General features: G+C 36.8%; 1 long non-coding RNA gene across 1 annotated transcript; it reads left to right on the forward strand.

The window, feature by feature from the left end:
• The first annotated feature begins 24,610 nt into the window (after positions 1–24,610).
• LOC144291940 (uncharacterized) lies at positions 24,611–54,668 on the forward strand. Its single transcript, XR_013359481.1, has 4 exons — positions 24,611–24,818; positions 31,593–31,657; positions 32,523–32,766; positions 54,483–54,668. It is a non-coding gene; the product is annotated as an uncharacterized LOC144291940 (long non-coding RNA).
• Positions 54,669–72,089: the final 17,421 nt, after the last annotated feature.

Raw genomic sequence — 72,089 nt, forward strand, 5'->3', positions numbered from 1 at the left:
AAATATATATATACATGGGAATAAATTTAACCAAAAAGGTAAGAGACCTGTAAACTGAAAATTATGACATTGATTGAGAAAATTGAAGAAGATATAAATGAAGAGACATTCAATGGTCATGGAATTGAATTAATAATATTGTTAATATTAACAATGCTACCAAAAGCAATCTAGGTCCAATGAAATCCCTATGAAAATTCCAATGTCATTTTTTTTTAAAAGAACTGGAAGAAATAAATTAAAAAATTGTATGGAACTACAGAAGATCCTGAAAAACCAAAGTGATCTTAAGAAGAACAAAGCTGGGGAATCATGCTTCCTACCTTAAAATTGTATTACAAAGCTATAGTAATCAAAAGAATACCCTTTGGCATAAAAACAGGCAAACAGATGAATGGAACGGAAGTGACAGCCCAACAATAGACATACACTTATATGGACAACCAATTTCTAACAAAGGAGGGGAAGAACATATAAGGGAGAAAGGAAGAGTCTCTTTAGTAAATGTTGGTGAGAAAACTGTATGGCCACATGAAAAATAATGAAACTAGACCACTATCTTACACCATACCAAAAATTAACTCCAATGGAATAAATACTTAAGTGTAAGACATGAATAAAACTTCTGAAAGAAAACATAGGTGCCAATTCCTTGACATCGGTTTTAGATATGTTTTTGTGGATTTGAATCTGAAGGAAAGGGGAAGAAAAGCCAAAATAAATAAATGGGACTATGTCAAACTAAAAACTTCTGCACCCCAAAGAAAACCATCATCCAAATGAAAAATCAACCTACTGAATGGGAGAAGATATTTACAAATTACATATCTTACAGGGAGTTGATATCCAAAATATATAAAGAATACATACAACTTAACAATAACAAACCAAGAGACCTGATTAAAAAATGGGCAAATGATCTGAATAGACATTTTTCAAAGAAAATATACAGGTATCATAAAAAGATGTTCAATATCACTAATTATTAGGAAAATACAAATCAAAACCACAATGAAATCTCTCCCATTGGTTAGTTTGGCTATTATCGGAAAGACAAAAATTAATAAATGTCGGAGAGAATGTGGAGAAAATAGAATTTTCATGCACTCTTGGTGGGAATGTAAATTGGTGCAGCCACTATGGAAAAACCATATGGGGATACATCAAAGAGTTAAAAATAGAACTCCTATACAATCCAGGTATTTCTCTTCTGGGTATTCATCCAAAGAATACCAAAAAATATATTTCACTAATTTGAAAAGATACGTGCACCACAATGTTTTTAGCAGCATTATTTACAATGACCAAGATATGGCAACACCCAAAATGTCCATCAATGGATGAAAGGATAAAAAGTGAATGATATATATATATATATATATATATATATATATATACACCGTGAAGTACTGCATAGCCATAAAAATGAATGAAATCTTGCCATTTGTGACAACCTGGATGGACCTTGAGGGTATTATGTTACATGAAATAAGTCAGAAGGAGAAAGGCAAAAACAGTATGATTTCACTTAATATGTGAAATCTAAAACAAAACAAAAGAAACAAAAACAAAAAAGCAGAAATAGACCCATAAATGCAGAGAACAAACTGATGGTTGCTAGGGGAGATGGGCATGGAGGTTAGGCCAAATGGGTGAAGGGGAGTGGAGGATGCAGGTTTCCAGTTATGGAATGATTAAGTCATGGGAGTGAAAGGTACAGCAGAGGGAATATAGTCAGCGGTATTGTAACAGCCTTGTATAGTGACAGATAGGAGCTACACTTTGTGGTTAGCATAGCATAATGATAGAATTCTCAAATCATATATTGTATAATGTAACATTGTGTGTCAACTATACCTCAGTTCAATAAAACACACACGCACACACACACACACACACACACAATCAAGGCAAAAAAATGAAACAAAAAAAACCTCGTAGATAAAAAGAACAGGTTAGCACTTAGCAGAAGGGGGGGTTGGGGTGGTGGGTGAAATGGATGAAGGGGGTCAAACGTATGGTGTTGTACAGTAACTAGACTTTTGGAGGTAATCCCTTTGTAATGAATACAGATGTCAACTTACAATGCTGTATACCTGAAGTTTATATAATGTAACATGCTAATTTTATCTTATTAATAAAAAAATAAAAATAGCTTTATCCATGTTGTAGCATGCATCAGCATAAACAGAAAAAAGAAAAAAATATTGAACGTGACCATGCTTTATTTCTTCCAGACAACACATAAATAGTAAGCCTGTGTCCTTATCTACCTATTAATGGAGAATATCTGTATAGCTAGATATGAAATAGCCAAGAATTATTTTAAAATATGCTAAAATTACCTGTTAGAAAGTGTGTCTTCTTTGCATTTCAACTTTTGCATCTTAGTGCATTTTTAAATTTAATGTCTTGATTAGTATCTCAGTTGCAAATTCTGTATCATAGCACAGAGAAGGAAGAAAGAAGCCCCGTGCTTACTTTCTTCAAATCAACATAAGTTACTAAGTATTAGCAACATATATTAGAAATAAGTGAGGGTTTTATATTTTCTTCAATGTATATTTAACTTCATAGGAAAATATTTTTATGAACTTTACCCCCAAAATTATCATATTCTCTAAATTTCTATTCATTTTTACTTGTTATCTAATCTCTTACACTCTATTGTTACCCAAACTTTCATTTGCTCATTTATTCATTTCAGACAGACTAATTAAATCTGGAATAATTAATGAGAACATGTACTCATTTTACTGTAAATAATACATCATCAACAATTATTAACTCATCTTTTTAGGACTTAGATTTAATGTGGTCTAAACTTTTTCTTTTTTCCTGTTAATTTCACTGAACTCTGTCTCATTTCAGCAATTAGTAATGTTTACGGGTACATGAATTAATTGAAAAAAAATGCATCTCATTAAGAGGTTTCATTTAAAAGTTTATTTTTTATATTTAATAGTTATTAATACAAATTCATTTTATAATGTTTTAATCAGTTTTGTGCTACTAATAATTGTAATAATAGCATAATCCAGAAAGAAAAAAATATTTACTGCTTTTTGATTACAAGAAATACAAACATCTAAATTTGAATATGTAGACATATTTTACAGCAGAGATTCATAAAATGGTGATAAGTAAAAGATTTTCCGTGATAAAATACACTACATTAGGATAAGCTAGAGAAAATATAGAAGGGCAGTACAAAATTAGGAAGAAAGTGAAATACTATAAAATTTATGACTTTTAAAGAAGGTTTTATTTTTAAATGAGCAGATGAAGGTATCTAATTGTTATGATATTACTATTCCATCCCATATATTTAAATCATGTGACAGCTTTGTTTTAAAATGTTAATATTTCAAAACACCAACATATATACCATTTGAACTCCAGTATTTAAACACAAGAGGAGAATGTTTGAGATCAGTTTGAAATTTGCAAATAATTTTTTTTCACTTTTTTTTAGAAGATAGAGCAAAAACATTAAAGCTCAGTAGTCTAGATCACTTATCAGGCTCTTGAAAGATGGCTTTTGCCTTGTAACAAAATGTATTCTAGCTCAATTTTTTAAAAGATTTTATTTACTGATTTTGAGAGAGAGAGAGAGAGTACAAGTGGGTCCAGGGGCAGAAGCAGAGGGAGAGAGAGACTGTACAGCAGACTCCATATGGAGCACAGACCCCTAAGCAGGCTGATGTCACCACTGGAGATGATGAACTGAGCCAAGATAAACTGTTGGTCACCTAACCAACTGAGCCACCCAGGTGCCCCTATTCTAGCGCAATTTTAAGATTAAGTCTATGAAACCTGAAAAGGACAGGAAGGAGGAATCACTGCAGTCCAAAGAGCAAGTGCTCAGGTAAGAGATAAATCTCCAGCATTTAACCCTGAGCCAGGCAGCAGATTTCTTTTCCTACATCTACCAGAAGATGGCTGGTCGCAGAGGAGGCTGTGGCGTCCAGCTGAAGCTGGCAGAGTTTGAAGTGGGCTCTGTAAGTTGGGATCCATCCAACTCACTTTTCCTTCCTCTGAAGATTAAGACTCACCCTGTTCTGCTTACCTCTAGTGACATCCTAGCCCTCTCAACCCTTCGGCTTTCTCTAGCTCTAAAAGAGAACAATGAGGAAGGGCACCTGGATGGCTCAGTGGTTGAGCGTCTGCCTTAGGCCCAGGTTGTGATCCCGGGGTCCTGGGATAGAGTCCTACATTGGGCTTCCTGCAGGGAGCCTGCTTCTCCCTCTGCCTGTGTCTCTGCTTCTCTCTGTGTGTCTCTCATGAATAAATAAATAAAATCTTAAAAAAAAATAAGAGAGAACAATGAGATGGAAGTGGGCATGCTGCTTCTGCCCTTCCTAGTTTGCCAGAAGCCTGGCTTTAAATGGCTGAGCATAATTCCTTTGTTAGTGCACAGGTCTTCAGGGTACAGCATAAATGTGCACTGACACAACAGATCTACTTATGTGTGTATGTAACATACTAATATTCAGGGATGCCTTTTTCACAAGTGGGATGTTTTTCTCTTAAAATTTCTCAGAATTAGTTGATTCCCATCTCAAAGGATCCTGAACAGCATACATCAAGATATTTTCTCTAGGATTGTGTAAATGACTGGAGGAGGTTGCATTTTAATGGTGGTCTTGTCGTAGCAGTCTTGTCCTTTGCTTACTGTAACATGATTCTCTCAGATGCCTTTCTGCATCTGAGCATTAGTAAAAGTGCCTCCCACCTTCCAAACACAGCTCATGCAGAGCTTCATCCTCAGAAGCTAAGCCTGCTGCTACTCTTCCTAGTGTTCCCTAGTACTAGCTTACACAACCATTCTTGCAATTATCTTATCATATTTCAAGATACTGTGTTCCTGTCTATCTCCTGTATCTTTAGTCTCCATTTAGAATAGGATAAGAAAAGAAAGTACTCATTCCCAAAGGCAGTCATAAATTCTTGTTTCTCCCCAAAGTGCTGAAATTTCTTGAACATGTCTCAAAGGGTATATGCAATCAAAATATTTGAAGAACAAGAGCTACTTCGTCCACTCTGCTCAAAATTTAATCTAACTAGATATCTAATTCAAAGGTCATAGAAAGAAGGAGTTGGGACCAATTCATGGAAGTTCAGGTGAGTACCTAGGTTTGTACATTCCACGCTCCATAGGGCTGTTCCATTCAACTCTCTTACCAAACTGTCAGTTACATATTATGAAGACAATCGGAGAGTTATGCAACTGAAGTTCAAAGGTAAGTACACAGGTGGGTGCCTGGGTGGCTCAGTGGTTGAGTATCTGTCTTCGGTTCAGGTTGTGGTCTTGGGGTCCTGGGATCAAGTCCCACATCAGGCTCCTCACAGGGAGCCTGCTTCTCCTTCTGCCTATGTCTCTGCCTCTCTCTATGTCTCTCATGAATAAATAAATAAATAAAATCTTTTTAAAAAAGGGAAAAAAAAAGTAAATACACATTAACACAAACACTCACTACATAGTATATCTGAGATTTAACACAGCTCTTCATTATATGCTAAGAGTGTTGTAGAAATCCTTACTTTGGCAGGAAAAACATATTTTGAAAAAGTTTAGATGTGCTAAGTGCCCAGGCATGCTAAGTGACATCAACTTCCTGAGTCCAGCTCTATATTTGATTTGGCATTTCACAAAGTCTTTAACTCATTTTAAGGAAAATCATCTTGCTAGCAATGAGAAGAGCTGGAAAAATTATAAATAAAACACTTTTTCCTCAGAGTATTTTTCTTTTACAGAACAAAAATCTTTCAAATGATTTTAAAATATTTCTTCCTAAAATGTTCACTCTTTGATAACCAAGATTTCCACTTCTTTCTATAAAGCCACTGTCCATAATTTAACACATTGTCAACACTTTGTAGAAACAGTTTTTAAGCTGTCCAGAAGATAGTGGCACACAAAGGATTTTCTTTGAGGACCTCACAAAGTCCAGTTTAGTGTTTTACCAATTCTTTCTTAAATTGTTCCCAATTCTCTACGTAGTGACCATTGACACAACTCTATTTCAAGTTTTATCAATACTAATAAATCCATCTTGTGTTTGCAGATATGCTCTATAAACACTTTAACATGGTAGAGTAGGAATGGATTGATCCATCACCATATTTTGTTTTAAATGAACCATGTGTGTATTGCAGGTGAAAAGTTTTACCTCTATGTTACCAGATTCTCCAGATAAATTGCTACTTGAAACACTCAGCTTTCAATTTTTGTCCTATTGAAATAATTTATCTTATACAGTCTTTTGTTTAGACTCTATCATAGCACTTAGGCACTTTACAATGTAATTCACCACTTGCATGTCTGTCTTCTCCATTAGAAAAAGAAATTTGGAGAAAAAAGGACGGTGTTTGATTTAATTTAATGTTCTAGTACCTTGGATGATTGTAGGTGCATAGGTGAGTTCCATTAAATTCTGAATGAATAAATGAATGGTAGGTAGCTCAGGGTTTTCTGTCTCACTAACTCCATTTATTCTCCTTCTCATTCATATTCTTTCTGAAAAGGGACTGGTTTAATCTAATAACCTTTGAAATTAGGCTATGAGAAGCAATGCCTATTGGCATGCAGAAAGTATGTGTCATGGAGGATCTATACTCTAGAATAGCTAATATTTCTTCCATGGAGAACTGTGGGTTCATGCATACTATGGAGAACTCTCAGGCCATGAGAAAGAAGAATGAAACATCAAAGAAGAATGAAACATCAATTAGCACACAGCATTTGACCAGAATGGAACCGGGCAGGGATGTGCAGCAGGAAGCCTGGGTAAAGATGCAGAAATGGGAAGAGAAAGATAGACACAGAGGGAGGAGAAAGTTCATCTGAGACTGACTCTACAGGATCCAAATGATCATGCTTCTGGAAAACTAAACACTTTGTATGCTCTCTAGACTCCATATGTGCTTGATGAGTTAGTTGGTACTCTGTTCATGGTGTGAAAGGAGATTCCAAAAATGAAGTAAGTTTTGCTAAAAGAGCCATTTAAAATAGGGTTGGGAGGATATTGAGGAAACAGGGCCAGTGCTTGCCTCCTCTTTCAATTCCCAGAACTCCATGAGACTCCTGACATCTGTTAATTGCAACTCATCAATTGCAACTAACCCCTTAAAAAAAATCCTTCTACTTTAGACTGAAACAGAGGATATAAAATGTTAGCTAAAGTCAATCAAGTATTAGATTGTTTAACTTTCAGCACTGCACAAATTATATGACCTTGTATTTTTTGCCTTTATAAGCCTTCACCCCCTACTCACAATTTAGAGCACACTTTGGAATTCTGTGGATTCTGTGTCTCCTGGTTGCAGTCTCAAAGATTCTAAATAAACATGTTTTTGTTGTTGTTTTGTTCTCTTTTATTTTTTGTTTGTTTATTTTTGCTTTGCAGCTTCTTTTCTTGGTCAACAATGGACTGTGCCTGGTTGCCCTTGTGGAAATTTTGGCTATAATGGTGGGATCACAGAAAGAAACAAATCATAGATGAGAACTGGAAAAGACTTTATTTTTTTTTAATTTTTATTTATTTATGATAGTCACACAGAGAGAGAGAGAGGCAGAGACACAGGCAGAGGGAGAAGCAGGCTCCATGCACCGGGAGCCTGATGTGGGATTTGATCCCGGGTCTCCAGGATTGCGCCCTGGGTCAAAGGCAGGTGCCAAACCGCTGCACCACCCAGGGATCCCCTGGAAAAGACTTTAAAAGTATTCCTGGATGATCTTGTTTTATAAAAACATCAAGGACCAACTATGTATTTCACTAATTCACTAAATCCCTACATGACACTTTATTTCTCCAGAAAACAATAATATATAAAACATTCTGTCTTTGTATTTCTACAGCTTAAAAGGCTCATAAACCACCCATGTTTACAGACCGTATCTTCCAACTCCCACCTGGCCCATTGACCTCAAGCACTGACTCCAATTATAATTGACTCCAATAATTTGGAGGCTACTCAAGTGTGATTGGGAAATGCAGTCTCAGAATGCTTTATTTTCTATAATGCTTCTAATGGGATGTGGTTTCCTTCCTCCAAATCCAAATAACATATTCCTTTCACCACACAACATTCTCAAGTGTGAAGCACATAGGAAAGTTATTCTGTGTCAGACACATAAAGTTAATAGAAACAGAATGGAAAAAGAATATAAAAGGGCAAAGAGGCATGGAGAAAACACTGTTTCACCAGACAGGGTAATTGACTTTATCAAGCATTGATTCTCCAAATTAGAATCCATTCAGCAAATTAATATACAATGAGATTCAGTAAAAAATAAGCAACAATAACCAAAATCACGATTTTTAAAGTGTGCAGAAACCACTCTATTTCTGCCTAAATATATAGAAAGTTCTGTTTCATATATCAACTTTGCTACTAAGAAAGTAGAATAGGATGTAATTACTGTAAGGGAGAGAAATATAACAAATATACTACACTGACCAGAAGATGAAAACAACACTGAAAGTAGAAATTTTTTTTAATCTGGCAAAAAATAATACAACAAAGATAATTATCATGGAGATATTGGAGAATGTGCAGATTGAAAAAGAACACCATACTTTAAAATTTTAATTTAGACCAGGAGATTGACTCCATGTTTTCTTTCTCTTTCTGTTTTTGTTCCTAAGATCTGTGAAGCCACATGAATGAGAAAGGGTCATGGAAGAATCCTGACCCTTGGGCAAATGTTCTCTCATTTGAAAGCAAGACAGACACTAAATGCTGGGGCATGGTTAAGGCAAACAATACCAAATTTCCTCATGTGGTGTGGCACTTCTAGAGTTCTCTATAAAACCTAGAGGAGCTTTTTCACAACTGATGCTCACACTTGTTTGGTGATAAAGCTCCTGATAGTAATCCTACTATTTGTAGAATGTACCATGAAATATTTGACTTATAGGAATAATTTTATGACCCAGGAAAAATTCTTTGGTTAATAAATATTTAATTACTCTCCAAATGTATGTTAGACACTCTAGGAGACCTTGGGGGATACAACAGAAAAAAAGGAAAGAAAGAAAAATTCCATAGTTTGGGGCTTACATGCTAATAAACTAAAAATGGATTGGCAAAGGTCAAAATACACTAGTGTAAAAAAATCACAAATAATATTTCTAAAGTATGCTTTTTAGTGTTTGCCATCAACAATATTTTCTCTGTATTAAATTTATTTCACCATCTATGAGAATTCACTGAGGAAAAATATTAGCAGGAAACAATATTTTTAGAAATATTATTAGGGCAAAAATTTTAAAGGCACGTAGAAAAAATTAATTCTTTCTATTGGATTTTTTCTTTTCTATGAATTAGAAAATATACATTATTATAGTATTCAAGTAAAGGAAAACCTTAATCCAGTTTGGAGAAGCATAGTTTGAGGACTAATGAGTTAGGAAAAGTATTGCATCAGCGAGGCTTGCTGATTGAGCAAGAATAGCAGTGATTAGAAATCATTCCTGTAGCAGAAACCCACAGCTAAGCTGTTCCCTGGAGGTAGCTGGGGACAGTCCTCAAAATCTAAGTGGGCAGCAGAGCAAGGGCATGCAAGGAGCACAGAACAGGAAACTAAATATGTTATGTGCAGCCCAAAGCAAAGGTACAGAGCCAGCTATGAGAATGGGGCTATTGTATGAAATTCTAGGGATAGGGAAAAACGATAACAATAACAACAACAGCAAAATAGAGAGTGAAGAACAAACTGAATGGAGGAAGAACTTTGTGTTTTACTGAGAACTGAGTTGTGTAGGATGAAGGCCACTCAACACACATAACTGATGAGAACTTGGAATGTGACCTGTCCAAATAGCGATGTGTCCTAAGTCTAAAATACACATGGGATTGCCAAGATAGAGTAAAAAATATAAAAAAAATAATGTAAAGTATATCATAAAAAAATTTTATATGTTAAATGATAATATTTTGCATGTGCTGGATAATGGTTTTACTTTTTTCTTTCAATCTGGCTTCTAAGATATTTAAAATTATACATGTTGCTTGTATTTCTACTTCACAGTATAGGTTTGGAGAGTATCCTCACAACTTTCTTTTTTAAAAAAATTTATTTATTCACGAGAGGCACAGAGAGAGAGAGAGACAGAGACAGAAACATAGGGAGAGGGAGAAGCAGGCTTCATGCAGGGAGCCCGATGTAGGACTGGATGTGGAACTTGATCCCGGACCCTGAGATCACCCCCTGAGCCGAAGGCAGATGCTCAAACAATGAGCCACCCAGGCATTCTCCAACTTTCTTTAACATGTGCCCCTTATTGGTAAACACAATTTAAATACATCTTCAATTTATTTTTAAACAATAAATCTGCCAAGCTGTATAAAAAGATGGTGTACTTTCTAAAATATATGAAGAAATAGAATATTTGAAAAGGGAAAGAAAATTAGAGATATAAAATGAGATATTCTAATGCTTCCTCAAGATCTCAGTGGATCATGTAATGGGCTCTTTTAAAAGCTAAAAAATTGGGACGCCCGGGTGGCTCAGAGGTCAAGGGTCTGCCTTCTGCCCAGGGCTTGATTCCGGAGTCCCGGATTGAGTTCATATCGGGCTCCCTGCATGGAGCCTGCTTCTCCCTCTGTCTGAGTCTCTACCTCTCTCTCTGTGTTTCTCATGAATAAATAAATAAAATCTTAAAAAAAAAGAAGCTAAAAAATTGTGTTCTCTACAACTTAGGAGCCAACTAGTCTTATTTGGATGATTCAGCCAGGCTTAAAAGACCAGATAGATTTAAAAAAAAAAAAAAAAAAAAAGGAAAAAAAAAAATAAAAAAAATAAAAAAAAAAAAAAGGACCAGATAGAACCCAAGTAAGTACATTGAAATCATTTAAATATTATATTGAGTTTAAATATAATGCTATGTTAAATCTATTTAATATTCATGAATAAATACCACTTAATATTCATGAATAAATACCACTTAACAAAATATTTTTTAAAATATTTAACATAAAATAAAATATAGTCTTTGATTTTATTGAACAAATGTATGGAAAATCAAAGCAGTAAAATAGACATAATCTGAGAGCAATGTCCACCTGCTGGCTGATTTCTCTAATCATGAAGGATAAAAAGGAGAAAAGTGCCTTAGAATATAGAGGATATGCTGCATAAGCCATAATTTAATAAATAGAAATAAATGCCCAATTGTCTCAATTACCTGGTAATATATGCTAGGCACATATAGCATTTAACTCATATAAATTAGAATCATAAATACTTAAAACTGGCAGGAAAATTAATAACCATCTATTTCAGCCTTTTTCTCTAAAGGTGAGATTGTGAAAGCACAGGGCTCCAGTGATGGCCAGAGGGCACATGCTGGAGAGAGGATAGCTGAGACCAGCCTGGTGTCTGTCCCTGAGGCCCTAGTCCCTGCCCAGCCAACATCAACTCCTGAATTTAGAATTACAGCACCCTTTATATAGATTTTTTCTGAGACTTTGATTATTCCACATTCCCCTTTCTCTTAAGCAATAGTTTTATAGTTTACAAATAAATGCATTATTCCCAAATTTTTACTAATCTGGAATCAATATATCATGTCTAAATAACCTTAATTTGCAAATTGTGTAGGGTCTGAGTTAATAGGATTTTACTGAATATCACAGCAAGGAAAATAACTCCCAGATCAGCAAGCCCATTTTCTGTATACTTCATGCCCCTTACTTTTTGTTGTGATTAAATGAAACATTATGAATTCCCCAAATAACCTCAATATGTTTTTATGATAAAGTATGTCATTATGCTCAAATATTTATCTTATTCATTTTAACAGTAATGATGTAGGCAACATTTAATATTCGATCACACTTTCCCTGTTGATATTCTGAATAGAGGCAAACAGATGTTCATATATAATAAAACATTATTTTAAAGTGCCCATGTGTAAGCATCAACTTTCCTGGGTGTTAAAAAGGAACATAGCTTCTTCTTTCATATAAGAATTTCAAATAAAAGAGTAGAAAATGACTTGGGTGATTAAAGCTTTCATTGCTTACAAACAAAATTTTATAAGTCTACCTTTGCTATAAAAGAACAAAATTATAAAAATAATAAATTAGTAATTTTTTATGTTTAATCAAATCAATTGTAATCATGCCGTGAACTTACTAGAATAAACAAAGGATGCCAAGTGCTACCTTCTTGGAATAGAGGGGGTTTTTTTAATTAAGATTTTATTTATTTATTTGAGAGATAGAGAAAGAGAGTACATGCACATGCATGAACATGCACACAGGAAGAAGGGCGGAGAGAGAGAGAGAGTATCAGCAGATTCTGCTGAGTGAAGTTTGGAGTTTTGGATCTCACAACACTGAGATCATGACCCTGAGATCATGACCTGGGCTGATATTAAGAGTCTGATGCTTAACTGACTGAGCCACCCAGGTACCCTTTGGTATAAAAGTTTTTTGATTGAATTGTATAAGAAAAGATAATGTTACTGCAACTTTTAATACACAGCCAGTAAGAAAATCAACACTTTTAGATTTTTCAAGTTCTGTAAATATCTCTGAATTCCTTGATAGTTAAATAATTGTCCTTTGAGCCTTCTATGTTATATTTATTTTAATCTCTTAAATGTTTCATGCTTAAACTTTTCAGTGAATTTTCTATTTGAACTTTGATGTAGTTTCATCTGCATCTACATTATAAGATGAAACTTAAAAAAGTCTTAAAATATGGTATTATCTACTATCTTTATCTACTATCTCATGCAGTTTTCATACCATTTAATAATTAGTACATTCTGACAAAGTTACTGATGTGGTGGGCCAGAGTGACATGGATGATGGGAGATTGAATAGGACTATTTTTACAATTAGTATATTTATTTAATAAATATCTTTCTGCTATAAAAATCTGCTTCTTTTTATGACCTCTCAATTGTTGGGATTCTGATGGAGCAGTTTTATTCTGAATGGTCTATATCAGAGTCAGTCCCAGAACTGCTCCTTACTGATCAATTAGGAGAGCAATGCAAGAACTGAAGAGTTTCTTGGAAGCTTTTGAACACTTCAGCACTGCTACAGCATCCAAGCCCTGTCCTGCTGAACACAGTGGAGCTCAGTTTGGGTGGTTGTCAGTCTTGATGTGCATTTATGCACATAAGACCATGTATTGGGATCTGCAATTGACTGGGAAAAAAACATTCAGAAAAAGAGTCTTCTTTACTTGTGTATTAGTAAGACAGAGAATTCCTGTGAGTCATCCGAAAAGGGAATAATATACATTCCCAAGAGCTGTGCTCTCCAATATGGCAGCCACATATCACAGGTGGCTATGGAACATCTGAAAATTAGCTCTAATTCAGAGGTGCTGTAAATGAAAATCACAATCACTTACCACATTCTGAAGACTTTATATATATACTAATTTTATATTGAATTAATGTTGAAATAAGAATTCTTTCGATATTTTGAGTAGAATAAAAATATTACCATGTGTTTCATCTGTTTCAGTTTACTTTTTTATATGATTATAAGAATATTTTAAATTGAATATGTGACTTGCATTTTATTTTTATTGGACAGTGCTGTTTCAGAGTATCTTGAGTGGGCATGTGTAAAATGACATCTAAGCTTTGTGATGAACACTAGATTAAAAATTACTCTAATTCATAATAATATTCAACTTGCTGAGCCTTCGTTCATATCAAAAAGCTACCAGAATGAGGGAAGCTTGAGAGGCTCAGTTGGTTAAGTGTCTGTCTCTAGATTTCCTCTCAGGTCATGATCTCAGGGTCCTGGGATCGAGCCACATGTAGAGCTCCATGCTCAGTATGCAATCTACTTGAAATTTTCTCTCTCTCCCTTGGCCCCTCTTCCCCACTCTTTCTTTGTCTCTAAAATAAATAAGTAAATCTTAAAAAAAAAAAAAAAAAAGTTACCAGAATGAAAAAAAAAAAGTTACCAGGATGTAGTGATGCAGTTTAGTTGCATGCACATTTGATTTCAGTCAGTTAGTGCAGCAGTTGAATGTGTGGGAGGGATTATTTTTAATTTGGTAAATGATTTTAGCTATAATTCACAGCTATTTATATCAATTCACATCATATGCCTACAAAAAAAGTAAAAGCAAATAAAACAGATTTTCTAGTCATCACCAGATATTACTTAATCATTGAAAAATTAATCATTCAAAATTATCTTTTTTTTTTTTAAGTTAGAAATAAAAAATAAATGTGGAGAAAGGAAGAAAAAAGAAAGACAGTGACCATTCATGGAACTCTGGTCTTAATTACTGCATTGCATCACTGCATCTAAAATATAGACTTCTATTTATTATTATGTGAATTTTATAATAATTATTAAAATTTATTCAATAAATTATGTGTGTGCACAGAGAATTTCCTCAGGTCTTAGTCCCAAGGACAGTATGCTTTATGTTATTTTAGGACCCCTGAACACTTGAAAATTGGTCAATTTCCTTCTATTTTCTTTGCTGGGAAGTTGAAATGCCTTTTTATGACCCATCTCAAACCCTCTCTGAGGACAGAGGCCCTGACTCTTTGTAATTCCAATCTCATGCTAAATTTAAGGAATTTTCTGATTGTGTTTTTCTTACTCCAAATCTTGGGTTAAAAATGGAAAGAGGGACAGTTGGCTGGCTCAAATCATAGAATATGGGACTCTGGGGTTGTGGGTTTGAGCTCCACATTGGGAGTAAGGTTTACTTAAAAATAAAATCTTAAAAAAAAAAAAAAGAACAGGAAAGAAAGTAAAAGGAAAGAACAGGGGGGAAAGTCTTAAAATATGGTATTATCTACTATCTCTAAAATATTTGGTGAACCATTTGTGCTAAGAGTGGCTCTTCCATGCTTTGCAAAGACACAAACACCCTGACCTGAGAAGTCCCTTTAGCTTTAGCACATAATCAAAACACAAAAGAAACAGGTAGCAGCAGAAGGGTAAGGAACAAAAAGCTGTTGTGTGTTCAGAAGCACAGGGAATATCCTACCTTACAATCAAAACTAAAATAATTTCAGCATGTAGATGAAGATTTGATTTCACACCCAAATATAAAACTTATTTGAGATAATAATCACCATAAGAGGGCCACATAGGCTGCAGTAATAGCCGTGTAGCTGAGGGCCACCCCATTCACTGCTGTATATTTCTCTTTACCCATTAATTTAAAAATTGACAAAACAGTGCCCATCTTTTAGAATTCTTATGATTAAATCTTGTGCAACCAATAAGCCACACATAGTAAGATAACTACATGTTTATATCTTTATAGGTTACAAAAGAATACTAAGCCCCAGAAGAAAAACTATCACAGAGTAGGAGACCTTGACTGTGCCAAAGATAAGTTCCATTGCTTTCTTATTTTGACTCATTTCATGTGGTTAAACATCCAGTATGTCTGGAGCCTCTAAAACTCCTCTCTTCAGGGAACCTGGAGGAAAGGCAACTGAATATTGCCAAAATATTGCCTACTTAAATAACTTTTTTTTTTTTCAGTTAGCCCCTGAAATCTATAATGCTAATTTACCAGGACTTGGAAGCCTATTTTAGTTATCTTGAAATCACAGTTTTACTTTAGACAGTGAGAGAGAATTATCTTAATTACATGCAACTTAAATTTCTTACTCTGGGAGATATACTATGACCTGTAGTACCTATGGGCTCTCACAAATTATTTTATGCTGGGTCCCAAGATTTTAGCAACTTGTTGTTGCAGCTAAGAATACAATCAGTGCTGAAAACCCATGGACTAGCCAATGGTGGGTTGAAATGGAAAGATATTATGAAACCCAGGGTGCAGATTCTCAGCCAAAGGGAAAGCAAGCCAAGGAAAGTGTTGAGAAAAATTATGTCAATCAGTGGATTGGGTAGGAATATAGTTATTAGCTTTCAAAATGCCACCTCACCAAGCAGCTATTCTGCAAACAGCTGTATGATGTGTTTGAAAGTGAAAGCAAGGAGTTTGTTCCAGGCAGGAAAGGATATAGAGTTATTTATAGGTTGGCTCTTGAAAGTAGGTATCTAAGGGCTTTTTTTTTTTTTTTTTCTTTTTTTGTCTCCTGATGATAGTCTGTAATAGGTTAGTGGGATTGTGAGCATTACATTCCCATCAAGCTACAGAGGTCTAGGAACCAGTTAATGTGTTTCCTTGCCTCTTTGGCAGATGTTCTAGCGCAACAATTTTTGTTCACTCATCCATTAATTCATTCAAAAATTTTAAAACTGTGTAACAGGCTCATTACCAAGATAAAATAGTAGAGAAAAGAAGTATCTTCCTTATAGAACTTATAATCTCCAAAATAATCTTTCTCTCCTTTTTGTAAAGAACAAAGGAAAGTAAAAGAAACAAAGTTCAATAGACCCACAGAAATCAGTTCTGGAGAGATTTTTATGTTCTTCTAGTTCAGTTTATATTCTCTTTTTAAACATTTTTTAAATTTTATTTTTAAGAAGAAACATTAAATTTTAGAAATAAATTACTTTGTAGAGGGCAAGAAGTATATGTGCCATTTTCTGTTTAACTTTAATTAAACAGAAAAAAAAAAGGAAAAAGAAAAATATCTCCAAACCTAAAACTTCTGTAACATCCTCCTAAGAATTTAGTTTAAAGGAAAAAAATGTGGATGGACACTACAAATCCTTTAGAAATAAATAACAATGAAAAATACTAAATACAAAAACTTCTATATATTAGTAAACACAACCAGTGTTGTGAGAAAAGTGATAGCCTAAAATATTTTTGACAAAACAATCAAGAAAAACTGGAAAAAAGTTAACTAAGCTTCAATACAAGAAGCCTTATTATCTTTAAGTAATAAAAGCAACTAAAAGAATAAGAATAACAATTTTTAAACAGAAAAGGCAAAAATTAGAGAAATAGATTTGATAAATATGATTATATATTTGAGAAATTCAGAAAAAGAAAACAAGACACAATTAAAATGTTACAAATAAATAGTAGTGATACATTAAAGATATAAATGCTTTCTTAAATTATCAAAAAATGGATAGGTAAGCTATCATTTTTGAAAATCTTATGGTAACAAGTGATTTTCTGAAAATATAGAAACTACACAATTCACAAAACTTTTTTTTTTTTTTCCTGAGAAAATACAAAATCTGGTTTGGCAGATAAAATAAATCTCAGTGAAAGTTTTGTACTTCTATTTTACACACATAGAAGTACAGTGCATATAGCCTGCCCAGTAGATTTATTTAGTATGTTTCACTTTGGCAGTAAGAAACAGATAACATACATGTTACATATTCTGTTTCAGAGCCTAGAAAGAGAGGCATAGCTAATTAGGTCATCTATTAGGCTCGTGTAGTACCAATTCCCCGTGTAGAAAAGAAACATACAAGAAAACTCTAGAATAGTATCACTGTGAATAGAAAGTCAAAATTTCTTCATAAAACCTTGGCAAATTGAAAACAGAGCATAGTGAAAGAAGCCTCCAGAAAGCCAGTTCTAGCTTTCCCAGAATCACAGGACTATTTGATATTAAAGAGAGAGAGAAAAAAAAGGAAACCTCGGTATTAATAAATTGTGGGAAAATATTATTGCCTCAATATAACGAAATTAGTAGCTAAACCATGCAGGAGTGTAATACATAATTTCAAGCTAAGCTAGCAAAACTCAATATTCATAGAAATAATAAATAAAAAGGACTTTTCTGAAACTGTTAAAAGAGTGTCTAAAAGAAGAGAACATTTTTGGTGGTAAAATATTAAAAATATTTTTAAAGGATGTCTGCTATTACTTTCATGATTTAATATCTTTTGATGAGTCTTCAGCACAGCACAGAAGGAAGTAAAAAAATAGTCATGGGATATACTTACTGAAAATTAAATATTATAGGTGTTCTCTTTCCAGATGTCATAATTGCCTACTAGGAAATCTATGCGAATCAATGGAGGGCATATTAGAAACAAAAAGAGAGTTAACATTAAGCAGTTTAGGTGGAAACGTCTTCAAAATACCCAAATCAAAGCTTTTCTTCATATTGAATACTATTTCACAGACCAAAATACTACTAAAATGTCATACTCAAAGCATAGCAAATTCCATTGCCTTCCTCCCTCTTGACCATCACACCTGAAATGCTGTTTCTTGGCTGCTTGGAAGGTCAGTCCAATCAGAGCCATTAGGGAGACTTTCTGTATTATAGCCTATCTTTTATTTTTCTTTTCCATGCACTTTCTCAGCCAGGTTTGTAGTTCCTGCTTAAATACTGGTTATATTTTTTATTTCCTCTTTTTCCCTTTCTACATGTTTTTCCATGATTGAGCGAGTCTCTTTTTTCTCATTTTTTTCATCAAATCAATCTTAGTACATACACTAAATATTAGGACATGTCACAATCAGCAGAATGTTGAAATGAAGTAAACATTATTAAGCCATTTGTTAATTTTTCATCCATTCCCTTCCAGATTTTGCCAGACTCATCCACCAGATGCTTGCATAAGGGTTTTTCCAGTGGAAACAAATTTAAAAGTGTTTTACAAAAATTGGACCCGTTCAGATAAATTTAAAAAATACAATTGTTAAACTTTCATAGGGAGATTATCTTGAATGTATTTTTATTTTGTGTTTGTATTGTGTGTAGGTGTGACAGAGAGACAGGGACAGAGACAAAACAAACAAAAACCCACAAGAGACACTTGTGAGCTGAGCTGTCAAACAAGTAAGCACACTTCCAAAATAGAAGACTACTTAAAATTAACTCTCATATTTCAACTTAGTTCCTATAAATTATTTGTTTTATTTTCTAGCACCATCTCTATGTATGATCTTTTCACAGAAAAGACCGTAAAACTCATAAATACTTGATTTTTAATTCCTATATTAAGCATGTGACTTATTGCTTATTATATTCTATTGACTCACAGCATTTTTTTAGGAAAAGAAGAGAAAATGCCAGTCAAATATATTGCTGCAAAATTGACGTATATTTTATTTTTCCTTTTAACTGTTTATCTGTGTTTTAAAATAATGGTGCTTGCTCAAGAGGATCTGTTCCAACTTTCTCCCAATTATACCCTTCAGAGAAGCAGGTCACTGTGTGCACATTCAATTGATTTAGCAAGTGCTCTTAGTTTCTTGACTTTTTTGCCACCTCTGCTCCTCAGTCTAAAATATTAAAATATAATTTAGTGTCCCCCAAGTGGTAGTATTCTTTTTACTTAGATTTACCATTAAAGTCACCATCTCCAACTAAAATTCTATTTGACATGAGTAATTTACATATTTAATCTGCAAAAGTCGTTCTGTGATATGCACTGGAATGATCCCGTGCACTCAGATGCTCTTACGTCAAGGAATAAAGTTACACATTAAAATACAAGAATAAGTAATCTAAAAATACTCTGACCATTTAAACTGTGTGTGTGTGTGTGTGTGTGTGTCTGTGTGTGTTTGTATCTCCGTATATGTGAAAAGTGGAGGAAAGCTAGTATACTGTTACCAAGAAATAACCTAGATTCCTTCTCAAAGTAATGATTTGTCAAGAACACTTATACTGGTATAAGTACATTGCCTAATTCTTTTGGATTTGGGTGTTTTTCACTGAATTCTAAGTTTACAATGACTTTTTAAACATCTCTTAAAGGATGAGGAAGTAGATATATACCCACAAATTATCTCGTGAATGTCGGGTTACAATAATAGCATTTGAATTAAGTCAAATTGTGATTTATAGTAATATAATTCTACATAGTGAACAGACATTTCACTTTTATACCCTTTGTGTATAACTCTTCCTAATGTTTCACATTTCCTGCTTTTATAATTTTCTTTCTATTTATGGAATTTCCTTTCACCATTATTTTAGAGTATGTTTGCTGTCCACAAATTATCTTAGTTTTCTTCTCTGGTGTCATTAGTTCATTCCTGAAGGTCATTTTCACTTGGGTACAGAATTATAAGTGACAGTTCTTTTCTTTCAGCATTTGAAAAATTCTGCGCCTCTTTCTTTTGGCCTTCATGGTTTCTTTTTTTAAAAAAAAGATTTTATTTATTTATTTATTGATGAAAGACACAGAGAGAGAGAGAGAGAGAGAGAGCGGCAGAGACACAGGCAGAGGGAGAAGCAGGCTCCATGCAAGGAGCCCAATGTGGGACTCGAACCCAGGAATCCGTGATCACGCCCTGAGCCAAAGGCAGGCGCTCAAATGCTGAGCCACTCAGGTGTCCCTACTTCATAGTTTCTAATGAAAAAAATCACTGTGATTTTAATGGGTTGTCCTCCTAGGAAAGGTATCATTTCTCTCTCACTGCTTTTAAGTTTTTTTTTTTTTTTCTTTGTCTTTAGCTTCAGAAACTTGGCTATGATATGTTGTGGTATGGTTTCATTACACTCCTGATGTTTGGAGTTCACACGGTTTCTTAAATCTGTAAGTTTATGTCCTTTGCCAAATTTGGGAGGAAAATTGGAAAATTTCAGCCATTTTGTTTTCCTGTGAGTACTTTTTCAATCTGACCCACTTTCTGTTCATCTTCAGGGATTTCAATGACATGAATATTAGATCTTGTTTACACTTATACAGGTAAACTGTTAACTTTTTTTTTTCCTTTTAAATCTATTTTTGTGTGTGGTGTGTGCTGTTCATAGTAGATCATGGCTATTTTTCTATCCCCAAATTCACATAACCTATTCTTTACCCCCTCCATTCTACTGTTGAGCCCATCCATTGAGCATTTTATTTGTTTATTGTATTTTTCTCTTCTAAACTTTTCATTTGGGTCTCTTTAATGTCTCTTCTTTCTTTGCTAAGATCATATTTTTTCATTTGTTTCAAAGGTGTGTGCAGTTGCTCATTGAAATACTTTTTAATTACTGCTTTAAAATCTTTGTCAGACAATTCTGACATTTCTGTTATCTAACTATTGGCATCTGTTGTCTTTTCTTATTCACTTTGAGATCTCCCTGTTTCTTGGTATAATGGGTGATTTTCTTCTGGAACATGGACACTGGATCTACTTACATCTTCTGTGTAGGGGACTTCCTCCGATAGCATTCCTGCAAATGAAGGGGAAGAGATGATGTTTTGATTCCATGGTTGTGTGAGTAGAATTCCATGCTTCCCATTTGGCCTCAGCTAACTGCTCAGCAGGACTGTGGGTTCCAGATGTACCAGGCCTCTCATGATACCCCTACAGCTTAGACAGGTGTCACATGGTCTCCACTGACACCACTTTGGTGTGGGAAGAAGATGGATTAATTCCCCTGGAAGTAGGGAAATTCTTGACTTCCTTCTAAGTTTCTTGTGTCATTATCTTGGAAAAGAGTAGGAGTCACCTTGTTACTGCCAACTGGGGATAGAAGTCTGTGCTCCCAGCATGGTCCCAGTGACACCATAGGTGAGGCTGGGTGGATGTTGGGAGCTTCATTACTCCCTGGTGAGGAAGAAATTTCCATCTCCATAGTTGATATGGTGGCCAAGGACAGGCTGCCCAAAATGTACCACTTTGGCATATTGATTATTTTGAATACAAGTTACTTGAGGAAGAGCCAGTGCAAGGACCCTTGAACCTTCCTCTGTATCCCTTAAAGCAGGACATAAATCTTCCATATGAGAGTTACCTTCCCTTTAGTAAGAAGAAAAAGAAATCCTTATCACTGGAGTACAGATAGGAACTTTAAAGCCTAGAAAGCTTTAGAAATAAAACATGTTACTTTTTTACTAATCTACTACATCAGTTCAAATTCCACTGGTCCTAAATAAAGTTCCCAAACATATGTTTTCTTTATTCTGTCAATTCCTCACATTTATTGTCTCTTTGTCTAAAAATATAAAAACTCCCTGCTCCGGTCATTTTTTGAGGTCTCAATGTTACTGTTGGGCCTCTATATACACATAATACAATTTGTGGACTTTTTTTCTCCTGTCAATCTGTCTCATGTAAGTTGAATTCTTAGTGTAGCTGGAAGATCTAGAGAGTAGAGGGATAATTTTTCATTCCTAATATTGGTCTTCTCTGACATGTCCTTAGGGGACAGCCTGGGGAGTGTTGGCTGCCTGTTATAATCTTGAGAGGGTGGGAGGAGTCCTGGCTCCCCACAAGACCTTTGCTGGCTGGTGGGAGTCCAGCACAGCTTTTTCTGTGCCTTTGGCTAGATTAGGGCAGTTATTGTCTACAAGTTTTCTGTTTTCTCATGCTGCCTCTTTTCTGATCCTTTGTGTAAAGAAAGCAGACTTCTGCATTTTTTGTTTTCTTTTCTTTTTTTCCCTGCATGCCTTGCCAGCTCAATCTGTGGCAAGTCTGATATATGTGAGATAAAAAGAAAACCCAGAGAGCTCACAAACTGGTCATCTGTCCCGAAGTCTCCAGTCGGTCTGCTTTTTTGCTTGCTTTATTTTTTTAACCTTCAGAGCCTTCATGTTTGTGTGTGTGTGTGTATGTATGTGTGTGGAGTATGTGTGTGTAAAGTGTGTGTAGAGTATCCAGGGCTTAGTAGTACTTAACAGGAACAGGGCAAAATACAAATTGGACAAAATACAAATACATTTTCCTGGAAGCAGTTGTCCCCTCATTCATTCAAAAATTATTTCTAAATTGTGTATACAAGACTTATTCTATTTTAGGTGCTGAAAATATAGTCTCCTGCTCAGTGGCCTGTCTTTTCACTCTCACAGAGGTATTTTTTGATAATATTGCCTATTAATTTTAATATTGTATAATTTAGCAACATTTTGGTTAATGATGAGTACTTTTTGATTAGCTTAAGAAGCTTTTTCTTTTTAAGAAGTTTTTTCTTTGCCTAAGTAATGAAATATGATCCTGTTATCTTATAGAAATACTATCATACTAATAATATCTTTAATTCATTTAGAATTTATTTTGGAATATTGGGTGAAACAAAGATCAATACATTTTTTGCACATTGATATTCAAATGAGTTATTATTATTTATTGAAAATAATGCTTTTCCCTATTGCAATGCAATAGCAACTTTAACATAAATCAAGTGGCCATATATATGTGGGTATTTTTTAGTATTCTCTATACTGGTCCTTTAATTTCTTTGTCTGAATTTTTTAAAGATTTTATTTATTTATTTCAGAGAGAGAGAGAGAAAGCACAAGTGGGGTGAGGGGCAGAGGTAGAGGGGCAACTACTCCTTGATGCAGGACTCACTCCCTGGACTCTGAGGTTAGGACCTAAGCCAAAGTCAGATGCTTAACTGACTAGCCACCCAGGTGCCTCTATGTGTCTGAATTTTTCCAATAGAATAATCTGTTATTTAGAATGGCTTTATAACAATTTTTGTTCCCAGAAGTGTAAATCATCTCATTTTACTTGATTTAGAAGAATGTTTTGATTTAGCTTGTCCACTTACAATACACACCTATACTCATACACATGTGTGTACGTACACACACACACACACACATACACACAGAGCAACTAAAATGTTGATCAGAATGGTATTAATATACTGATTGTGGATTTGACACTGTTAGAGTGTTAAATCTTCCAGTACATGAATAAAGGAGTATAATTTGTCTTTTAAAATTATCTCAAGAATGTCTTACACTTTGTATTGAGCACTTCTTTAGATCTATGCTTTGGTATTTAACAATCTTAGATGTTATTGTAAATGGAACCTTATTCTTCATTTTGTTTTCTATTATTTTATTGTTCATATAGGGAAAAAACTATTAAATTTTACACGTATATTTTTCCTTGCTAAATTCACTTATTAATTGCAATAGCTTAAACATAGATTCATTTTCAATCATCTACATACGCAATTATGTCTTCCGTGAATGGAGCAAGTTTCAATTCTATTGTCCCAGCTATTTTTTTTTAAGATTTTATTTATTTATTCATGAGAGACACACAGAGAGAGGCAGAGACACAGGCAGAGGGAGAAGCAGGCTTCATGCATGGCGTCTGATGTGGGACTCCATCCTGGGTCTCCAGGATCAGGCCCTGGGATGAAAGTGGCGCTAAACTGCTGAGCCACCTGGGCTGCCCTGTCCCAGTTTTTATACCATTGTTTGACTGGTTGGCTTATTAGGCTAGTTAGGACCTTCAAATAAAATATTACACAGAAGCTATGATAATAGGCACTTATCAGGATTATCACCTACTTTTGCTCCGTATTATGTTAATATATTGAATTATATTGATTGTTTATTGAATGGAACACCATTTTATTTTCCTGGAGTAAGTACAATTTAGTCATGAAATATGATTAGTTTCAGTATATGCTGAAATTGATGTGGTACCATTTTGTTTTGGATTTTTGCTTTCTGGTCATAAAAGATGTTCTTTTCTGTTTTTGTAATGTCTTTATGAGATTGTGAAATCAAGATTATTCTGGACTAAACAGATGAGTTCAGTTTGGCAAGGTATCATTTTTTTTGTTTGTTTTTGCTTCTGCATAAAGATTACCACAAATCTAGTGGCTTAAAACCACATAGATTTATTATAGCACAATTTCCATTGGTCAAGAGTGTGAACACAACACAACCGGAATCTCTGTTTAGAATCTCATAAGGCCAGAATCAAGATGTTGGCAGGGCTGTGTTCTTTTCTGGAGCTTCTGGGGAATAACCTATCTGTGAGCTCATTCTAAATGTTGGTTGTTGTGGAGATGAGGTCCCCCTTCTTCCCAGTCTGTTAGTCAAGGGGTATGTTTCAGTTCATAAGACCACCTTCTCCAAACCCCATAACTTTTTCTCACATTACCTCTTCATCTTCAAACTAACAATAGTGTGTCAATAGTTCTCTTACTCCTTGTGTCTCTGACCTCCATTTCTGCCTGCCTTTTCTGCTACCAGGCTGAGAAAATACCTCCTTTTTAAAGGTACATATGATGATATTAAGCTTACTTATACATTTCCTGTTTCTTCAATAAACTGGGTTATATAACATAACACAATCATAGGGGTGATATCCCATCATTTTCACAGGTACTGGGAATAAGGGAGGATGTAATCTTGAGGAGGGTGAGCATTCCTAGAAAAATTTCTTAGACAGATAACATTTTATTTTCTTAGCAAGGGATTTCTGAAAATCTTTGTGCAAAGTTTGTGTTTGGTTTGGTCTTCCGTAACTATTCTAGTAGTGGCTTTCTTTTTGAGAAGTTGTTATTTTATTTAAACTTCAATTTCTTTCGTCATGCTTCAGAATTTTTGCTTCTTAGATATATTAAGTGATTTTTAAAAGGAATTAACTTATGAAGACTTCTACTTTCACTGGAATAGCCATTTTAAAAATTTGCTCTCATATTTACAGTTTCTAGGATATAGTGATATTCCATCTTATTCTTAAGTTATTAAATTGTGACTTGTCTCCTTTTTTCCTGATCATATTTACCATATACATTTTCTTAGACTTTTCAAAAGACTAGATTTTGAGGCTACTGATTTATCTTTTGAATTGGTGTTCACTATTTTGTTTATTTCTATTTGGTTATTTCTTTTCTTCTAGTTTTGAAGGTTTATTTTGTTTTCTATTGTCTTCAGATGGATACTTACCATTAATCTTCAGCACTTTTGCAGCATATGCATTTAAGGCTAAAAATGTCCCCTGACCTACTTTTATCTTTATCCCATTAATTCTGATATAACTTAGCTCTACTTTAATTCAGTTAAAATATTTGCTGCTTTACACTTTATGGAAAATATACTTTATGTTTTAGAATAGTGTTATGTTATAGCAAAATTGAGTAGATAGCACAGAGTTATCATATTATCCACACCACCCCCCACACAATGCAGTCCTCTATTATTAATGTCTTACTTTACTATGGTAAATGCATATTGATTATTGATACATAATTATTAACTTAATTCCATATTTTCATTAGGTTTATTTAGTTTTTACTGTATCTTTTTTCTCTTCCAGGATACCTTCAGGAGATATTATATTTATCATCATAACTGCTTAGATTTCTCTTGGGTGGGACAGTTTCTCAGACTTCCTTGTTTTGTTTAACCTTGATAGTTTTGAGGAATACTAGTCAGACGTGTTATAGGATGGCCCTTTTAGAATTATTCTGATGTTTCTTCATAATTAAAGAAGGGTTATTGTTTTTAGAGGAAGTTCACAGAGGTAAAGTGACATTTCATTATACATCAAGGGTCTGTGCTATCAACACGATTTATGACTACTGATGTTGATCTTATCACCTGACTGAATTAGTGTTTCTCTGTTTTTCCACTCTAAAGTTATTACCCCTGCCCTTTACAGAATTAACCTTTTTTTTTTTTAAGATTTTATTTATGTATTCATGAGACACACAGAGATAGAGGCAGAGACATAGATAGAGAGAGAAGCAGACTTTCTGCAAGGAGTCTGATGTGGGATCGATCCCGAGACCCCAAGATCACTACCTGAGTCAAAGGCAGATGCTCAACCACTGAGCCACTCAGGTGCCCCTACAGAAATAACTCTTTGGAAGAAAATTATTACATACAACCTACATTTAAAGAATCAGTAATTTATTTTTTAAACAATTGTGCAGTGGGTCATATTTTGCTTAATTGCAAAATAGTAATTTTTCTTGTTATTTGTGTCCTTTTTTAATGCTAGCTTAATTTTACACTTTGGTCAGGAAACACGCTGGGTTATTTCAGCTTCTTGAAGTTGTCCAGATTAGCTTATCATTCATCCTATATACAATTTTGGTAAATTGTTCTAAATACTCTTCAAAATAATGTGCATTCTCTCATTGTTGGCTACAGAGTCCTACTTATGTGAATTAGACAAATTTGTTCATTATATTGTTCACAACTTCTAAATATTTAGCAATTTTTATCTGCCTCTATTACTAATAATGATAAATTAAAATATTTCTCCAGATTTTCATGGAAAAAAATTCAAAAACAAACAAGAAGTAGTATTAGATTATAACCCAAAGTCTAAAATATATATCCATGAGTCTTTACTGATATAATTTAATGACTTATTAAACAAATTGAAGGGAAGAGACACATTTCTAATGAAGAATTCCAAGTAATTTATGTAGCTTTGTTGCCCTCAAGATGGTAGAACATAACATACCCAACAAAGACTTTGTAGCCAACAACTAACAGTTACTATTCACCCAGGCAATGAAGGTCAGCATTCACAGTGATAAGGCATTTTATAGTATGTACCCTTGGTACAATGTGATGAGAATGACATTTCACCTCTGTGGTCTTCTTCACAAAGGTCACAGCTCCAATCTAATCATAAAAAATCAGCAAAATTTTAACTGAAGGACATTGTCCAAATACCTGATAAAAACACCCAATACTGTCAAGGTCATCTAAAACAAAGGAAATTTGACACACATTCACAGCCACGAGGAGCCTTGGGAGACACAGCAACTAAATATAATGTGGTACCCTGGATGGGATAATAGAGCAGAAAAAAAGATCTAGAAAATGAAATAAATCTGAATTCAGTATGAAATCTATGTAATGATAATTTATCATTATTGGCTTACTAATTCTAACAATTGTAAGATTCTTTTTCTCGTGATGAGAACTTTTAAGATCTATTTTGTTAGCAGCTTTCAGAAATATACAATACAGTACTGTTAGCTCTAGTCACCATGCTGTATATTACATCACCAGGACTTAAATTTATCTTATAATTGGAGGTTCATACCTTTTGACCCTTTACTCATTTCTCCCACCCATCCTCTCCTGAATTAGACATTTTTTAAAGCATAAACTCATTGAACCAAAAACACAGGATAAAGAATTTACAGAAGGAAGAAAGAGAAAGAAAAATATAGTTATTATTATAAGTTCAAAGATGTTAATTCTATTTTGACATTAAAATGTTCACATTCGAGACCCTCCTTGGTTAGGTCAAAAAGTATGAAATATGAAAACACATATACTTTTTTACAGTAATAATGTGATCTTACAGGTTTCACTAATTAGAAGCAAACACATTATAAAGATTATCTATTTTTTTTTTTGAAAACCTGTCTGAAGTGTATCTTTGAAACCTCAATAAAAGAATGACTCAAACTTTATAACACAATCTTGCAAACTGGCCAAAGTGCTAAATAATGGCACTTCAAGTATTTGAACTCTTGGTGTTCAATCTATCACAAATTATGTACAATTAGCAAAGAGAGAAAAATATAGTACCACAGAATTGAATACATATTTTAAAAAACATATTTTGTCTAAGAATTTTGCTAACATTAATTGCTTGGGTAGCAATATTAAAGAGATTATTTATCGTTTTGTTTAAAGGCAGAGTACTTAAATTCAAAACATCTTTGTTGTTGTTGTTATAGTATTTTCAAGTTTTCTTTTTCAATTTTTACTTAAATTCTAGTTGGTTAATATACAGTGTAATACTGGTTTCAGTAATAGAACTTAATGATGCATCACTAATATACAGCACCCAGTGCTCATCACAAGTGCCCTCCTTTTTTATCAGCTTTTTTTTTTAAAGATTTTTATTTATTTATTTGTGAGAGACAGGGAGAGAGAGAGAGAGAGAGAGAGGCAGAGACACAGACACAGACAGAGGAGAAACAGGCTCCATGCAGGAAGCCCGATGTGGGACTCGATCCTGGGACTCCATGATCAGGCCCTGGGCCGAAGGCTCGTGCCAAACCACTGAGCCATCCAGGGATCCCACAAGAGCCCTCCTTAATAATACCCATCACCCTTTATTTTTTATTATCTTTTTAAAGATTTATTTATTTATTTATTTATTTATTCATGATAGACACGGGGGGGGGGGGGGAACAGAGACACAGGAGGAGGAAGAAGCAGGCTCCATGCCAGGAGCCCGACGTGGGACTTGATCCGAGGACTCCAGGATCGCGCCCTGAGCCAAAGGCAGGCGCTAAACTGCTGAGCCACCCAGGGATCCCCCCATCACTCTTTAACCCATCTCCTTCTATCAACTCTCAATTTGTTCTCTGTAGCTAAGAGTCTCTTATGACTTTCTTCCTCCTCTCTTTTTTCTTTTCCCTTCCCTTATGTTCATCTGTTTTGTTTCTTAAATTCCACATATGAGTGAAATCAGAAGATATTTGTCTTTCTCTGACTGACTTATTTCACTTAGCATGGTACTCTCTAGCTCCATCCACATCATTGCAAATGGGAAGATTTCATTTTTTTTTTTTTTTTTTTGGCTGCTTTATCCATTCATTAGTCAATGGACATTTGGGCTCTTTCCAAATTTGGCTCTTGTTGATGATGCTACTATAAACATCGGGGTGCATGTGCCCCCTCAAATCAGTATTTTTGTATCCTTCGGGTAAATACCAAGTAATGCAATTGCCTTATTGTAGGGTAGTTCTGTTTTTAACTTTTTGAGGGACCTCCACACTTTCCAGAGTGGCTGCACCACTTTGCATTCCTCCCAACAGTGTGAGGATTTCCCTTTCTCTGCATCATCGCAAACATCTGTTGTTTCCTGTGTTGTTAATTTTAGTCAAATCATGACACATGATTTTTGCCTCTCTCTCCCCTTTTATTTTTCCTTTTTTTAAAGATTTTATTTATTTATTCATGAGAGAGAGAGAGAGAGGGAGAGTAGAGAGAGAGGCAGAGACACAGGCAGAGGAAGAAGCAGGTTCCGTGCAGGGAGCCTGATGTGGGACTCCATCCCGGGATCACGCCCTGGGCTGAAGGCGGTGCTAAACCACTGAGCTACCTGGGCTGCCCTCTCCCCTTTTTTCAGTATCTCCTTTTTTCAGCATCTATCTTGTAATCATGAGCTGGTGATCAAGAAACACACTCTGAAGATACGATAAACAGACCACCAAGATAGAACTATAGCTATAGAGAGTGCCTGCTCACCTCATGACTCTAACTTGAAAAGAATAAACCCCTCAGATCTAAGCCACTGAGTGTTAGCTTTTGTGTTATTCACAACCAAATTGAGTTCTAATATATTCAGTTCTCCATTAATTGTTGAGTGTGTTAATAAATAATATCTTTAATATTATTACAAAGAAATGCATGGCATTTTGTGTATCACTTAAGATTGTGGAATTATCTTTCTGTGCAGTGGTAGACTGGTCTAGATATAGAGAGCAAACAATGAAGAACATCTCTATTGTCCAGAATATATGGGAAATAGAAAAAGTTTGGATTGTTAAGGCCCGACAAATATGAATTATAATCTTTGTTCATCCATTCAGTAGCTCTATGTCTCTGGATAATGCAATGAACTTTTTCAGGTCTTAGTTTCCTCATATGTCAAATTATAGCACCCATTCTTATATGGGAGTTTTTACAAAATAAAATAATGAAATAATATATGGATAGCAATTTTTGCATGCCTGGCAAATGACAGCCACCAAACAAATGTTAATTCTCTTTCTCCTTTGTTATAAATCTTCTGGCAAAACTCTACTTTATCAGGCACCCATAGTACCTCACATAAGTTGCTGAGAGGTGAAGAGAAAGTTACCTTCTCAGTACTAGTGGCAATTTTTTACATCGAGTTCAATGTATCTATTTCTCTTCTACAAACATCTTTGCTAGTTATAGAGTATAATTCATCTAAAAACCATACTTATATAATAAATATTATGATTCTCATTTTATGTTGAGGAACTGGACTTCAGAAAGGCTTGGTAACTGCAAACATCTATAGCACAAAGAACTGCAAATATGAGATTAAAATGCATGGTCCTGTTTTCAAATAAAGGTTTTCATTTTTTTTTTCTGCATTCTATCTAAGTTATCCCAACTAGAAAAAGTATTAAGGGTAAGTAAACTGATAACTTAGAAATTGAGTACTTAGGTTTTCTGTAGCTGATAATAACTTCCATTTAACTTTACTGATTCCAAAGTGCTTTCACATGTGTTCTTGATCTCCCCAAAACTTTAAAATATCCTTAGCTAAGTAAGCATTATAGTCCAAATTTCCAGATAAGAAACAAATTGCAAAGTGTCAATGATTTCTCCAAAGTCATACAATCCATATGTGGCAGAAGGGGTACTCAGGCTGGTGCATTACCTCTTATCTCTGGATCTTTCCACTCTCCCAGGCACTGTCTATAACTCAGCTGATACAAGTATTTGATCCTGAAATGTTTTTGCAAATGTTATCACATTTCCTTTGACCAGAGGTCTTTATGTTCTAACATAGTTATAATATAAATGCATTTATTTATTGTTTTTAAGATTTTATTTATTTATTCATGAAAGACACACAGAGAGAGAGGCAGAGACATAAGTAAGGAGAAACAAGTTCTCTGTGGGAAGCCCGATGTGAGACTCCATCCCAGGACCCAAGGATCATGACCTGAGCCAAAGGCAGACGCTCAGCTGCTGAGCCACCCAGGCCCCCCTATAAGTGTATTTAAAATAAATTACTAGTTGCTATTTAAAATGATCCCCAAGAGTGGTGCTGAAGTGCTCTCTCATACAAGTAAACTATGATGTGCTTTTGAGTAGAAACACATAAAAATACACAAAACATAAGGTCACATATTGATTCATTGATGAAGTATGACCAGAGTCTGGCAGGAAACTAACCTTGTATTTCCCCAGGGGTAAAAGGTTCTATATTCACTAATTCAGTGTTTATGGCAAGATGACAGGACATACTACCATGAATAATGAGTAACTGACTGTATCTTTCTCATTTGAATGGCTTCTAGCTCATCTTGGACTTTATTTTGTAAAACACTGAATTCTTTCTTGTTATCAACCATCAACCACGTCAGTAAGTAGTACCATTATTCTCTTAGCTACTTAAGCCATAACTTTGCTATTCTTTCTCGATTTTTCAGTGTTGTCTTTCTTTCACATCCAATCTGGTACCTAATCCTATGGTTCTGTCCCCAAAATGTATACAGAATATATCCATTCCTCACCAGCACCATGGCTACTACCTCTAAACCAACCTCCCACATCCTCTTCTCTGGGCCAATGCAATATAATTCTAACTGGCTTAAATCATCCTGTGTGTGAAGCATATCGCTTAACTCTTCTACCTACATTTTTTCAATAAATGTCCACCACCTTTGAATAAATTCCATATGGTTGATATGCCTGGAATATTCTTGTAACAATCTCTCCAACTATGTTTTATTCCACCTTATTCCTTGTCCCCCATTCTCTAACTACAATAGCCTTGTTATGTTCCTGTCACCTCCTTTGGTTGGTTCTCACTGAGCTCTCCATGTCTGGATGGAACATTGCATTCACAGCAAACCCTACAGATAGCATTAGAATTGCTATTACCATACTGCATTAGAATTATCTGGAACATATATGTCTTTTCCATTCAACTGCAAACTCCTTGTGGTCAACATGCTAACTATCCTTTGTGAATATTGCACAGCTAGCTTACAGCCTACAATAAACTTTCATGAAATATCTATGGAGAGATTCTTCCAAAACACTGCATACAGAGAATAGACATTTCAGAAGTGGATTAGATAACCAGTGCTTTCCTCCTTATGAGGGGGAAGGAACTATAAGGAGAACTGAGAATAAAGCAAGACCTAACACGATATTCACACCCAAACACTCTTCTTGCTTGTTGGTTGTTAAGTAGACTGTGTAATCTCTGTCCTATCCATTAGTAGCAAGACAGGCATGCCAAAACCTCTGACAATATCAACATCGACTCCCTGAGGAAATGCTAACAGAAGTGAGGTGGGACTAAAAAAAGTCATTCAGACTCTGCTAACTCTTGGAGACATCGTCTAGCAACCTCAGGTTTGACTGGAGTGATACTTGAGATGATTGCCTTTGAAAACCTGAGAAAGTTGGAGATGTAAAGGACTGAAATATGATAGCTTTTTAAAAATTGATAACCTTTGTATGGTAAGTTCCCATTTTAAAAATATCTCTTTATAATTCTTTGGGTTGATTTTCCAAACTCAATTTCTAAATCCACTAAGTTTTTGGAAAATGGTCAGGGACATTCTGCTTCTGTGTGATAGCTCATGGTGAAGAATTAGGTTCATGTGTTCAATTAGCTCATGTGATCTACCCAGAGTTATGTTCAAAGAGTTAGGCACAATATTTATAAATTCAACTCTTTCTTCTTTATTAAAGGTGCCATATTTAAATGAAATTAAATAATAATATTGGAATTGGGATAACCTCTCACACTCAAAAAAAATTGTTTCCAACCTTTGGTACTTAAACAGTTATTGGTAGAAAATTATTTATGACACAATCCAGGATGAATTACCACAAACCAGTGTGTCTAGTCACTGTAGTTAAGAAACTGAGCTAAACCACAGAGAGCTACTCATCCTTTGCTTTGTTCTTTTTTTACACACAGGGACACACACAGACACAGTTGACAACTCTTGTGTAAGGACATCACGTTAAGCCATATTCAAGATGATAGTCTGTTTTATAGGGGGTGAAAAAAAAGTACAGAATAAACAAAAGTACTGAAATATATGTAGGTACATACCTTTCATGATAATTGGAGAAGCAGCTTTTGCCAATAATTTGCCTCATATGGGCAACCCCATTATTCCATTCAGTCATTAAATAATGTCAATAGAAGAGCACTTTGCTGGCTTAGTCTTAGAGGACCTTACTTCTGATCGTGGAATTGTGAGTTTAAGTCCCACAGTGGGTGTAGAGATTACTTAAAAATTAAATCTTAAAAAAATAAGTATAAAAAATCATATTTTGAAAAAGAAAAAAAAGCAAGATAATTTAACTCCATGCTGGGAATTACCATCTCTTCTCCTGGTTTCTCCAACTCATTTTCTCTTGCATTTAGGCCATGTGCTCTTTCTCTGTCCTCTTTTAAATAGTTAATCCACAACAGAATTATGCTACAATTATGCCCATGCACATTTTATAGAGATATCTTCTGGTCATTTACATGATTGCCACAAACATCAGAGAAAATGCTTTTTACAGTTTTCTCCCAGCCCACATCTTCACCCTGGACTGGGGGACGTGCAGGGACAGCAAAATACAGAAGCCCAAGCTGAAGTATATATCTCTTTAAGCCACAAAGCTTAAACTTCCAAACCTTAATCTGCATAAACTCTTTACTTATCTCTGTGTTAACACGGCCATATATCCAATAAAATTTGCAAAAGTAATATATATTGCCCACAGAAGATTAAAATAGCTACTATTTGTCTACTTCAACTCTCTCCCATTATACTCTCCATGTTCCCCATGCTGCTGGAATGGCTGTGGGTTAAAAATTAAGTTGAGGATTTATGTGGTTTAATCCCCTCAAATTATGTTAAATTTTTTGATAATGTGATATTCGTGATACACAGCTTTTAAAGTTTGTAAATTTGCTTTTTTCTCATTCTAATTTCATATGTTATAATATAAAATATAGTATATGTATTTATATTTATACATATATATTTGTATATATTTATACAGTGTATGTAACTGTGTGTATATATATATATATGTATGTATGTGTGTGTGTATATACATACAGTTTTTCTTTGAAAGAGCCACCGTCCTTAGAAAAATAAATCTCAGACTCCGTAAAACCCAGGTTTACCTCTGATTGCAAAGTTTACTTAAGCCCAACAGTGACTCAAACACACTTGGCCTACAGGAAGCTTTTTCTGTCTGCCCATGGCCATAACAATGACATTTCTCCTGGGTGCACTGGATTTCTCTTGCCTATCTTCTTTCTCCATTTCCTTTCTAATCCTCCATTTTGGCTAAGAAAAGGTATCGGGCTGCCTTCAGGTGGCACTCATCTTTCTCATCTTTCAGTCACTTTCTTCTTTCCTCTTTGTCCTTCTGGTTCCTAATGATCAGTGTGGGCCTGCGAAGGCAGAATGGGTGTTCCCTAGGAACTGGTTTGAAATGCAGAATCTCAAACCCTACCTACCCTTACAAGGTAAGAATATACATTCTAGAAATACCCTAGGTGATCCAGGTGCACAGAAGTGCTGCTCTTGCTGACTGTGTTCCTACTATCTGATATAGCTAATATGCATCTCATGTTAGAATATTTAATATCTTTGCCTCTTAGCTTATGTGAAAATATTGGTTTGTATTCTAAGTATTTGTTGAACAAAACCAGTCTCTAGATATTGTGTTAATAATGATTGCTAAAATTTATTGAACACTAACTATTGGGTTGAACTAAATGGAACAGCTATTTTTATTGCAGTAAAATACACATAACAGACCATCTTAATCATTTTACACTGTATAGTTTAGTGATATTAAATGCATTTATAATTTTATGCAACCATCAGTAGCCTCCATATACAGAAAGAACTCTTTTCATCTTGTAAAACTAAAACTCTATAACCATGAAAAAATAACTTCCCATTCTCTTTTCCCTAGGCCCTGACAACTACACTTATACTTTCTTTCTCTATAATCTTGACTATTGTAAGAACCTGGGACATATGGAATCATGTATTATTTGACTTTTTTGGACTAGCTTGTTTCACTCCGCCTAATATTCTCAAGTTCCATCCATGTTGTAGCATATGTCAGAATTTCTTTCCTTTTTTTTTTTTTTAAAAAAAAAAGGCTGAATAATAACCCAATGTATTATTTACCACATTTTGCTTTTCCATTCATCCTTTGGTTGACATTGGATTGCTTCCATGTTTTAGTTATTGTGAATAATGCTGCTATGCACAGGGATATGCAAATATCTCTTTGAGACCCCACTTTTAGGTCTTTACATAAAGCCCAGAAGTGGGATTGCTGCATCATATGGCAATTCCATTTTTAATTTTTTTAAAGATTTATTAATTAATTAATTAATTAATTTATTTATTTATGAGAGAGAGAGAGAGTATGAGATGGGGAGGAGGGAGAAATGGAGAAGGAAAGACAGAATCTCAAGCAGACCCTGCACTAAGTGCAGAGCCCAACTCAGGGCTCAATCCTATGACCCTGAGATCTTGACCTAAGCCAAAACCAAGAACCAGAGGTTTGACTGACTGAGCCACCTAGGCACCCCTATTTTTAATTTTTTGAGGAGATGACTTACTGTGTTCCAGAGAGTCTGTACCAATTTAAATTCCCAACAGTACACAAGGATTCCAATTTCTCTACATCCTTACAATCCTATCAGTGTGCGCGGTAGCTCATTGTAGTTTTTTTTTTTTTTAAGACTTTTTAAATTTATTCATGAGAGACACAGAGAGAGGCAGAGACATAGGCAGAGGGAGAAGCAGGCTCCCTGTGGGGAACCCAATGTGAGACTCAATTCTGGAACTCCCAGATCATGTCTTGAGCTGAAGGCAGATGCTTAACCACTGAGCCACCCAGGGGTCCTTGCTTATTGTAGTTTGATTTACATTTCCCTAATAATTAGTGATGTTGAGCATCTTTTCCTGTGCTTATTGGCTGTTTGTATATGTCTTTCTTAGAGAAATGTCTATTCAAGTCCTTTGCCTGTTTTTTGAATTTGGTGGTTTGTGTTTTTTGTTGTTGAGTTTTAAGAGTTATTTGTTTTTATGGATATTAATCTCTTATAAAATATATAGTTTGCAAATATATTCTCTAAAATATTTGCATCATGCTATATTGTCTCTGCAGTTTCAAGTATTTCAAGGACTAAGCTTTATCCTCTTTGTATGTTCTACCAAGCCTTGTAGAATACTATCCAGCACACAGTAAGTGTATAAATAAACTAGTCTGGACATGGACTGGTGGCCTAGTACTATAGAGTCATATTAACTGATCAAGGTCCTATGGCTTCCAGATTCTTCCCTACCAATGTGAAGAAGAATAAAATGAGATAATCGGCTAGAATGTCTTTTTCTAAGAAGATATGTCTTTGGCTTTGGCTTTGATATATGGGTCACTGAAAAATGTTACTCATTTACATTTTGATTCTTTCAATTTAATTGGCAGTAATAAATTGAAGTCTGATTTCAGGTTCATATTGAGGCTCAAGTGAGTCTTTTATTTTTGAAATATTAAGCATTCCTAGAAATTTAATGTAGGAAAATTGTCTTTCAGTAAGTCTTTTTGAGACTGGAAATTCAGTAATTTTGCACAATTCTTAAGTTTTTGGTTTTTTAGAATTTCTCTTATTCTCTGCTAATTTCCTTTTATCCCTTATGCCTTACTTCAATTGAAAATAGTTCTGTAATGGACAAATAGATATAAATAGATACATAATACATTGAATATGTACATATACATAATTATATATAAATACCATATATATACAGAATACATTTATGTATGTATCTATCTACACATACGTAGCATACATATTGCCTACAGATACAAATTCCATGTTTTTGGAAAAGCAACAACTTATTTCTATGATACTTCATGAGTAAGTCATTGATAGCATGAAATATACAAAACTCAATCACAGGATGATTCTGGCTATATACATATATAGTTATTTAGGTAATAATAATTTGGAGGACTCATAGGGACATGTTTGGTTGGAAGTTCCAATTAAAAGTATTCCTCACTGGGACGCCTGGGTGGCTCAGCAGTTTAGCTCCTCCCTTCCGCCCAGGGTGTGATCCTGGGGTCACGGGATGGAGTCTCACATAGGGCTCCCTGCATGGAGCCTGCTTCTCCCTCTGCATGTCTCTGCCTCTCTCTCTATGTCACTCATGAATAAATAAATAAATAAAGTCCTTATTTATTTAAATATTTATTCCACTAATTCCCTAAGAATATCCTTGGGTCCGACTCTGTCTGCCAGCAGCCCAACCTACTGGAATCAGAGAGATGTACAAACCAAAGAATTATAGCACAACTTGATAATATGTATAAATAGAGGACTGTCTTTGAAAAACCAGTTTCTAAGACCTTTGCTTGTACAACACATGCTCAGTCTAAGTTCAGTAAAATTTGATATAAATTCAGTAAGATTTTAATCTGTCCTTGAATTTTTTTGTTTCTTGTCCCTATATCCAAGTTGTCCCTGAATTCAATTTGAGGAATATCTACAGACACCATTTTGTCAGAAACTTAATTATCCTTTTTGGCTAAACAACACAAACATTGTACTCTGAGCATCAGAATAAAAAACATTTGAGGATAGTCTGATCTTTATTTTAGTATTTTATATATATAAAGGCTTACTAAGCAAATTAATAAGATAAAAAAAGACAGCAAAGGGGATATTTACTCAACCTAGGAAGCGAAGTAAAACAACAAAACTTGGAAAACAAGTTGCATGTGAATTCATGCTAATTAAAGAAAATAGATGTACATATTAAAACATTTGTAAGGGTTTGCTCACTGAATCTTTTTGTAACACTTGACATTAGTAATATGCCTAGAAATAATAAAGTTACATTTAATTAACAACATTTAATGATTAAAACCAAGATTTCTTTCCATACTTCCCCTTAAATAATTAAACATTTGTTTATATTAATACAGGCAGAAGTACATTTTCCTTCTAGTACCATAAGACATAAGATTAAAAAAATAAAGCACCTCACATGATTGCAAAATATGAGAGGAGAATGCTTGAAAATAATTTTTCATAAAGAAAAAATTATTTAGTTAAGTCATTGGCTCTTGTTTTTGTATTTATAACATGGAAAAGTCCAGTATAGCCTGGAATTTTGCTAATTCCCTGCCTCCCTAGGTGAAAAGTAGCTTCTACCAGGAAGCAAGATTTATCAAATATCAAAATCCTCAATGTAGTCGTCAGTGAGTCAACAGAAGCAATATAAGCAAATCAGGCTGGGAGAGCTTTAGCAAACTGCCAGGGGCTAAGTGTAAGAACAGTGTAGTAAAGTAATTGGTTAAAAGTCACAGGGATGTGATGCTGCCACTGGGGATCTCATCCTTCTGTCTTCTTTGCTCTTCTTCCCATGAAAGAGAAGAGGAAGAAGGAGAAGGAAGAAGAAGAGGAAGGGGGGAGGAGCAGAAGAAGGAGGAGAAGAGGAGGAAGTGGAAGAGGGGTAGGAGAGGAATAGGAAGTAAAAGATGAAGGTGAAGGAGAAGATAACTAAGGAATTCTGGGACATTACATAGTTTAGTGAAGTTACAGGGAAGGAATGGGTCATAAGGTTTCTCCTAAGAATTGCAAGATTTAAAGAAGATGTAGTTCTTCGTACAGGGAGGTACATTAGAATTCACCATGCTCATGATAAGGAGGGCAATGAATAGGAGTGTTTGTCATCTTCTTAACTAAGCAGAGCAAATGGAAGTTGCACAAAATAAATTTTGCAAACTTGAATTAGAATATTAGACCTTCAGATAACCTGAACACTATCAGGGCATTTGGGACACCTTTCCCTGTTGAGAGCATTTTTCAGAAAATGACAAGGGAAGATAGAATACTGGTCAATAAATTTGGAAATCATGCTCTTTATGAGGTTGCACAATACCAATAATTGTATTAAAGATCCAATAGTATGGCAGAAAACAGATAAGTTAAAATTTCTCTAATCTAGCATGTCTTAAACTGATTTGACATTTTTGACTTTGTAATATATTTAATAACATCCTGAAGACCTGTGTTCTTGGGAACCCTAATTTTCTTGGGAACTGCTGAGTGTGAAAATACATGTTAGAATTGGCTTGGAAAGGAATTCTAATCCAGGATTATTAAATAGCGATGGATAAACATTGAGGAGTAATGAGGAATTGTTAACTCCGCTAAATAGTTTGCATTCCTTTAAAATACATATGGTAAATAATTTTATACTTTACTAAGCATTTTGATATATATGTATATATGTATAAAAAGTCAAATTTTTATATTTTAGCAGATATTTAAGACAATTAGTCATGGACTGTCTACAGTTAAGGCATTTGGTGTCATCACTTTTGTAGAAGAACATATCTAAGAGAATAAGTCTGGAATGCTAGCTAGCCTTATAAAAATGAAACACAAGAATAAAATCTTAATTACCTTTTCATATGAGAAGTTATTTTGAAATAATATGCACAGCCAAAGCAAAAAAAAAAAAATCTCATTATTTGTTAAAATTTAACTAATAGTTATACACTATTATTAGGTTCTAGTTTCTGAATACCACAAGAAGATTAGATTTGAGAAGTTTATTTGCCAGGTAGTCTAGTGATCTTATAGGACTCATGTCACTCATCTGGGCTTACATTTGTCTCATGTTGCAGACAGGAAAATTAAGTGATATTTGAGGGAATTTGGGACATACTGAGGAAAAAACTTTCTAAATCATCCCTTCAATTTCCTTATTCTTCCAAGATAGGAGAGGGACAAGACAGACATGCCCTTGATTTAAATACCATGAGGGAAAAAAATGATATATTTCCTCAAAGACAGAAGTGTTGATAGACTCTAATTCTTTGGGAGTTTGTCCCAAGATGCTTCTCATTCTAATAACCTTGAAATTTCAGTTCATATCTTGTATTCAGCAGAGAGGAATTTTTTGTTGTTGTTCTTTAATCAGTGATACAAATCAAGTAATTTTTATGGAACATATCCCAGTAAAATCATTGGAGATGCAATGTTGCAAAAGACATGGCTTTTCCCAGAAATGGTTAGTGGAGAATACAAATTAAAATAGAAAAAGAAAATGAATATATTTATATATCTATGTGAAAATATATTTTAGTATATTATAGTATACATAAGTAGAGAGGGAGAGAGAGATACACAAAGATTGAGAGAAAGAGAGAGCAATTAAAAACAAAAACAAGGGATCCCTGGGTGGCTCAGCGGTTTGGCGCCTGCCCTTGGCCCAGGGCGCGATCCTGGAGACCCGGGATCGAATCCCACATCGGGCTCCCGGTGCATGGAGCCTGCTTCTCCCTCTGCCTGTGTCTCTGCCTCTCTCTCTCTCTCTCTCTGTATGACTATCATAAATAAATAAAAAATATAAAAAAAAAAAACAAAAAAAACAAAAACAAAAACAAAACACAACAGAAGTCTTGAAACATAAATTTGGAAGTTTTAGGTGGAATGATTCCCTTATCCCTTGATTAGATATCACATTCCTTGAGGGCTGCAGCTCATCCTTGACCTCCTTATATCTCTCCTCCCAGCACCAGCACCGTGGATGAAGCAAAACCCTTATAACATAGTGGACAACACAAAACCAATACCTTTGAGTTGATTAGTTCATTTTATGCCATAGCTGTGCATTGTTTTATTCACTCACATATATTCATTCATTCACTCATTCATCAATTAATTCGTTCATTTGCAGTTTACTCCAGTTAGATACTAGCCTGTGGAAAAAAGTTAAAACAATAGGAACATTTAAGTCCTTACCCATCACAAAAGCCTCTCTCTTGATTGCTTTTGTTATCTCTGCCAGCAAGAAGACTGTGAGGAAATTACCATGTGGTTAGCAGGCCTGGCGAATCAATATGCTATGTTATCATTTATTTCCAGCTGCAATGCCGCTGTTGCCCTGGCTACCGGGCACTCTAACCTCCTGGGAGACACCTAGAGAGGTTAATTAGTTTACAGCTGGCCATAATTAGGATCAAAAGGCAGCAGGAAAGAAATTCTTAAGTATCTTGACAGAAACCATATGCAGAGGTGAAGCTGTCAGCTTGAGCAAACTGCAGTGTTTTAACTAGAAATTAAACATTGTGGGAGTTGTTCGGTAGGAATGCCAAGTGAAGGTATAATTATAAGAGATAAGGTACACCCAGTAATGTGATAGTCTCTGGTGGCTGTGGCAAGAAGACCTTCAGGACTCCAACTGGCCATGGCCATCCCCTGTGAATCAATGTTCTCAAGATAAAATAAGGTGATTGCACGGCATGATATCTAAGGACTCAAAGCCTGTTCTCCACATGACTAAAAAGGAACTTGGGAGGCATCACAATGAGAAATATGGTCTTGGCCAATTTATTCATAGCAACAATAACAGTAGCTAACAATCTTTTATCATTTGCCATGTGTCAGCACTCAGTATTTTATTTAATCTCCACGGCAACCATGAAAAGTGATGGTTATTTCATCGTTCTGTAGACAACAGAAATAAAGTTACAAAAGGAAAGATCACTTAGTCTAGCCCCTATCCTCATCAGTGAACAAACCCAGTCCAGATGAACAAACTTTAGATCTCAAATCCACCTTCAATCCTGTCTTCTGTGTCTGAAGTATGTCAATCTGTGTTGAATGCTGATATCTTACTTTCTAATATATTTTAAGGGAGAATAAGCTGGATTCTTATTGATTTTCTCCATTTAACTTATTGAGTTTCTTTTCCAGAAACTGGGGGCACTAGCTGAGAAAGGAAATAAATATGTCAAGAGAAAATTCAACCAGGTTAAGTTGAGCCTCTCATAAAGCCTGTGATAGGAGTGAATATTATTTTTCTCCAAGAGCTTTCTCTATTGACAGCTCAAACCAAAGCAAAACTGAAATTCCAGAGGTGGGCACTTCAGATAGCCCAGATACGCTTATAGTCTCATTTCCTTACCTCATTTGTGTAGCTGCTACCCTTCGGCACTACCTTCTCTCAACTCTGTGGATAAAAGTACCCTGGGCCTTGTTATCTCTTCACATTTAAATTTTTCTTCATGGCATACTGTTTTCTATTTGTTTCTTTCTTTATCTCTCCCAGTGAAGTATAACCTCCATAAGCACAAGGTATTTGAGTGTTTTGTTCATTACTTCATTCCTAGCACCTACAGTAGTGCCTGGAACATAGAAGCAACTTAACATATATTTTTAAACAAATGATTGAGTGAATCAACGAGTGAAGGATGAATTTCCATTTCATGAATGGGGACTCCAAAACCCAGAAGTTAAGTAATTTGCACAAGTTACAACATTAGTAAATATTACATTTATGAGATCTCAGAGTTTTTTTCATCCTTACCACTGCTCTGTTTAGTACATCCAGTACCAATGCTGCCCCCTCAAGAATGGTGTGGTCTTTGCAAAACTCTGTCCAGCCAAGGCTATTGTTGATAGCTTTCTGATATCCTACAATATAATTCAAATGAATAAGGGGAAAAAGTGGATGATGATGCTTCCTTACTGAAATTATCATTCTCCTTGGAAGCTATGACCAGGACATGCAAGAATTGACTCATAACTTAAATAAAAATGGTCAGACCAGAGACAATCATATTAGTTCTTGAAATCCATTTACCAGTATGTATCAAAAATCTTTAATGTGTTCATAATCTGGGATGTGCTAATTTCATATCTAGGAATATATCCTAAAGCATTACTACAAACCAAGATAGGTGTGAGTTTATATTTATAACCACAATCTTTTTACAAAGACTCTAAATGCCAAATAATGATACTTTAGTGGAATATTTTAATGACACATGAAAATTCCTCAGGTTAATTGATAAAAAGTAGTTTGTCTTTATAATACTATATATATACACATATGAAATATTCTACAGTGTAGCATTAATAGTAATTATATGCAGCAGACTTATATTTTACAGAAAAAGACACTTTTCTGCCAATTTTCAAATTTTAGGTTTTTGTTTATTCATGAGAGAGAGAGAGGTAGAGACACAGGCAGAGAGAGGGAGAAGCAGGCTCCATGAAGGGAGCCCGATGTGGGACTCCATCCCAGGTCTCCAGGATCATGCCCTGGGCTGAAGGTGGCACCAAACCGCTGAGCCACCCGGGCTGCCCAGTATATTGTTTTATATAAAATTTTCAAATATAACAGAGTGAGTCAAAAGTGAAATAAAGGAAATTAACAAAAATTGCCTTATCTCTAGTCAACTATTGGTTATTTTCAGTATATAATTTGCTGATTGGATGATGACAACCAAATGTGAATCACCTTGAAGAATTAGCAAGTTTGGTTGTGGATCGACATACAGTCACAGTTACTAGTTGCAATAGACTAAATATTTTCATCCCTTCCGAATTCCTATGTTGAACCCGAACCCCCAAAGTGATAGTATTTGAAGTTGAACACTTTGGAAGGCAATTGATTCAGGAGAGTGGTGCCCTCATCAGGAGATTAGAGCCAGGCCTCAGAGAGCTCTTTTGTTCCTCAGGCCATGTGAGGTTATGTGAAAAAAGCTTCTATCCACCAATTAGGAGGCAGGTCTGCACTAGACACTGAATCTACCCAGACCTCGATCTTGGATGTCCAGCCTCCAGAACTGTGAGAGTGGCTCAGTCAGGTAAGCATCCAACTTTTGATTTTGGCTTAGGTCCTGAGACTGAGCCCTTTGCTGGGTTCCACGCTGGGCATGGAGCCTGCTTGAGATTTCCTCCCTTTGCTCCTCCCCCTGCTCATGCTCTCTGTCTCTCTCAAATAAGATAAAAATCTTTTAAAAAGCTGTGAGAAATAAATTTCCATGGTTTTTACATCTATGATATTGTGCTATAGTAGCCCCTGTGTTTTTTGGCATTCATTTCTGTTTCCCTTTCATTAGATTTTCAGTAGGAAGTTCTGCAGATGAATCTGGGGTGGGGGGGCGGGAACCACAGAAAGAAGAAAATAAAATCTGGGCATTCCTATCATAAAATAAACTATTATGCAAAAACAATATTTTCCTAAATGTTTATCCTGTGAAGCATATTCGCTGTTACTGGATTTGTTTCTGACATAGCAAAGTGGCTGAATATAGGGATGGTAAATTCACACCAGGTCAGAGAGCTTAAATATACAAAGAAGAATGAATTAAGAAAAACTTATTTTTTTGAAATAGTATTGGAAGAAATTAAGACGTTGACAAATACAAATCAAACCCTACCTTCCAGACCTCAACAGAGGAAATGAAGAAACACTACTTATGAGCCTTTAAAGCAGTATAATCCTTGGAATGAGACAAACAGGGGAATTTGAAATAAATATAGTGTGGTATTCAGAGTTTTATTTCTTTTTCAATATTTGCAATTACGTATTTGAACATCATAACTGGAAGCAATAGATCATTGCATTACCTGGGATTACATAGGAGGGCCATCTCAAGATATTAAGCCAATCAATGCATTTAAAAATAAGAGCAGAAGCTCAAAAATCACCTACTTTTTGTTAGAAAATCTAATTAGAAATGCATATAAATTGACTTATTGGATGACCCTGAACATCTTACAAGTGAGAAAATGCTTTTCCTAGACAGCTCCTTTTTTGGATATGTGCATCATGGCTGTTTTGTACATTTTTTCTCTGAGTGTTAGGTATGGCAATGATGATCCAAGTCTGATTAATATTATAAGTCCCAGGAGGTGTGTAAAAACTCTGTTCAAGCAATCAGACAGTCTGTAATCATTACTACTTCAAACATTAACTTAGCACACAGCTCTGTGGAGTCCCTCTATGCTGTGCAGGGGAATACAGATATAAATAAGGTAGTATCCTACCCTGGAAAACTTCATAGTCCAGTGAGGAAGGCATATAAGGAAGCAATTACAATGGAACGAGATGAGATTCTCATCATAAGGCACAGCTTTGTGATGTAAAGGGGCATCCAACCTAGTCTAAAGAAATTAAAAAAGCATAATGATAAAAATAAAGCCTTCATGGAAGAGGAGGTATCTTAGCTGGGATAGTAAAGTCAGTTTGACATAGGTAGCAAAGGGTAAAATTTGAGTGTGGGGATTTATGACAGGAAAAAGATTTTTGTGCAGTTGAAATTTATCCCATGTCTTAGTACTTTTCTATAATTTTAAATTGCATAAAAGCCCTATTTTACTGTTTTCCCCCTAACTGTGTGTTCTATATTTTTATCCTGGGAGCCAATTTCCAGATATTTAGAGGGAAATCTAGAAATACTAGTATTTTTACTAGTATTAAGTGATTAATTTTACTAGTAATGGTGGAATATTTGTTTATTAGTGGAAACCTGAAAAGCTTAGCACAAAAAAATGAAATAAAATAGAAAAAAGAAAAGAAAAAAGAAAAGAAAAGAAAAGAAAAAAAGAAAAGAAAAGAAAAGGAAAGAAAAGAAAGAAAAGAAAAGAAAAAGCAAGGCAGGTGCAAACTTGGATTTGGTCAGTTTAGCTGCCTGTATGTGTAACACTAATGTAGAACATGATAGGAGGGATCAGAAGATTCAATATAAAATTCATGTATATTCCAGGTGCTTTGTCTGGCAGAGTTTTACATTGAGGACCCATTTATTAGGTACTGGGCACTGTGCCAAGGAAACAATGAAATTAGCACTGATTAACACAGATTGGGAGGAGTGAGAAAGTGGGGCAGCATGTAATATAGCAAGACAATCAAGGAACTGAGTCCAGGTACAATAAAAGGAACGTATGGAAGTGGGTGTGTGGAAAGAGAGGAAGAACCCAGATCAGGAAATCCTGTTTTTCACTGATTTGTGATTCATTCTGAAGACTAGGAGGAAACATGGAAATGTTTTTCAGAAAATGATTACAGAGGTTAAGTTGGAACTGCCTTCAAGTAGGGTTACCAGTTGTGGAAGTAATAGAAATAAAATTACAGAACGGTCACTAGAACCAAAGAACCAAACAGAGTAGTAACTAACTTATTTCAGGAACTCATTATTTCTCACTTTGATTTTTTCCTTTTGTTGTACTGAGATATCAATTATATATGATAAAAAGTACACACCCTCGGTGTTCAGTTTTGTGAGTTTTGACGATTAATCTTGTGTGGACCTATTCTGTTAATCTGCTTGTTCTCTAAGTACTTTTCTGTCTAGATTGTTGTGACTTTAAGGTCAATTTTGAATTCAGGGAATCTAGTCCTATAATTTTGTTCTCTTTCAAGTATATTTTAGCTATTTTAGATTCTTTGTAGCTCCACATAAACTTTAGAACTGAACCATATTTTCTAGAAATAATAGGCATTTTAACTATATTGAGTTTCCATTCTGTAAACATGGCAATGTAAATGTAAGAGAAATGTAAGATTTTAAAATTTCTCTCAATAATGGTTCAGCAATGCAGAGGCCTAGTAGAGTTCTTATTAGAATTATTCCTCAATATTTAATGTTTCTTATGCTTTTTAAATATAAATGTAATTTTGTTTTCTAAAATGTTAATATTTAGAAATGCAGTTGATTTTTTTTTGTTTGTTTGTTTTTTTGCAGTTGATGTTTTTTATTGTCCCTCTATCCTACGATCTTGCTAAATTAACTTAGTTCTATTGGTTGTCGATTCTTTTGGATTTTTATGAGAATAATCAAGTCATCTGAAAATATAGGTTTTCTTCTTCGATCTTTATATCTTTTATTTCTAGTTGTACCTGTTTACAGTAGAACCCTCGTAAAAATGTGAAGTACAAGTGAGATATCGTTGCTCTTATTCTGATCTTTAAGACAAAATATTTAATGTTTCACTATAACGTATGATGTCAGATGGAAGTGTCCATCCAAGCCTTTTATTATATCAAGGAAAATGTTTACTATTCCTAATTTGTTGAAGATTTTTGATGTGGTTTTGGCTTTCATCAATGTCTTCTTTTGTACTTATTGAGATACTCATTTTTTTTTTAGTTTGCTTATATTAAATTGTCTAATTTTTGAAATTTGAACTCTTGAATTCTCGGGGTAAATTCTGCATGGTTTTTGTGTATTATCACTTTTGCAAATGTCTACATTTTGTTTTCAATATTGTGTTAAGGTTATTTTTGCATCCATTTTGATGAAGAATATTGGCTTGGAGTTCTCTTATAATAACATCTTCTGATTTTAGTGTTAGGTTTATGCTGGCCTCATAAAATGTTGGAAAATGTTATCTTTTTCTGTATTTTCTGAAAGAATTTATGTAGGGTGAATGTTATTTCTTTCTTAAATGTTTGGCAGAGTTCTCCAGTGATTCTATTTGGTCCTTGAGTTTTCTTTGGGGAAAGATTTAAGTACAAATTTAATGCCTTTAATAGTGCAGGACTGTTCAGTTTATCCATTTCTCCTTTAGTGATTTTTGGTAGTTTGTATATATCAAGAAATTAGCTCATTTCATAAGTTGTCATTTTAAAGAGCCTTGAGAAGACGTTTTTTAAAAATTTATTTACTTATTTGTGCATTCAGAACAACTACAACTTTAATAGATAATTAGTAGCCACTTCCCACTGGAAGATAGTTCTCTAAGGGCTTCAAGCTGGAGACAATTACCACCCTTCCAGATCCTGAGGGACAAGGGTGGATGAGGTAAGGAAGCAGCGTTGTGCTTTCCAAAGAGGCAATGACTCAGAACGCTGTTGAATGGTGATTAATGGGCCATTAACACTGGGGCAGGCCTGGCAGTGTTAGACCCAGGGCTTAGGCACCATCCTCCACCATTTGAAGGCAAAGGGTACCTGGCAGACATTGACTGGCAAAAGCACAGAAGTCACCAATTTCAGTCAAGTAGCAAATGTCAGGTTTAATCCAATTGGTAGTGAAATGGAATAGAGAGGCCAGGCAAGAGTTGGTCGAAACAGGCTTTTAATGGGATGCGCTCTCGGGTGAGGTTCCCAGTGGCCTGCAGGGGAGGAAAAGAGCAGGGAAGTCACACCCAGGCAAAAAGCAGGGGGGTCTATAAAGAGTTTTTGGCGGGAAGATGGGGGCAGGGCGGCATTCCAGTTAGGGCAAAGGGTTACAGGTTTGTAAGCTAAGTTAGGGTAGGGCGGCAAGGCGAAGTTATTGGGAGGTTACTGGCCTGGGGTCGGCCGTTTTGAGGTCCCCAGTCATGCCAGCCTAACATTCCGATCTTTTTGTTTTGTTATAATGGTGCAGTGATTCAGATCTGACTGCTTCCTGCTGATATAGGGGCGTCGTTGGGCATGTCGGAGGTGGGCAGGCAAACGTAGGGGTGTAAAAGGAGTTGGTTGACTGACACCCGAGACATTTCACGAATTCATTTTAATTTTGGTGAGGGTGTGGAGACTGGTCTCGACTACACCTGTTTCACTGATGTAGTAACAGCATCCTTCACTGAGAAACATGCAGGCTCCACCCTTGTCTGCAGTGAGGAGGTTCAAGGCACCTCAGTTCTGGAGGGCCACCCGGGCCACTGAGGTTATCTGGCATTGGAGGGAGGCCAGAGATTCTGCCAAGGCCTCAATGGCCATCTGAAGTCTTTCAGATAGGTCCCTGGAAGAATCTACAGAGTGGATTAAGGCCCCCGGACCCAATCCTATGGCCACCAGGGTTAAGCCCAGGGAGATCCTGATAACCAGTGGGGGAAAGATTGCCCTTTTTTGTTTTTCTGGGGGAAGGCCGGTAAGGAGGGCTATTTCTGCCTGACTATAGATAGTTAATTGTGGAACTAGGTAGATAGGCAGACAGAAGAGGGAGGCAGAGGTATTGAGAGATTTAGATAGGGTGCCATTGCACCAAAAGAAACCGCCAATAGGAGCGTGATGAGAGGTGACGTTTGACCAGGTGACGTTGCAAAGGGATGAGTTAGGGGTGGAATAACAGAAGGGGAATTGATGGATGAGAGGGTCAGTAAATAGGGGAACATTAGTGAGAGAGGGATGTGGCACCAGAGGTGTGGGTGTGGGGCTGGTGTTGCTGAATGCATTGGGGAGGGGAACAGCCACAAGGGGAGTTTTGCCTAAAGCGGCACAGATAAAACAATGGGACAGATTGCCCATGCCAGAAAGGTTGGCAAAGGAAGTGCCTTGTTGCAAAAGTTTTACCCAGGAGAAGCCTCAGGCAGGAACCCTGGTGGGTTAGTCTGTAGGTGGGTTTGGAGAAGTTGTTCCTGTGTGCATATGGTGTCAGCTTGATCTTTTAGGGTGGGTTGGTTTTGTAAGATCTTTATGAATGATCTATAGATTTGGAGGGAGGCGGTAGGGTAGGAGTAGTAACCCCAGCAGTAAAGTTTTGCCATTACCCCTGTTGCCCAGCGGGGGTCCCAAGGGTCCTGAACAGTTAGGCCATATTTGCTGGACTGTTGGTAGAAATGACAAGGTTGACGAAGGGCCATAGAAGGACTGGTGAAAGGGCCCTGACAAAGATGATGAATATTACAGTAAGAATAAGGACAGCCTCCATTAGTTTGGACCCAATAATTTTGACAGTTAGGATGAGTCTGATGATAGGTGAAATAGATTATGGGATTAGAGCTAGGATCAGGACTAGGTGGAGGGAGGGAGTAAAATCTATCAAAGGTGAAATTGACACTAGCCTGGCAACCTAAAGGTTGACAATCAGTGGTAGAAATAAGGTGAGACCAGATTCCCTGGTCCCAGGTTTCTGTCATGTAAAACCTCTACCTAAATCCAGGGTCAGTGGTGGAGTGACTAGGAGGTAGGACCAGGAGGAGGAGGATGGCGCGAAAGCTGTATTCGAGTAGGTCCTAAAGGTTGTGCCATCCATACATCTTGCTAGGGGGCTTGCTTTAATTTAGAGATGTGTACCCACGGGTGGTGTCCTGTGAGTTTGGTGGCCATGGGGGTCATAAGGACCTCTGTATAGGGACCAGTCCACTTAGGCTGTAAAGTTTTTGGGTCTAGTTCCTTTAGCAGGACACTATCCCCTGGGGCCAGGGCTTGGGGAGTATCTCGTGTGGGTTCTCCTGGAGTAGGGGTGACTGAATCCGCATGAGCCCACAGGAGGGCTCTTAGAAGAGTTAGATAAGGTAGGTAAGATAGGAGAGGAGGAGGTGATGATGGAAGATTTTGAGTGAGCAGCAAGGGCTGCCCCTAGTAGAGAAGCTCAAAGCTCAAAGGGACTTAGACCTGATGACCCTCAAGGGGTAGCTCTGAGCCTTGTTAAAGCCAGTGGGAGGAGGGTTGGCCAGGACAGGTGGGTTTCAAGGGTAAGTTTGGTGAGATGTTCCTTGAGAAGGCCGTTGGCCTGCTCTACCTTACCCGAAGACTGGGGGTGATATAGGATATGGAATTTCCAGGTACTATTTAGGCCCTCGGAGACTTGCTGGGTGATGCTGGAGATGAAAGCCAGGCCATTGTCAGATTATAGGGTCCACAGGAGGCCGAATCTTGGAATGATGTGTTTGATGAGTATGGTGGGGTGGCCACTACATCTGCCATCTCCCGAGCTGTGGGGAAAGCCTCTATCCACCCTGTAAAGGTCTCCACTAAGGTTAATAGGTAGCAAAAGGATTTATGGCGTGGCATGTGGGAAAAGTCAAGCTGCCAGTCCTTGCCAGGTTGGTAGCCACAGAGCTGGTGATTGGGTCCCGGCCTGCAAATTCCCCCTTGAGCATTTACAGTAGAGCAGGTTTTACAAGACTAATGCACCTCTCCGATAACCGTTAGGAGATGTGGAAAAATGGTTCTAGGAACTGGTGTAAGGTCTTGGGACCAATGTGTAAATGGTTTGGAAGAGTGAGTTTCTTTTGAAAGAAGAAAAGCCTTTTCCCCGGCTATTCTTCCCATTTTTTAGTGTCTGAGTTTCCTGTCTGTGTAAGAGGGGGAATGTGGTGTGTTGAGGAAGAGGAGGGGAGCTGGTGAGGAGCCTAAGGCAGTGTCTAGGGCAGTGGAATTGGCTTTGTTATTGGCCCAGCACACCGGGTCCTTGGAGAATTGGTGTCCATGACAGTGGATAATGGCTACTTCAGTGGGAAGGCTGAGGGCCTCTAGTAGTTTTGAAATGAGGGGCCCATTGATTATGGGGGTTCCCTAGGTTGTAAGAAACCCGAGCTCGCTCTTGCCAGAGGACAGAATGTGTATGTGTGAAGAGGGAGGCATATTTGGAGTCAGTGTATATGGTAACTCATTGCCCTTTGGACAGGTGAAGAGCCCTGGTGAGAGCTAAAAGTTCTGCCTTCTGAGAGCTTGTCCCGGGGACGGAGGGGACTGCCTCTAGGGTGGCATCTGGGGTAATGACAGCATATGATGCGTGTCTCTGGCCTTCTGGGGCAATGAGAATTACCATCTACAAAGAGTATTTGGTCAGGGTTAGGGAGGGGTTGATCGGATGTGAAGTCCTGGATGGAAGGAGTCAGCTCCTCCAGGAGTTGAGGGCAGGAATGGGAGGGTTCTGGGTTAGTAGAAGGGGTAGGTAGAAGGGTAGCAGGATGTAGACGAGGAGAAGTTGATAGATGTCCGGACTTTTGATGAAGAGGAGGTGAGTAGAAACAGTGGGTGAGGGAGAAAGATGAATGGTGGCCTTGAGGTGTGTAGGATATCCCAGCCAAGGAGACGAGCTGGTCAGGAAGGAATTATAAGGAAGGAATGTGAGAAGGGAAACCCATCCAGTCTGCAGGAGAGGAGTGGGGTGGTCCATGGAATAGAGGAAGTGCCATCAATTCCCACTACCCCTACTGGAGAGGGGAAACTGGCCCCTGAGTAGGAAGGCAGAACAGAGTAGGTCGCCCTCATGTCCAACAGGAAAGGGATGGACTTACCCACTACCTGGAGCAGGACCCTAGGCTCGGCCTAGGTGCGGGGGTGTCCAAGTCTGGGCCCTGTCAGTCATCATCCAATTCGAGTAGCTGGAAGGCTGGACTGACCGGCTCAGGGTTTCCTCTGCATGGAGGCGCTGAGGATCCTCCAAGACCAGGGCAGGCGATTTCCAGTGGCCCCTCATTTGACAGTGAGGGCATGGCCGTGTTGGCTCCTGGGGATTGGGACATTGACGGGCCCAGTGTCCCTCGGTGCCGGGTCTGAAGCAAGCCCCAGGCGGGGTGTTGTCGGTTCCCCCTTTCTGTGGGCTCCCGGAGCCCTCCCGCCACAGGGCTGCCACCAAGGCTGGGGTCTAGGGTGGGACCTTCTGCTGGAGTCTAGCCTGCCTCTTAAGTTCAGCCCCTTCCTCTTGGGTGTTAAGGACTTTAAATGCCATTTTCACCAGGTTGGGAACGGGAGTTCGAGGACTCTCCTCGGCCTTCTTTGACTTTTTATGGATATGGGGGAGGACTGAGAGATATAAGGGGTCGCCAAGGCAGTAGCCCTGGCCGGGGAGGCAGGGTCCAGGCGAGTGTACTGGGTTAGAGCCTCAGTGAGCCTATTAAGGAAAACCGCAGGGTTTTCACCTGGGTTCTGAACGACTTCCCGAGTCGATCATAGTTGACAGCCTTGTCCGAGGCCGCCCGCCTGCCAGCACTGAGACGACGGGCCTGCGGTGGCACGGGTGGCCCTCCTGGCCCGCCTGATAATCCCGCCGGGATCCACAGCAGGGACTGAGCGCCCAGGGCAGCAGCGTCGGTCTCATGGCCCTGGTCGGCGTGTTCTCGGGCAGCAGCCTGACACGCTCTCTCCTCCCGTGTAAGGGTTGTGGTCTGGACAACATGCAAATCATGCCAAGTCAAGTCCTACGCCTGGGCCAAATATTGGGATGCCTTGATATAGTTTCCCACATTAGCAGAGTAAGAGCCCAGCCACTTTTTAATTTGGGAAAGGTCCTGGAGAGAGAAAGGAGCCTGGCCCCGAGCAACCCCTTCAGCTCCCGCCACCTCTGGAAGGGGGCAAGCCAGGTCAGGGGAGGAGGGGACCTTGCGGGATCTTGCCTGCTGGAGATCAGGGGGTGAAGGTTGGGGGTCAGAAGTGGGTAAAGAGGTGCGCGGTTGGGAGGCAGGAGGAGGAGAGGGGGCAGGGGGCTCCAGATAGGGGAGGGCTGGTGTCCCCTTAGTAGGTGGACGGGCCAAGGTCTCAGGAGACTCCGAGAGAGGGGAAGGGGGAAAGGATTCGGGGGCTTTTGGAGCTGAGGGAATAGGTGGAGGAGAGGGAGGGAGGGAGCAGCGCCCGCACCCAAAGGATCTGAGCGATAGAGCACTGGGAGCAGAGGGAGGGGCGAGGGCGGAGGTGCGGGACCTCGGCCACTTGCCCTGGTGTCTAGAGGTTGTCCAGGTGCGTGAGAACTGGGCTGCAAAAGTACCCTCAGGGGGCCAGTGAGTGATTGTTTAGGCACCAAATGTCGGGTTTAATCCGATCGGCAGTGAAATGGAATAGAGAGGCCAGGCAGAAGTTGGTCGAAACAAACAGGCTTCTAATGGGACGAGCTGTCGGATGAGGTTCCGGCCGCAGGGGAGGGAGCCAGGAAGCCTTGGGCCGGGGAAGTCACACCCAGGCAAACGGCAGGGGGACTATAAAGAGCTTTTGGCGGGAAGATGGGGGCGGGGCGGCACTCCAGTTAGGGCAAGGGTTACAGGTCTTTGTGTGCTAAGTTAGGGTAGGGCGGCAAGGCGGCGTTATTGGGAGGTTGCTGGCCTGGGGTCGCCGTTTTGAGGTCCCCAATCTCACCAGCCCAAAAGCAAAGTCATTAATGAAGGTGCACTTGAAACCCAGGAGCTTTAGCAACTGGCAGATCTTTTCTTTCAGGCAGCAAGTGCCCTTCATCTGGGGCCCAAAAGGTTTGGGGATACACAGATTCTTACCCATCACAATCATCTGCAGCAGATCAGAGAAGGTTCTTGAGACTTTAAAGATTCAAAAAAGGGACGCCTGGGTGGCTCAGCAGTTGAGCCTCTGCCTTTGACTCAGGGAGCGATCCCAGAGTCCCACATTGGGCTTCCTACGTGGAGCCTGCTTCTCCCTCTGCCTGTGTCTCTGCCTGTCTCTCTGTGTCTCTCATGAATAAATAAATGAAATCTTTTAAAATAAATGAATACGTATTTAAAGAAGACATTTGTATATATCAAGAAATTAGTTCCTTTCATGAATTGTCATTTTAAAGATTCTTGAGTTGACTTTTGGTTTTCTGGCATTGGTGGGACCTATGACTTACTTTTAAACAATAAAAAGTGGCAAAAATGATGAGTGTCACTCCCATGATTATGTTTATTATTTAAGACTCTCTTTTGCTAGCTGACTCATCTTAAACTCTCTCTCCCTTGCTAGCCTAGAAGAAGCAAGCTGCCACAAATACCTCAACTGACAAGAATAGAATGCTGCAAATTATCACATGAGTGGGGAAGTGGATATTTCCCCAGATGAGAATCTAGCACTGATGACTCTTTGCAGCCTTGTGAAACCCTACACAGAAAACCCTGCTAAATCATGCCTGTGCTCTTGATCTAAAGGAAACCGCCATTCAATAAATATTTGTTTCTTAAGCTCCTGACTTTGTAATAATTTGCAATGCAACATAGGAAATTCATGCATCTGCTAAGCCACTTATATTTAGTAGCTTTTTGATAAATTCCTTAGTATTTTCTACTTGGACAATCTGTCATCTGTGAATAAAGAGTTTCATTTCTTGTTTTGCTATGCTTTTCCTATTTTGTCATACCTTATTAAGCTGACTAGAAGTACTAATGTTGAAATAAAGAGGCAGGAATACGGATTCTTGCCTTACCTCTGACCTGAGTAGCAAATCATGATTTTATTTATTTTTTATTTTTATGTATTTTTTTTAAAGATTTTATTTATTTATTTGACAAAGAGAGAGAGAGAAAGAGAGAGAATGTGAGAGAGCATAACTAGGCAGAATAGGAAGAAGCAGCTTCCCTGTGAGCAGGGAGCCTGATGTAGGGCTCGTTACTAGGACCCTGAGATCATGACCTGAGCCAAAGACAGATGTTTAACCCTTTGAGCCACCCAAGTGCTCCGAAAATCGATTTTAATTGATATTTTATTTTATACATGACATTAAAAAAATCAAGTTGAAAAAAGTTCTTGCTATTCATAGTTTGTTTTCGTGGGATTTTAAATGTGTATTGAATTTTGTTAAATGTTATTTTCTACCCATATTAAGATGATCAAATGATTTTTTGCTTTAAGTCTCTTAATATGGTAACTTGTATATTATTTGAGTAGTTAATATTAAACTAACCTGAATCCCTCAGGTTAACTCTACTTAATCATAATAAATTTGCATGCGAGTGCATGTGTGTGTGCTTACATATATTGACAACATTGAATAGCTAAGATTCGGTAATTTTATTTTCTTCTGTTTATGAGAGTCTTTTTTTTTTTAAGATTTTATTTATTCATGAGAGACACACGGGGGGGGGGGCAGAGACACAGGCAGAGGGAGAAGCAGGCTGCATGCAGGGAGCCGATGTGGGACTCGATCTCAGGTCTCCAGAATCATGCCCTGGGCCCAAGCCCGCGTTAAACCACTGAGCCATCTGGCCTCCCCGATGGTGGTCTATTTCAAGCTTCACTGTGTACTAACTTCACTCTAGTATAAGCTTCACTCATACTAACTCATTTATTTGAACCAACATCAAATGACTGCCCTCCCTCTTTTCCATTTCTTACTTCCCATATTTTTGTATTTCTTTAGTTCTTTTTTAATTTAGAAAAACAGTTTTCTTGAGACAGACAAAAAAAGTATTTAATTTTTCTTCTTTAACTTATCCTGCTTCAATATTCCTTTTTTTTTTAAGGATTTTATTTATTTATTCATAAGAGACACATAGAGGGTGGGAGGCAGAGACACAGGCAGAGGGAGAAACAGGCTCCATGCAGGGAGCCTGACATGGGACTCGATCCCGGGTCTCCAGGATCACACTCTGGGCTGAAGGCCGCACTAAACCACTGAGCCACCTGGGCTGCCCATCCTGCTTCAATATTCCTAATTCGATTTTGTCCTATCACCTCAAGAAGTACTAGTAACTAAAATATCATATTATAATGAAACACACTGTATGGGAATTCTGCATGAAATCATCATGACTAGAAAAAAAATAGTGAAGGCTAGAAGAAAAAAGAGTATGGCATTAAAATATGATAAATCCATCAATTACTTCATCATCATTATAAGCTGGCATGAGGCGGAAAAAAACCTTTCAATTAATACCCTGTCAGGCTGAGTCTTTGACTACTTCCTGTTCCATTGATTCAGCTCCTTTACTTTCTCTGAGAGCCAAATCACTTCCCCAGGAGATTACCATGTGGATCTCTCTCATTACTTCCAAAAATAAACCAGTATTGGCAAAAAACCCTGAGATAGAAGTATACTGTCAAGTTAACCTTAATCTGAAAACATAAGTTCTTTATTAATGAAAGTTATGGATTCAATTTTGATGTTTTAGAAACATGGACCATTATTAGGAAGCCGGGTATGAATCAACAGATGAAAAAAATATATAAACAAGTATGCATATTTATTAACATGTATGTATTTCCATTCAACACAGATGATTTTGGAGGAAAATAAAGTCAATTTTCTTAAACGCTATTTGGGCCTATTCTCCTAACTCAGCCTACATCTATAGAGATTAGTCCTTGCCCTTGGTGTTTGATCTACTCAGTATCCTCTAGATGAAGAAGATTGACCTACTTTTGTTGAGAAAAAAGAAACTTAATTCACTTGTTATTCCTTGCAGACTGGATAAATTGATTTTTAACTATGAGAATGAAATAATTAGGAGGTACACCATGTACACCAGGTGCAGGTAAAGTCCAGTGAAGGCAGAGTGGCAGATTCTAAGGTCTTCCAAATAATTTACATTAAAAAAAAGAGGAGTAAGAAGGTTTCTTAGAAATTTTATGTCTTTTTGAGATTTAGTTTTTTAAGTAATCTCTATACCCAATGTGGCACTTGAACTCTGAACCCCAAGATCAAGAGCCACATGCTCTTGTGACTGAGCCAAAGAGGTGCCCCTAGACCTGTTAAGAAGAAGTGACCAATAGTATAAGATTCAGTTGCTGCTCTAAGAACTTCCTCCCCAGACCTTCTAAGTTCTGAGCTTTCCTTTCTCCTAACCCCACCTCCATGAACTACTTAATAAACTATTCATTTCATATATTTTTACCTATGTTTGTGAATATACCTAATACTAATATTTCCTTTAGTTATAATTTAGTTTACTTTGTTATAGTGTTCAGTTATAAATATAGCTCATAAAAGGATTTCTTAAATTAGGAATTTGTGGACTCATTTTTTTAATTAGTTGCTTTATAATATTTGGAGAAATTTACACATAATAATTAGTCATCTATGCAATGAAGCTATGAATTAAAATTATATTACAACTGTAACAAATAATGTCTGTACTCATTGAATTACTATATCTTATAGATAACTTTTGTAAGTTGCATATTTCAATTAGAAAATCCAAGTATGCAGATACATGATTTCACATTTTCTTTATGTTAGAAATCTGGGTAAATTTCAGTAGAACTCTGGGACAGGTTTATTTTTCTGCAGTTTTTGTGTATTCATGTGTTGATTCATAATCACACATTTATTGAGATACTCTCAAATTTGGTCACTATTCTAGTTTCTGAGGTCACAAACCACATAGTTCATAGGGGAGACACAGATACAAACCCACAATTGTAGTATAAGGCACAACAATTGTGGGTTCTATATATACAAACTATATGAAAGAAGAATTCTGTGTGGTTCCAGGGAAACTTCAAAGATGGGAGTCTCTTGAAGCTTCATCTTAAAAGAATAAATGGGTGGAATTTAGGTAAAAGGGTTGGAGGGACACGGTTACAGGAAAAGCAGCATTTGTAAGAGCACAGACCCCCTTAGACTTCTCCCAGGGCCCTAAGTGGCTAGAGGGTGTGGTAACTCTAAAGTGAGTTTCAGATTAGGAGATACCTTCTACATTTTTCTAAGGAATTTGAGCTTATCCTGTAATCACTAGTTAAGTTCCACATTTTTATTATCTCACTTCTGGCGTACTTGCCACAATCTGTGCTTAATTTATCTAAATTTTGATATCTTCATTTCTCAATATAAAAACAGAAATTTTTCCTTTCTAGGCATGTAATGAACAAGGGTCATTATGTGGCCATGCTGAGCATGCTTTATGAGTACCGGTGCTCAGGGTAGTTAGTGACACAATGATAGCTCCCTTCCTTAAGCACAGAACTACCATGATCAGATTTGTGTTTCAAAGTAATTCTGCCGGGAATTGAATACAGCTGAGATTAGAAGTAGGCAGTCATTTGGGAGACTAGTTCAGGAATACATCCATCTAATTCAGGAATACAGAAAGACAGAGAGCCCAAGACTTTCAGGATGAGAATGGGCATGAGTATGAGCTGAGTGAATAATTAATAATAATAATAAAAATAATAATCATAACAACAACAGCCAGGTACCAAGTTTGTGAACTTTCCCAGGCACTGTAGTAATTTTCTCATTAGCCTTCACAGCAATCTATGTGAGAATAATATTTCCATATTTTTGATAGAAGCGAGTTGAAGGTGTAAAAAGCTAACATAGCTGCCCAAGGTAAACACCCTAGAATGCGTTGGGTATCAGACCCTTGTTATCTTAACTCAAAAGTCATTTTGTGTAGTGATGTCATCAACACGACAGCATAGGAAACCCAACCATCATTCTCCAAAACATCAACAACTAGACAGCTATCCATAAGCAATAACCACCTAAGAAGAAAAGGAAGAAAAGGAATCTTCATTCTCCTGCATTAACCCATCCCCAAAACTGACATTGCTCAGTACCACGTGGAACCTTAATAGCTACAAATAATTCATTTCATTGAGAAAAGAAGTATAGGGTGAGTGATCAGCTTCCCCAGCTTTTCTGGGCAACACACGAAGGTTTTATTTCAGTCTTACCCCACCTAGACCTGCAAAGCTGAAATGTATAAAGATGGCAAGGAACAAAATAGAAAAACAGGGGTGACCAGTGGGAGCCAAGCAGTGAGAACGATCACAGTTCACAGTGACCTGCTCTCCAGACAAATCCAACAGATTCACTACTGAAAAACTGTCACCCAGCACAGCCACTGGGGAACCCTGCATATTTCAACAGTTTTCACCTCACAGATATTTGTGTTCATTGACTTCTGCCACTTGAGATCCTCTCTGTTCCCTGCCTGCCTCTATTCCCATTGAAGACTGGAAGTGCACCAGCAGCCAGCTTAAGCCTGTACAGCTGCATGATTACAAGAAGTCAAGCTAGACTCCCGCAGTTGCCCCCTGTCACCATGGATGTACTTGGCCTAGCCTTTCCAGCTATATACTTGCATGCTGCCATCCTCATGCCCTTCACTAGTCTCCACTGTACCGTGCACACCTAGGGGGAGACTATTCAGTCACAGGAGAGCATGCTGATAGCCAGGGCACTCATGGGTGCTTCTGGGCCTGGATCAAGCCCTTATGTCACCAGCCTGAACAATCATATTCATCTGCAGCTAGTCCCTTCACTTGTATTCCTATTCCTCCTGGCCTGACCCTCCACTGGCCTCCACTGCAGTACTCACACGTGGAAGAAGACTGCAGTCCCAGGAGAAAACCTGACAGGGAAGGCCCCTGCATCTGCCAGGAAGCATGTAATTGGCTCTGGTTATACAGTCTGCATGGATCCCTCTACTACATGTGTGTTTCCACCTGGCCTCTGCCATCACCATTACATGACCTGGTCCTTTGCTGATGGACCTGGAGGGGCCACCAAGGACTTCAACAGTCTTTGTAGCTGCTACAGAAATTCTGCAGTGCTCATCATGAGTTGTCAATGCTGTGGACCCCAGCAGCCTGAGTTGAAAAGACATAAAGCCCCATCAGCTCCTGTATCCCCATATTTGGATGCCCTGCACCACTAGACCCTTGGGTGAAAGCCTGCTCCAGCATGCTCCACCTGTAGGTGAAAGTAAAATTTTCTTTTACTGAAGTCAGTCCATGAAGCTGAAAGAGATAACTATTTTCTTCAAATGATCTCGTCAAGATGTTCTGCTTCTGTTGCTCTCTGTTGCATTTTAAAATTTCATTCGCTGAATGCTTTAGCTTTAGAATTCCTGGTTGATTCTTTGTTCTCTTTATGTTTTCGATCTCTTTGCTGAAGTTCTTATTTTGTTTTTGTATTGTTTTCCTGATATCATTAAATCATTTATCTCTGTTCCTTTGTAGCTCTCTTCAGAATAATTTATTTTGAATTCTTTGTTGGGCAATAGCTAGCTCTCCATTTCTTTGGGGCTTGATACTAGAGGTTGCTGTATTCCTTTGGTGGAGTCATATTTCCTTATTTTAATGATCCCTGTAGCCTTGCAATTGTGTCTGCACATTTGAATAAAATAACCATTCTAACAGATGTGAGATGATAACTTGCTTTGCAAACCATATATCTGATAAGCTGTTAATATCCAAAATATATAAATCAATAGTGAAAAAAACAAATAATTGATTAAAACATGGACAGAGGAACTAAATAAACATTGTTCTAAAGAAGACATACAAATGACCAACTGGTACATGAAAAGGTACTTGATGTCATGAGTCATCAGAAAAATTTAAATCAAGGAGCATCTGGCTAAGCATCTGCCTTCAGCTCAAGTCATGATCCCATGGATGAAGTCCTGCACTGAGTTCCTTGCTCAGAGGAGAGTCTGTTACTCCCTCTCCTGCTGCCCCTCCCGCCACTCATGTGCTCTCTCTCGTTTGTTCTATCTGAAATAAATAAATACAATATTTTTTTAAAGAAGAAAAATTTAAATTGAAACCACAATGACAAACTATGTCATACCTATTAGAATGGTCATCTGGTGACAGTAATAAGTGTTGTTGAGGATTTGTAAGAAAGAGACTACTTGTGTACGGTTTTTGGAATTGTAAACTTGTACAGAGACTATGGAAATCATTATGATGGTTCCTTACAAAACCAAAAATAGAACTACCATGGAATCCAGAAAACCCACTTCTTTTGGGACTATATGCAAAGAAAACAAAATCGTTATCTTGAAGAGATATCTGTATTTCTCTGTTCATTACAGCATTATTCATAGTAGCCAAGATATGAAGACTAATGTGCATTGATGGATGAATGGATAAATATGAATATTTTATACATGGATAATATATGGAATATTATATTATTCAGCCTTTAAAAATAAAGGAATTCTGTAATTTGCAACAGTATGGATTAACCAGCAGGGCACTAAGCTAAGCAAAATAAGTTGGACAGAGAAAGATGAGACTATGTGATCTCATTTTTATTTGTAATCCAAAAAAGTCAAACTGGTAGAAAAAGGGAGCAGAGTAGTGGTTTCCAGAGGTTGGGTTGGAGGAAATGAGGAGTCATTCATTATAGGGTAAAAACTTCCAGTTATAAGATGAGTAAATTCTAGGGATATAATGTACAGAATGATGATTATAGTTAATAATATTGTATTATATACTTGGAAGTTGCTAAGAGAGTAGATATTAACTGTTCTCACTGCAAAACAAAAACAAAAATGAAACAACAACAAAAACCAGTAATTGTGTGATTGGTGGAAGTATTAGCTAATGTTATGGTGGTAATCATTTTGCAATATATAAATGTATTAAATCAAAAAAAAAATAATAAATGTATTAAATCCACACATTCAACATTTTAAATTTATACAGGGCTATATGTCAATTATATTTCAATAAAACTAAAAGGAAAAAGGTATGTCTATGTCTATCTTCCCCCCAAAAAAGGTCATTTTATGTAGTACCATACTAAGCTTTTGTTTTCAATATGTTTTTTTTTTTTTATTTTATAGGTGCCTACTAATACAACAAGTGTTTTAATATGAATTATCTTTTTCCTGTTCCCTTCTCTTCTCTTTTTGATCTCCTTGTTTACCTCTTCCCTTTCCTTCTTTTGGTACATGTAATGCCACACTGAAGATTCTCTTTTTCTTTCTCTTTCTTACTTTTTCTTTCTTTCTTTCTTAGAGAGTGAAAGAGAGAGAGAGAGACTGAGAGAGAGTTGGGGAGAGCAGCAGAAGGAGAGGGAAAGAAAATCTCAAGCAGGCTCCATGCCCTGAGATCATGACCAGAGCTGAAATCAAGAATCGGATGCTTTACTGACTGAGGCACCTAAGCCCCCCATGGAGATTTTCAACAAAAGATAAAATAGGCCTTGACTTTTTTTTTTTTTTTTTTGTGAAGAAAAAAATAATCTAATTTCAATCATTGTATACATTAGCAGTGCTGAGACAGTTGTCCACTCAGTCAAAAATTAAGTCACTTGTATATGCCAGACACTATACTGAAAAAATATAGACATGACACCTATTTAAACAGGAATGTAAAGGAATTTAGGCATGGGGAAAGAAAGCACAATTTAATGACTTAACTCCCTCAAAACATCTAGAGGAAAAGTTGAAAAACAGAAATGTTCATGAGCCTTTCTACACGCTGTCAAATAAACATGTATTTGGCAACACATGAATGTTTGATTTAAACAACTGAATAAAATATCTTATGAATTTTTAATACCTTACCCAGAAAAGTTGTACACATACACAGATACGTGCACAGACACACCACAAATTTAGAAGCAAATAGATATGAAACAACTATGTTCCCAGTGGCACATACCCCCTTCCCCAAATCAGAAAAGTGAGTTATGCTCTTTCTACAGGTTATGACATCTATCCATGGGATTTTTGGAGAAACAAGAATGTTTGTGAAGGACAGATACTGGAAGCTTTAGTGAGATGCGGTGTATTACCCTGCCTGTTTAATGTTTGATTTCCTCCATGCTAACCTCATGTCTAGTATGACCAGCTCATAACTACTCAGTTTTGAAAGGGTAAGTTTTAATATAAGAAAAGTATGAGTTTGAATATTGGTTCTGTTATTTATTTGGTGCGTAACTTTGAACAAATTGCTGAAGTTGTTTGCATTTCAATATTTGGCTTTCAAAAAATGTTCCTTAATACTTTCCTTAGATGCCTGTTATATATATCAGATTTCATCTATAGAAAGAGGCAGGCACAAAATAAATAATAGCTATTGCTGTTATGATTGTCGTTACCCTAAAATATTTCTCTCAGGAATATTTTTCCCCCCACTTACTTTTCTTAATTAATATCAAGTGTCTGATGTATTATGTAGAAGCATTGGTAGACTGTTAAAACAGACAGGGTGGAGTATGGGTCATTCTAGAGCAGACAGATGATCATTTTGTCCTTTGATTAGTGGTTCTCAAAGGGTGTTTGTTCTCCATACCTGTCATGTTTATAAACGCAAATTTGTGGGTGTTAGTCTATGCATCAGGGTCTCTTGGGACTGGGTAGCAAAAACTGCTGTATCAAGCTCATCAGATGATTCTTATGCACATTAAATTTTGGGAATCTCTGTTCTGTACTCCCTTATGCTTTTTACTTGTACTCACTCATCTAGACTTCTTTCAGGGCACTGCTTTTGTCCTGGAAAAGTTATGTCAAAGCCAAATCACAACTGAATTTAACAACTCTCTCCATCCAGTGTTGGATACAGTCTAACTTCAGGGTGTTTATTCAAAGTGCAAACTTTGAAGGAAGAATTCTTATAGGATCAAGGGCTTTGAGACACTCAGTGGCCACTCCTTGAAGAGTTCTCAATGTAAGGAATTAGGTTTAGAGAGAGTAGAGTTCTCTTTTTTCTTGAAAGGAGTATTATTTTTTTCTTTCCATTCTGTTAGAGTTAGCAGGTCAGGAATGCCAAGAGAACCCTACTGGACATCAGAAAGAATGGGAGTAAGGAACAGTCAGGCCTGTACCTTGGTTTGCAGAAAAATTACATGCAGCTGTAAGAATAACAAAAAATACATCTTTAAGAAAATATTAATGGGAATATTTCTAACTGCTGGGCTTCCATATGTACACCATTGGCAGGACCCAAAACCCTCTAACACTCTGGCACTATCACTAGCTCCATTTTGCAAATGAGAAAAATGAGGTTTAAGTGACTCCCCAAAAGTCATTCAAGAAATTAACAGTGAGACCATTTCTTTCTGTACTTTCTTTCTGTACAGATTCTTTCCTGTACTTCTTAATTCCATGGCTCATGCTTTTAGCTACCATGCTCAAGTCCCTCAAGAAAAGGTCTTGGGTACCTATCTGTCACTTAGATCAGGAGGAGGCATTAGAGGTGGCATTAGCAAATGGTTTAGAAGAAAGAATATCAAGTCTGGCTGCACTCTATATCTTAGACTTAAAGGAATACAAGATTGAGAACAGAATGTGTTATCTATAGTATTTGATCTCATTAAACAGGTTTGGAGTTTAGACATAGATTTGTCTCAAATTCCTATTAAATAATGAAAATGTATATTTACCTAGTGTCTTCAGAATGCATGCAGTAATTTGAGAAAGGTAATTATTGAGAAATAAGTATTTGGGCTCATAATTTTTCTTTTAAGTCTAACTATGACTCGCTGTTTCTTTGACAACTGATTTCACCCACAAGAAAGTGAATGTTTTATATTAGTTGCTTTGTTAATGTTGCTGTTACATTTTTAATATAATCTTCTAGAGGATATAAAGCACAGTTTGGCCATTTTATGAATATTAAGACAATCTGTCAGTCATAAGCTCTTATGATTCCAAATATCTTCAGCTGGCATAAGAATAGAAATTCTCTTTTAGGATGCTCACTTAGCTTCAATATGAATTTCTAATTTAATGATGAATAAATAACAGCCATCAATTATTTATGAGAAATGTATTTAAAATTGTAGTAATAATGATAATGATATCTTGTATATTGCTTTTATTCTAAAAGTCGTTATTTTGCAAAACTGAATCAATGGTTCAGAATATGGCACTTATGATTAAAAGTAATTTCAGAAATTAAAAGAAAATGTCCCAATATATATCAAAGGTTGGATTCCTTCACAAGAATGCTAGGTTATTGATGACTCACTGGTTCTCTGCATTTGATCATGGGGAAATTAATTTTTTTTGTATTTATGGACTGAAGCTTTTTAGAGGAGACCCTTTTTCATTAGTGGCAGCATCATTCTTTCAGAATGCCAATTCCGACTCTCAAAAAGGGCTTTTACTTAACCTTCTCTTTCTTCTAATGGCCAGTCTTCAGGTTCCATGGATGCTTCAAGTTTCACTTTTTCCTTTACTCTTGTCCTTAAATAAATCTCATTTTTGCCCCTGCCCCCCAAAAGACTATGCTCTCCAACACTGCCTCTTTCTCATCCCAACTGTTAGGTAGGCATTTTCCCAATGCATTTTTGCAGTTCCCATCTTTATATTGCTGATAAAAAAGAGTAAAAACTTATGTGTTTGTTTCTCCTTATCAGAACAAATGCAGTTCTGTTCCAAATATTGAAAATGTCAGGGCCCTCCACTGATGAGATTAACCCAATTTATATCTTCTTCTCTTCCTTGCTACTGTACTTAAACGTGTCTACTTCTCTTTCCCATCTGACATGGTCATTTATACCTCAGAAGTATCACTTATATACCATTTAATGAATGGTTCTTCCTCTTTTCTCAAACTATCCATATCCTACTGTTCCACCGGTTAGGAAATGGTGCTATGATGTGTGCATACTGGAATGTACACAGTGTTGGCCAGATGTAGGTTCAGGTACCTCCCTTTTCACTAGTATCTCTATAACCTCCACCAAGTTACTCAACAGAGCTGAGCCTCAGTCCTTAATAGTTCTATTTTACAGTGACCTATTACTTACTCAGAAGGTGTTTTTTTTAGCATATTAAAGTATTATGTCAACAATTCTCAACCTTTCATGAACATATTTTTTTCTAAAAATTTAGCTTTCACCATAATGGAAACAAAAGTCAGACTAGCTCTGAGGAAGACATTTAGATACACTTATACTTTTTTAAAAATAATGTACTTATTTATTTATCATGAGAGACACAGAGAGAGGTGGAGATATAGGCAGAGGAAGAAACAGGTTCCCTGAGGGGAGCCTGATATGGGACTCGACCCCAGGACCCCAAGATCATGACCTGAGCGAAAGGCAGATGCTCAACAACTGAACCACCCAGGCATCCTGGCTATACTTATATTTTATAAGTTTTAAGAACACAACAATTTTAATTGAAAGAATAATTGTTTTGATACAGAATATTAACTATATGTTCTGTTAGACATAGATTGTAGAAGATTCAACAATCCAGAGAAAAGGTGAAATATGTATGTGTTGATTAAATAGTGAATTATTTTATCAGAAACACCATTTTATAACACAAACTACTAGCTGAGATTGAATTCTCAATCACTTACCTCATCATTCTCTGGTACATCCCTGACCTTGTTTCATATATGTGCATTGCCACTATCACCTAATTTCAAATGTCTAATGAATTAATATTGTTTTAAACTAATTTTGCATCCATCAGATTAAGAAAAATAATGCTGGGCATAAGTTTATAATGGATGGATAGAATTGCTTAGGATTTAGAAGTGGGTTTAATTGTACTGAATGATTAATCCTGAGACAAATGCTTTTTAGTCTCTATAAATTTGATAAATCATATTCAGAATCAAGGTTTGGGAGCTCCAAGCTCAGATATTTTAAAAATTGCCATGTCCTTTTCCCTGAGCCTTCATTAGAGTCACTGCTCCCTTATTTCTAATATCTCATCTGAAATGAAAAGCTAAACATGATCCTAATATATTTTTCTAAGATTTTATTTATTTATTCATGAGACACACACACACACACACACACACACACAGAGGGAAAGAGGGAGGCAGATACGCAGGCAGAGGGAGAAGCCGGCTCCACGGAGGGCCCCACGCAGGATTTGATGCGGGGATTCCGAGATCACTCCCTGAGCCAAAGGCAGGCGCTCAACCGCTGAGCACCCAGGCATCCCATCCTAATATATTTAACATGAATTTGAAAGTATTCTCTTGGAATTTTAATTTTTTCTGTCTACACTAATTATAATACGTCTTAGTTTTGATCTCTGGTGAGCACAAGTTTGAAGAGAGAAAATATTGTGTATATGTTCCATACTATATGTTCAGGATTGAAATAGATCCACCCAACAGGTATTTCTCAAAATGTTTATAAATTATAGAAAACGGTGAATTTTAAAAGTTTTAAGTAGCTCAAGACTCATTGTAGAGCTTTGGCAAATTCATTTCTTCTTGTAGAATATTCTGAACAGCTTCATCCTTCAATTCTCTTCTTTAAAAACAAAATAAGATACATTTATTTATTTTAGAGAGAGAGAGTGGGGCTAGGGGCAGAGAGAGTCTCAAGCAGAGTGCACTGAGTGTGGAGTCCCACATGAAGCTTGATGCAAGGCTTGATGTGGGGCTTCATCCCTATTATCACCATCTGAGTTGAACCCGGAGTTCATCTGAGTTGAAGAGTCAGATGCTTAACTGGCTGCCCCACCCATATGCCTCCTTCTCTTCTTATTGTGCCAATTCCACATTCCTGATCTGATCCATTTCACATGACTTGGTAAATCCATTCTATTCACTGGAGACCTGAAGGCAGGAAGCACTGGAAACTAGACTTAAGCAGAGCTGACTGAAAGAGGTACTCAATAAATCTGTATTCCCTTCTTTGCCAGAAAATAATGATGATCAAATGTTATGTTTAATTTGCAGCTAGGTGGAAAAGAGCAACAGTTCAAGAAAATTTATTTCTATTTTTTTAACCTATTGTTGTTCATAAACTTGTTAGTGATGGTGACTTTGTTTATTTTTAATTTCACGTGCAGACGTACAATCCCTAATGGACACAGCACCTCCATACATATTAAACAGTTTTGTGATAATAAACCAATCAAGCTGCTTCTTTCTTCCCTGCTGGTTTGATTGGCATGCTAATCAACACAGTATACCACTTCCAAAATACATTTGTCTTTTGGCCAATTTACAACTTCACACTCTGTGTGATTACAGTCAACATTGAGGATTTTTACTGAGCCAAATACTGTTTTCTTAAATAATTCTGGTTCATTTAATTACAATTTCAAACCTATGCATTACCACCAAGAAACTGCAATTTGTTAATACACACAATATTATAATTTTTAGAAAAAATAAAGGTTTATCTGATACTGTATAAAAATTACATAATTACAGTGCCATGAGATATTACAATCTTAAAGTTGCTTAATATCGCAGTATAGCTAAGATAGACTTGGAAAACAGAAAAGCTAATTTTCTCCATTCTTTTTTTTTTTTTTTTTTTTTTTTGAGACTGGTCAGTTCAGCCAGCATTCCCATATAGGATAGAGGTGTTTAAAATAGCAACATAAGGGGCACCTGGGAGGCTCAGTGGTTGAGCTTCTGCCTATGGCTCAGGTTGTGATCCCGGGGTGGTTCTGGCATCGAGTCTAATATCAGGCTTCCTGCAGGGAGCTTGCTTCTTCCTTTGCCTGTGTCTCTGCCTCTCTCTGTGTCTCTCATGAATAAATAAATAAAATATTTTTAAAAAATAGCAACACACACACAAATAGCAACACAAATTCTTATTTGGTTAATTAAATAGCTATATATTTGCTACCTATAATTTGCTAAATTTTGATTTAATTACTCGGGTTAGAGGGGGTAGTAGTAAAATAAAACATTCCATGCCTTCATCGAGTTTATAATATGGTGAAAAATGGTATAATCAACCAGCCAACAAATAAATAAAAATGTCAGAGAGTGAAAAGTGCCATTGAGGTAGAGAGGATGGTACTCTAATAGACTGATGAAGGAATGTCTTTGAAGAATTAAGAATTAAGTGTGCTGGTAAAGGAACTAGCCACATAAAGATCACTGAGGACATGTTCCAGGAAGAGATAGAAACAACTAATCTTCAGACTAAAGTTCTGATTATTATAGACCTCACAGGCATCTAGCATGTGTAAGGGAAAGAAGGGACACCAGTAGATACTGACATGAAAATAAAAGAAAGAGTTGCAGGAGCTGAGGGGACAGTAGTGGGTGATGAGAAATGGTCTGTTTCCAGGAAACAATTGGAAAGAGTGGTGCTGGCTCAAGGATTGGAAGTGGGGATGACGGTAAGAAAATAGGGCCTAGGTTTGGGCCTGAACAATGAATAGATAATGATGCCAATAACCAAAGTGAAAAGGCAATAGGCCTTATTTAAATGGTAGTAAAACTGGGAGTAGTGCTTTCCTTATGTTGAAGAACAGATCCTTATTAGACAATAGGGTAGAGATGCCATGTAAGAAGTTGTTCTCCTCTCTGGAGCATAAAGATGGAGCTGAAGATGTGCTTTGTGAAATCATTACAATACCAATAGAGATTAAAGCCGTGTGACTGTGGGAGAACAGTTAGGGAGAGAACGTGGATAGCAAAAATGACTGAGAATGAGTACTTCTAGTGTAATAGAATAATTGAAGAGGTTTGATGTTCACGACTCCTGGAGAACAAGGATTTTTAAGAAGTAAGTGGTGGTCATCTGTAAAAAAAAAAAGTAGTATATAAGAGTTCTAATAAGGTCTGGATGAGGAATTAACCAGTGGATTAATCCATTTGGGGTTTTATGGATGACCTTGATGATGCTCTTGAGTCATTTTATTCACCCTTTAAGCATGCTGTTTACATTACATTACCTGGAAGAGGTTGAATTATTATTTCCAATTCTCCATTCATTCCTGTAATTGGAGAACATGTTTATATTTTTATATGATTTATTGTGCTTCCCAGTAGAGTATGCAGGGTACATATCCCTTTCTTTTGACTTAGGGTTTAGCCATTGGTCATACAGGAAATAACAATATATCTATAACATTTAAATCTTTTACTAGTCAAAAGTCTAGCATGGGGTCCCGAGGATTACCAAATAGATATTAGGAAGAAGCATAGAAGAAGCAGGTCTATTTCTCCCATTGCAATGGGAGAAAAGGTAGAATATATGGGGAAAGATGAAGGCAGGTTAGTAGTTAGATTGATTATAATCTGAACCTTTCTGGTAAGACTTCTATAAACTATCTCAGTTAAAATCTATACAGACTTTCATGCTCCGTCACTAAAACAAATGTTTACCACCAAAAGTAGTCTCAGCCCCACAGGCTGAGATTTAAAGCCTACTCTTGCAGTACTGGCCAGCAATAGGGATTCTTGGTGACTATCAATCTGAGAGTAAATCCCAAATAAAAAAAAAGAATACCTTTGCCTCCCTCTTGATTATTTAGGATGAGAGTAGACTCTGAAAACTATAGATATCAAAGTGTGCAATGGCTCAACACAATATATCACAGGACCTTCGATACCTTCTTTCAACATGTGGCTCCAATTTTTCTAGAGCAATAATTCTCAAACTTTAGCTTTGTTTTGAGGTCACCTGTAGGGCTTGTTTATTTAAATTATTTTGATTTTATTTTTTGTTAGGGTTTATTTTTATTTTTTTAAAGATTTATTGAGAGACAGAGAGCATGCACAAGGAGGGGGAGGGGCAGAAGGGGAGAGAGAATGCGAGAAGCAGGGTCCCTGCTGAGTGTGGAGCCTGACATGGAGCTCCACATGGGGCTCAATATGGGGCTTGATTTCAAAACCTTGACATCATGATCTGGGCCCAAATCAAAACTTGGACACCTAACTGACTGAACGACCCAGGTGCCTCTTTGAAGGGCTTGTTTAAATGCCAGATTCTGGGTTTCATCCACAGAATGTCCAGTTAAGTGTTCTGTGGTGGGGCTGAAGACTCTACAATTCAAAGAATTTCCCTGACTGACAAGGGTACTATCCTAGGAACAAGAATGTTAGAACCACTACCCTAGAGCAACCACTATTGACTTTAGCCAGCCAGTGAGAAAGCAAAGAGGGTTTGAAGAGGGATGTTGGGTACTTTTTTTCTTTTGCCCCCTTTACTATTTGTCCTTCTCCATCCTTCTCTGCTGGAAGAGGCTAGTTTGCACCAACAGGCCTCCCTGAACACTGGATTTCAAATAGGCTTAACCAATTAGAAACATGAGCAAGCAATGAGGAGGATGGAAAGAAAGATTGGATGGTTTATTCCTATCCCACTGGGGTTGCTGTCAGCTGACTGTGTATGACTCAACTTATATCTATCTCTTGGCAGGCAGAGATACAGAGAGATACAGCTCTCTCTATTAATGTTTCTGGTACTGTACTCTCCTCATCACTTTCCAGGCCTAGAGAGACCAGTGACCTCCCTACTACCAGCCATGGGAGTTGCACCATCATTTATGGCATCTATATCCTGCTTTTGGTTATATAAAGACATTATTAAACTCTCCTTAAGTTACTCAGTTTGAACATACCATTTATTTCTTACAGGGAACATGACTGGCACAAGAGACAGAGCAAGCTTTCTTAAAAGACTTGCCTCAAAGCTAAAGTAGTAGCTTTATTCCTTTGGCTAGACTGCATGTGACACTAAGGAATAGATCTAGCTGTGTTCACAGAAGGAAGAAATGCTATGTTCATAGGAAGAAGAAAGAAGAAATAACATTCTAGAAAATGAATATCTAACATCTATCTTTCCATACACACAACTTTTTCTATTTCCTTCTGGAAATTTATGTACATGAAAATCAGCTTACAATTATTTGAATTTAGAATCTAACTCTATATCACATACATACACAACAATGTTTTTAATAACTGGCTTAGCTTTTTAGGGAATATATACCTGATAAATTGAGAAAAGAACATCCTTTATTTTATTCATAACTTTACCAATAGATGTCTACTATTTCTGGAAATTCCATCACCAGGAGTGATTATCTGAGTGACCAATACAAGGTAATGGAATCATGGTATTTGACCACTTTATTGTGCTTTTTAGTGTAGTTTTGCCTAAGTATTTACACAATGAAATATGATAAAATATTTCAGTCAAAGATAGGGAATAGTCTT

Source organism: Canis aureus, chromosome 20 (assembly GCF_053574225.1).
Source record: "Canis aureus isolate CA01 chromosome 20, VMU_Caureus_v.1.0, whole genome shotgun sequence".
Taxonomy (NCBI): Eukaryota; Metazoa; Chordata; class Mammalia; order Carnivora; family Canidae; genus Canis; species Canis aureus.